This window comes from Egretta garzetta, unplaced genomic scaffold, assembly GCF_000687185.1.
Source record: "Egretta garzetta isolate BGI_Z169 unplaced genomic scaffold, ASM68718v1 scaffold313, whole genome shotgun sequence".
NCBI lineage: Eukaryota > Metazoa > Chordata > Aves > Pelecaniformes > Ardeidae > Egretta > Egretta garzetta.
Window position 1 is genome coordinate 2,444,974 of NW_009259063.1, and position 63,503 is coordinate 2,508,476.

Sequence of the window (63,503 nt, forward strand, 5' to 3'; positions counted from 1 at the left end):
TGACCGGCGCCCGGGTCCGGGTCCTGCTGTGGCGGCGTTGGGTCTCCAGATGCGCGGTGCGACTTCGTGGTCTTTGCTAGAGCCCTTGTCGGCCGGGGAGGGAGGAGGGCGAGGAATGCGCTGCGGGAAGAAATCTTCATAAAAGTGACTTGAGGGATTACAGTGGAATGGGTGACATTGATTTACTGCCAGGTGTTTCAAAGCTGCGTTTCTGAGCCCAAGGACTTTTGCTGTTTCCCACGCATCTTGATTTTTCTAAAGATTGCTCTCCCTCCTGTAGAAGCTGTCTGTTCTTTTCCCTGTTGGAGGGGACTGAAACCATTTTATGTATAAGATCAAGAAATGCTGCACTCGTTCCTTGCAGCAAGGCAAAGTGAAAGATGACGGGACTTGTGGGGCAGTTGTTCTTTCTTTTTTTAAATGCAAAAGCGTGACAATGAATTTTTATATTAGTGGCTGCTTCATCCTAGGAATCCGTGGGTTTTTTAGAACTTTAAGTAGAGTAAGCAGCAGATGATTTTAGAATAATGAATTTTCTGGTTTTAATTTAAGATTTTATGTCTCGAGTCTTATTGCTAATCGCATGAAGGAAGGAGATGCTTCGTTTTGAAATGCACGGTAGATACTCTGTCAAACTCGATCTAAAATTGCTACCGAAATTGTGCTTATCTGCAAAGCATGCACTCCACTTTGAGTTTCAAAAGCACAACTTCCTCTTTTCTGGTAGTTTCCCCCCCCCCCAATGTAGTCCATTCACAAATCATGGCTCAGAATAGCTGATAGGAAACAAGGAAATGCTTTGTTTTTAAATGCTGTCGGAAGTAATACACACTTTGTGATGTGAAAGCCAAATATCTCAAAATATCTTCAAAACATCAAGTAATTGCCCATAACCTAAGTGTTTCTCTGCAAACACAGATGAACGGAAGGAATGCAAACTTTCAGTTAACGAAGTTGACAGCATGGGGGGAGCACAGTTAAACACATCTGCAATGAGGCTGTGAACCCAGAGTTGTATCTTACGGAATAGTTCTTAGGTCCTTCTAATCTAAATTTAAGCAAAAAGAGTTTCTGTTATGGAGGAAACTTTTTTTTAATTAAGCATACAACCTACATTTTTTTACACTTTCATCTCATTTTTATAATCAAGGCTCATCCTTGTTGGATAAATGGAAATATTAGTGTTGAGTTGCATAACTTCCGTTACTAAGCCTTGAAAGACATTAAAAAAGGTAATATGTGCGTTAAGTTCATAGCCATGATATGGTTGTAAATATAAGCTTGTGGTTTAAGCAGTGTGTAAGTCGATGCAAAGCCACCTTCCTGAGTATACAAACAGAAAGCCTTGCTGCCTATGCTGCTGTATGTACCTTTGCTAATTAGAGAATAGATGAAGTTGACAAAACTCATTGATTTTAGTGCAGGTCTGTGAGCAGCAGTTGAAATGTCAAGAATCATGCCAGTGTCATGTTGCTGCATGCCAGAAGTGGTAGAGGCAACTGCACTTAAGTTAATTAGTAGGAAAGAGAACATAAAATGGTAGAAACTGGGGAAAAACAACGGGCTTTCTCTTTTGCAGCAGTAGTATTGGTGGAAAGAGTGAAAAGTGATGTCACTCCTAAATACTGTTGAGTAGCTAGGTAGGAATGGTTTATCACAGTTCTCTAAGGGTCTTAAAAGTCAGAGTCTAATGTGGAAAAGGAACTTATGAAAATAGATTAGAAGCAGTGCTCTATTTTTTTTTTTTTTTTTTTTTTTTTCAACCACTGTTTTAGCAGCTTGTCCAGGTAAACTGGTGGGTTTTGGTTTGTTCTGGGTTTTGGGGGTTTTTTGTTGGTTTTTTTTTTTCTCAGGACAGTGGTCATAGTCTTTGCTGGTGGAACAGTTCCTTAGTTTTCTCCATTCCTTTGGCTTTTTCTGTTAAGCTTGCATAGGATATCTTGCAATGTGTTGATATGTCACTTAGTCTCTAGTATTCGTTTTGTGATCAAGAGAGGAAGCTAAGGTATATTTGATAAAATAAGGAGCATTAAACAAATCGATTGTTCTTTTGAATGGGAAAATATTGTTGTCTCTGAGGTGTAGAAAGCTTTCTCATTTATTTAGGCAACCAGTTTTCTGATATGGACATAAGAAACGTAGGAGATCTGGGGTGGAAAGAAAGGGAGATTTGCCTTGGATTTGCTGCATATTAATTGAATCAAATACTACTTTTTTCTAACGCTCCTTTCAAGTTGCATTTCTGACAGTAAATTTAGGTAGAAAGAGGACAGTTTTTGCTTTTGATCGCCATTATAATACAGTGTATGTGTGAGGAAAAAACAAACTGGTGTTTTGAGGTCACCATACTGTCACTTACAAACTTGTAACCTGTTCGTCATTACAAGGATTACTGGTTTTTTCCACACTGAATACCTCTTTTGTATAGTATTGACACTTTTTTTTTGATTTATTTCTCATGTCTTGTTTACTTTCCATACTTGAGTTGCTTCAGAGACTCTGAAAAATGTGTGTAATTTTTGGCAGCTCCTAGATCAGGTGAGCCGATACATGAAGTCAGTTGGCATTGACTTTAAGCCGTGCTATTGACAGGCCTCCAGCATTTAACTTCAGGATTTCATTATCAGGCCCAGAACTTGAAACACGGATGGTGATGGTACACTGGGATGGACAGGTTTCATGTGTGAAATTTGGTTCATCTGTTGGCTGGTTTGGCAGCTGAGTGGACCAAGAGCATAATTTCTGTGCTACGTACACACCAAGTGCACAGTGAAAGCTTTTCATGAAAGTACAACAGCGTGTTTAACTCAGTTGTCAAGCAAGGTCATTCTTTCTGTCAGATGTTGCTGTAAATGCCAGCATGCCTGCTCTGGTTTGTCTGAAGTACAGCTCCAGCATGCCCGTATGCTATTTCATTTGGCTGCTCGTGTCATATACACATAATAATCTATATGTGTGTATATATATGTATACATATAAGGTAGATATACCTAGCAAGAGCTGATACTGCTATTAACTAAAACGGTAACAACCTTTGGTACTTCAGTAGTCTTCAGGGAGTGCTATCAAACCAATAATATTCATTCTGTTTGCACAGTTGTTACTATTAAGTCACATGTGAGAACTGTATCTGAATCATTAATCATATCCCCTGGCATTAGATCAAACTTTTGTCTTTCCCTGAGGATTTTAACCGTTTGCTAAATGCCAGATTAACACCAGTTACCTTAGGAGTGAAAGAGCCAGTTTAAGCTGGAATGCAGAAGCTCCTGTGTCTGAGACCCTCTCCGCACCCATTTGCACGTGCAGGCTGGAGCACCAGTGCGATCTTTGTCGGTTACATTTGCCTACCTACTATTACCAGGAAAGTTGACCCCTACTGTCTTGCCAGTTCCTGGTACTGAACAGCACTACCACAATCTCATATGCATCTTTGCCTCTTCCAGACCGACATCATTGATCCCTGAAACCACCTGCTTTCTAACTGTCATCAGGGTGACCATTGTTTATCATACCTCACGGATGTAACATAATTGTGCTAGTGGGAAGTATGGTGTATATATATATTATATATGATAGCAATCCACTTTTCTTGTCACTGATACCATCATCTGCCATTAGTGGACTTTGAATGGGGATGAACTAGTGAAAATAAACAAGGTCGGTGTCATTGCTTGCATTTCAGAGGCAGACAGGTTAAAGGAAGTTAGGATTTTATCTTGGGCACAGTTGAAAAGACAGGTTTTGCTAGGCTGAAATCACATTTGCTAGGTGGATTCTTGAGCTGTTATGAACTCATCATTCTTGAAAACTTAAATTAACACCTATAAATATGATACGAAAGCTTCATTAAAATACAAAGTGTGATTCAGGTGAACATTAGAAGTGGTGTATGGGATTGATCGAACACTGGAGGTTGTGTAAATATATTGATTTTGTTGGGAGAGAGTAAGGCTGTGGGATTGTGTTGTAGTTAGCTGATCTGATGGTTGCCTTTTGGAGTAGGAGTTCTCCTCTGTCACCCACTGTGCAGTCCTGCTTTTCTTCTTTGTGCTTGCTCTAAAGCACTCATGGTGAGTTGATTCACTGAGGTAAATTGTCAAAATAGTATAACATTTTAGTTCCCTGAGCCTGCCCACCACCACTTTTTATATTGCAGTTTAGTTTCTTATTTTTGATGAAGAATATGAATGTTGGGGAGGGAATGTAAATAGCAACTGATTTAAGAGGGCAGACTGGAACTGAGTGATAAGGTGGAGACATCGGTACGTATAAAAATAGAGCATGTTAAGACACTGGAGCAACAGTGACAAAAGAAGGGGTATGTAGCAGTGAATGAGAGTACCTTAACCTGGTGTTCATAAGGGGGAAAAAAAATCATGTGAAGAGGGTGATAGTGTTGATAATCTCAATTAACAATGCTCAATCTGTAGGCTGTGGTCAGATGTGGCCCACCCAGATAATTCACCTGGCTATTACTTACCTGCTAGTGACTCTTCTTGCTGGGCAAACAGAGAGCAGATTGCACAGTAAATGTGTTGTTCTTGAGGGGTGGCAGCCACTGTCATCTCCAAACTGCTGTCTTTCTGGAGGCTTTCAACCCATCATATAATCTTGTTGGAGGTGAGTACATGATTGTGGATCTGTTTAGGAAACATTTCCCACTCACTTTAGGATTCTTTTCCCAAACACTTCCTTTTGTTTATAATCTTTGACAACTTCCAGACCTTGGGAAAGCATTTGATTCCAGTCCAGTTTGAATAAAATCACTTTGGATTGATTTTGCGATGTTGTAAATGTAATGAGATTCATATTAAAAACTTACTACAGTATCTTCATTCACAAGCTTTTTGATTCTATGAAATGAGAAATATTCTGTTTATTTCTATTTTATAAGTATATACTTTACAAGATTATATACTTGCTGTTAATGAGCAGTTGGATTAAGTATTTTGTGACTTTTTTCTGATAAGATACAGACATATTACACTTGAATGATGGAAGTTGTTTAAGCTCTAGTAATACTAATAATTTTAGGAGGATTTCAGGTAGCCAGGTAGCTCAAACTCCTTTCTGCTATTTTATTACAGTAGGAAAAATATCCTCGTATAGTCTCCAAATCTAATTTAGTGGGGCCTGTGTCTTCATGAAGGGGAAGTTTAGAGATTTTTATGTTCTTGGAGAATGTCTGCCGGATATCTTCCCCTCACCCCCTTTTTAATGAGGAAGATCCAGGTCAGGCATCCTTTTTTGATAATTTCTGTTGCAATATGACTTGGGTTGAGAAACTTTTTTAGCACAGGTCAGTCTCTGGATTTTGGAGCTTTCTGGATAATAAATAAAGATAATAAATCCTGTATGTCCAGGGACTTGAACAGCCGTTCCATGTTTGGGTACCTGGAGGGTGCTGTTATCAAGCTAAGTAAACCTCTCTAGAAGGTTGATACAGTGTTGACAGTTCAAGAAGGTGTACAATTGACTGTACTGAACTTTTCTACTGCTTAAGGAAATTGCAAATATAGGTACATATTAGAAATTCAATGGAAGGAGGACAATCTGAAGAATGAACATTGGGCAGAGTTGAAGGCGTAGCAGAGACTATGCTTTGCGAGTGGGGAGACCTCAGGCTAGGTTTGATCAGTTAGACTGATGCAGCTGAAAAGCGGTTCACCATGTGGCCTCGTAAAATAACATTCATGTGAGAATCAAACCTCTGCTCCATCTCTGCTATTGTTTTCTACCCTCTTTGCATAGCAGGTAGTGTTTCTTTCCTCACTTGCACAACTTTTAATCAGGGCAAAAACCTCATCAGACGTCTTGTGGGTGCAGTAAATGGGGTTATGCATGAGAAGGTAGGAGAGGGAGTGTTCGTAAAACATGTGCAGAGTATGGTTGAATACAGAGACTATCCCTACAGGCTTCTTTTGGAAAACATAGGAGGTGAGACAGAATGCCTGCAAAGTTTTGACCCTTTTATTGATTTGTAGGTAGTAGAATGAGACTTGAAAAGGAAAATGTATTGGAATGTTTTATATAGGCTGGGTTGAACTGAACTGGCAAGTTTAGCTTTTAATGCCATGATTTTTTTTGAATGGTCTTCAGCAAGTACTCATAAACACTTGACTAGTTAGAGCAAATGCTCTGGTGAAAATCCTTGAATGGACTTTTCTTGGCAGATACCCTATTATTTGAGCAGCTTAATATGTTGTTTTTTAAACAGAAATTTGATTTGATTACATAGGGTTAGGGTGGTTTATAAAGGTTACCTTTTGCTTGCTATCATAGTTCTCCCTCTAATAGTCTCTGGTTTTGGCAGCCTGCAATCCTAATACTCACGCTGTTAAATCTGTCTCATGTTGAACTGGTGGGGAAGGGGAGAATAAAAATTTTGGACAGTAACGCTAGCAGGAAAGTTAAAAATCCTGTAGGGGCTAATATTTTTTTAAATCGGTTGAGGGTGTCTGCTGTTCCACAAGAATCTCTTCTGATTTGGTCAGGTTATTTCCCATTTAATGTCTATCTGTGCATGTGCTGCAGAGTTTGCTCCTTAATTTTTGAAAATTCCGTTCTTGCAAGCCCTTTGAGGTACATTTGTACTGACATTTAGGGCTAATCCTGAGGGCTTCTTTCTACTTAGCAGAGCCATTAAAGCTGCTGCTTTTGGAGCCTGTGGAGCCTACACCCTGTAGCAGGACATGTGCAGATGTTTTTATTATTGACTCCTTTAGCAAAACTTCTAATCAATCAGTCCTACCATTTGCTTGGAAAACAAAGTGAACTTAGGGCAAGTATTATGACAAGTATTGCTATAGTCTTTCTGTGCTTTACGTCTGCAGTAAATTTTTCAGTATGTCCAATGGATAGACTTCATTTCCGGCCCTGTAGCTGAAGAGAGCTTGTGATCTTTATCTGAGCTGTTGCTAGGAATTAAGGGGAGGTACTGTTAATGTGGGTGGCTGGTAGGTCTGGGCTTGAGAGGTACCATGAAATTGGCCCTAATGCTGCACCGTATTTTACGTAAGTTGAAGCAGCCTGAGGAATAAATGTAAGGGCATAAGTACAAAAAAAAATAGATCAGTTTCTGTATTTCTCAACTTTACTGCTCCTTTTCCAGGGTGAAAGCTCCTTTGGCATATGGAGAATTAAATGCTTCCTATACTTCAAAAGTTCTTGCTATTAAGTGAGGCAATATCCCTGTGCTTTAAAAAAATAGTCTATTTTAAAAAACGAATAGCTGAGTGTCCATGAGTGCCTGTAAGAGCAGGAAATGGTATTTAAAATGTCTGTCTGCTATGGGAGACCCAAGTCCAGTATCCTATAGTACTTTTTAAAGACGCTGTCTAATATAAATGACTGGGGTATGTGGACTGTAATGATAATTACTTCCGGGTGTTACAGTGCTTATCATATCCTTTTCTATGGGAATTGATTTATATGGCTTACATTAGTTTGTAGGTAAAGAGCGTGTTGGAGTTCTGGTCAGCTGATAACCCATGAAGAAAGAATTGCAAAGTACCTTTTCAAAACTTCCCTCACTTAAACAAAAAAAAAAAAACCCTTGGGAAACTATGTTGCAACTGAGGATGTGAGTTTGGTTTGATTTTTTTGGTGGTGTTCTCAATGGGATTGCTGTTATCTTCTAGACTGTTTTACACAGTATTATTTACATTTATTTGAAAAGAGTGGCTCACTGTATGCATGGGCACCATCTATCCTATTTATTGAATAGTAAATGGATTTTGCAGAAGGGAAAAATGGCATGTAATTATGTAATTTTAAACTGTTCTAGCATACGTGGCTGGGCAGCCTACATTTTGTGAGTTCTTTGCTTTTTTTTTTCAGTCTTTGCATTCAATTTTTGCAATTGTTATACTATAATGGGTAGCCAACTTCTTTAACTCTAACGAGTGTGATTTTATTTATTTTTATTCCGATCGTCCCAATAGTTCGATATTTTAAGGAAATCTAGGTATGGAAAGCTCCTGTTTGAGGTGCAGCTGACTGGGAAGACCACATGTTGAACAGAATACTTGTGTGCTATAGCCGGAGGATTTGAAAATACAGCAATGCGTTTTCTTGATGCAGAAGCAAACCATAACAAAACAAGCCTACTTGTCCTGAATACTTTTCTTTATGTTTTTCCAGCTTTTATTTTTTTTATCTGTAGTCTATTGCATATGTCAAGTGTGCTTCCTTCCTATTCTAAACTTATCCCAAGTAGCATTTGGAAGTTCAGTTGAATAACTTAGAATTTCATAAATATTGTTTGGAATGTATATCTTGAAAAAGGCAGTTTGATCTTTATGGTTGAAATATTTTAAATTTATCATTTTGGTATTAAAGGCCTTTAACATGCCTTTAATTCTTTTTCTGGCAATAGATAAAATGCTTTAAGATTGCAATTCTTCTAATGTAGAAAGTCAGCAAAACAAAATTGGAGCTTTGGCATTATTATATTGATGTTAACAACTGAAGTAAATGGGCATCTCTTTGGCTTACTTTACTGTAGAACAAGAGCCATGTAAAGCCAATGCAGTGTTTTGAGTTTTCCAAGAAGCTGTGGAATGTTACTGTGTTTTGACTATTTTATCTTACACAGGTGACTAGAATGATTTATCTAATGTAAAATGTCTGAAGTAAATTTGGAAAACTGTTGCACATGTCTCACAGTTCGTTTTACTCTGTAACAGTTTTAATCTTTCATTTGCCAAATAGAAAATGGATTTTGACACTGGAGAGAGTACCTTAAACATTTGCAACAGTATCTTAATTTGTGATGTCTCAGGTCAGCTAGTAATGACAAATGTAATTTTTCTCCTATGGCTACACATGTTCAGGAGCCAAGGAATTTTTAGTGCTTTGATTTTGCAATCCACTGCTACTTCACCAGCGCTCCTCCCTCCCACAGTAAATCCCAATTTTTGCTTGGGAGAAGACTAGATGATATGTTTTGTATCAAATACGTTGTGCTTGTAATTGTTTCATCACTGAATTTTGTTTTTTAGCTTTTGTTTTAGTCAACTTCAGAGTCCCTTTTTCCTTATGCTTCCATCATACTCTAGTTTCAGCACAACATTCTTACCTATGCACATTGTGGTTTTGCTTTGTGATAGTATGTTCTGTACAGTGCTATCTGCTGTCTTCTTTTAGGGCCATCTTCAAGAAGAAAAAGCCACAGAAAAACTTCAAATGTTACTTTTACCTGGGAAGTTAAGCAGTGTTGTCTTCTATCTCGGTATCTAATATGCTGTGCTGGAGTACCTGTGGATATTATTTGCATGTTGGTAAACGCATGGAAGATGTTTCCAAAGGTTCCTTCAAGAACCTTCAGGAGGCTGCTGTGGCTGATAAGATGGCAGTTCAGAGTGTTTTGAGTAAAACCTGACTCTGAATATCTACAATACGACAAAGTGCTGCTAAGCTTGTCTTCACGAGTATTAATTGGCCTTATTTGCATCTAATGAAGTGGATCAGTTCTCCTGAATTTCCTGTCATCTGTTGGACATTTCCTGGGATAGTTTTCTGCAGTGTTAACAAGTTAAGGCAACTCACAGAAGTCTGATAAGCGCAGGCATCAGGATCTGCAGCTGGATGCAGGGAAAGGGAAATTCCCCTTTTTCAGTGGCAGTGAGCCGCTATAATGCCACATCTCGTACCCTGATCCGATCTCAGGTATCCATGAGTTCCCTGACCAAGAGGCCATGGATTACTGAGGGGTGAACATATCAATAGTTTCTGCTAAAGCTCTTCTCCTGTGCTGTAACCATTTAAAAGTTCTGCCAGAAATAAGATTGTCATTGCTTAAATGGTTATATGGGATGTTTGGGATCTAGAGCTGAATCCCTTTTCTAAACCAGGAAGGCTAACTCTAGTTTTCTAATTTAAATGCACATTTGTGGAGAGAGAGTTGAGAGGGCATACGGTCTGGTGGGGATTGAAGCGTGAAAGGTCCTGGAACAGGCTGATTTAATTCATGTCTGGAGAGAGAGGCGAGAGAAGATTTAGGATTATGTGACCTAAGAACTGTCTCTTGAGAACTTCTGCTAGGTCCTTCACAACAACTCACACATTCTCTGCAATGCACCTCTTCTCAGCCCTGCCTGAATGAACTGCAACTGATCCTCTTGCTTCAGTATTCTCCTTTCCCCATTCATTTTCATGGGCAACCAGATGTTTATTTTACCTTACCCCATTTTATGTGGCAGTGGGGGAGAAAGGGAAGGCATGGTACCTCAATCAAGTCAGTATTTGTTATTTAATAAAATGGCATTAGAAATGAAACTCATCCCTTTTATTGTTCATTAGTATAAGACAGAAGGGCTATAGCTACCAGACTGTACTAATGTAGCCAGCTGGTCAAGGATGTGATGTGTTTTGGAAAGGACATACTCCTGGACATATGATAGATGAGGCATTGGTGGGTGTAGTCTGAATATTTCCATAATAGCATTTGTGGCAGAAAGGCAGCACAACTTCAAAGCATATGTGTGTAATACTAAGCCTAGCTCTTCATACGTGTCCCCCCACCTCCACATTTTTATTGTATTTTGTTGTTTTTTAAAAGCCCATTAAAAGTCACTTCTAAACATGAACTGGATTTTACTAAAGTAACAGAAGAGCACAGTGAAGTAGTTAAAGCTACAACATTGTAAGACTAAGCACTATTAGAAATTCCATCACGTAATAAGAAAACAAACACGTAACTTTAATTTCACATTGTACATGGCAGGAATTTAATATTAATTATAAATACTGTCTTAAATGCTGAGCATTGTAGTCACTGCAGTACACTTAATGTGTAGTGTTTCTGTGAAGATAGCTAATAAAAAAGAAAATAATGTTTTGTTATTACACTTGTTTCTTGTGCATATTCATTAAAGAAACATTGGTAACCATTAAGTACAGTTCTTAACAGGTTGAATTAAATTCAGTGAAAATTCACTTTTTTTTTTATTTAGGCTTATTTGAAACAGTATGAAAGATATAAAATAAAGGTAACTGACTTTAAATTCTGCTTGCCATACTTATTTCAGAATAAATCAGACTTTGAAAGTGGATCAAGAATGCAAAATAAAGTTAGAAAGATAAACTCCAGTCTCTGTATTGTCGGGAAGGATGAAGACCATGTTCTGCTGTCATCTGCTTTCTTGGTCTTTGTTTATTTTATTGGTGACATCCTATTCCCACATCAGTTTCCTCCAGTGTGAGAATATGCAGTCACTTTGCAAACAGCTGGAAATCTCTCTGCCCTCAGCTGGAGGCCACCATCCCTTCTGTTGGACTGTATTAATAGATCATGTGAGTGCTCCTAATCTGCTTCAGAAAAAAAATCAGGTGGAATAGTTTAGGTAATCTTTAGAGTGGTTTGTTTTTTAGCTGTGATTCAAGCTAATTTGTCTGATCTGGGCACAGAAGCAGATTAGGAATGCTTCTGTACTCCTTTTAAGTAGCAAAGCTCAGTTGAAGGATAACTACCACAGTTAAATTTGGGTGAGTGTGTAATTCAGTACAAGGCATCCTGGAGTTGTGAATCTCCCCCCCACACCCCTTACCCTTTTGCCTTTTCAGCTTTATTTGATTAAGGCATAATTAGATCTATCTCTAGGTTTCTGCAAACCCTGGGCAAATTGTTTGGTTTGTTCTGCAGATAGCTATGTACGTATATCTATATATGTACATACCCACAGTGGAAAAATTGCCTGATCCCTGCTACATGCCTGATGAATGCAATATTTATATTTATTTACGTCAGGTTACTGAAGGGTTAAGCAAAATTTGAGCAGACGTATTTAAGTTAGATAAAATTAGGCCTTTAACCCGGCCTCAATCACTGGACAGAAATTGTTCAAGTTAGATAGACTGTCTGGTTCTGCTCTGATGATGCTTTGTATTATCTACTCTGAAACACTGATTTTTATTTTTTCAGCATTCATTGTAGTAAAAAGTCAGTAAGTTGATATTGCAACAGATGGAGCTGAACAGGTGCTCTATGAGAGGTCCAGCTTCATGGACTAAACAATAATCTACATACAGAAAAGACAATTGAAAGAAAATATAGCCAGACAATGAGGGTAACTGAGCTAGTTGCAGGGGGAAGAATAGCAGGTGCATCAAGATGTACTAAAGAGCAAATATTTACGGAATATTGGATGAAACACTACATTATTTTAACTTGCTAAACTGACTTAGACTGCTGACATACAACCACAACACTGTAGATTCTTTTAATTTTTGTGAGCTAATAAAAAACTATGTTGATATAATCTGTACAGAGTGGTTTGATCTCTAATGTCTGATTCTAGCCAGACCTACTCTTTGTAACATTGCACGGAAGTTCAAGCAACAGGCTGTTGGTTATTGAGGGGTGCACACAACAGTTCTGCTAAAGCTCTTCTACGGTGCTGTAACTGTTTAAATGTTGAGCCAGAAATAAGATTGTTGTTGCTTAAATGGGATTTATGGGATCTAGAGCCTTTCTAAGGGTCCTGTTTACTTTTAACCATGTCTTGTATTTTACAGGGTAGAAACAGTCTGCCAGGCCATCTTGCATCCAGACTGATTCCTTAAATTTCACTTAATGGGAAGTGGTTGTGAAGATAGATCAACTGCATTTTGGTGTAGCTACTACTTCCATAGTTGCCACTGCATTGTAGCGTGCAAATGACTTCATTGTATAATAGAGATGATGACTGTGCCACATACTCCCAAATAGCTAAAATATAATTGATACCCGCAATGAATAAGAAATATCCTTTATTTTACTCCATATTTCAGACTATTACAAAAATTAGTATTCTTTTCTGGGTACATATTAGATCTTGCTACAGTATAGCAGGTAGTATGTTTGGGATTAGTTTAATAAGAGTCCGCTATAGTTATTTGGGTGTTATAGGTTGTTTTGTTCTATAGTAGAAGACCATGAAAAAAGTGGCTTGGGAGCTAGCTGTCCACTGTTCCCTGTCACTTCTTGTGAAGCAGTCATGTTCAGCCCATTGATTCCTAGTATCATGTAATTTGCGGAGAGAATATTTTGCTGCTTAAAACATATTATTCAGCGAATTGCCTTTTGAATTTCTTTCTGCCAACCAGATTCTCATGTACCAGCCTTTAACTTAGAAGGTCCTGAAGTTAAGCTGCCTCCATTGTGTTAAAAACAAGTACAGCATGAATCTGTTTCATCCAGAAGAAATACCCTTCTTAAACATATTCTTGAATTTGTTGCAAAGCCTTCAGAGTTGCAAGATGCAAGGCTAATGCACCACAGAGTAGCCCAACAGTACTGAGAAAAAAAACCCAGACATAACACTATAGGGCCTTTTGAGTTTGTGGTAGTTAATACTGGATTGAACAGAGAAGTGGTACCTCTCAAGAAGCTGATACTGTCAAAAGATACGGAACCAATATTGCCATCAGTATTGATGGCAGTCATAGTGTAGTATCTGCAGTGAAGTGTATGACCAGTAGAGAAGAAAATGAGCATTCAGTTTTCCCCTGCAGGAATTCAAAATTATTCTGTTTGCATCTTGTCATTGAAACCTCTTGGGAATTTTGACTATCCCAAGAAAAAAATGGCATCATCAGTCTCTTCTTAGGTCTAAAATGTTGTTACATGTTATGAATGGCAGACTTTACTGGCAAAGTATGTCTTTCAGTATTGATAAAAGTAACTCTTAATAATTTGCCTTGAGACATAGAATAGTTCAAAAGCAAGACAGAAAAAAGTAATGAAAAAGCTTAATAGGCATTAGAGGAAATGTCTGAAACTGTAGGCAGATATACGCCCGCTACAGTGATGATGGAAAGCATATCGTGGCTTCAGATGTGGTATATTGTGTGAGAAGTATAAGCTGTGGTCATGGAACGCTTTAAAAAGCTTGCAGCGCTGTAGCAAAAATATTGAAGGTGCCCTGGGTGCTTTGAAGAAGTTAGAGTGACTGTATGACTACTGGCATCATGCAGTTCCTGATTTTAGCACTTGCTAAGCATGACATCTTATTGCAGGCAGTGAAAATACCATGCCAAGTAGTGGCAGTAGGAATGCTGTAATTCTTCTTAAACACATTGGGGACATTCTGATATTCTTAATGGTTATTCTATAACCATTCTGGTATTCTTCAGGATTTCCACTGCGCATGGTTGAATGTTGGACCTGAAAAAATAGGTGCCCCTCTGGTTGTGCCATCCAGCTTTTTTTTCTGCCTGGGCTTTCTACTGTTCTTCCACATCAGGGATTATTCCAATGGTGTTACAGGCAAGAGGAGTTCTGTTGCTTGGCTAGATTCCAGGAACAGAAACTTCCTCCTTCTTTGACTGAGAATTTCCATCTTTTCTGAAGTTAAGTGGCCACATCACTGCAGAACTTCCTGCCATTTTATTACTTTGGCATACTAACTATCCTTTGTATAAAAAAGGAGTCTTTGCCACATTTTTCTGACTGAATGTGTTTGTTCAGAATTAGGAAAACTGAAATCAAAAGCAGGATTATGATCAATTTTGAACCTGAGGAAACTCAGAATGATAGTACTGCTGCCAATTGTCTTATCGAACATCAGACTTCCGGTTGACAGTCAACTCACAGGATGTGTATTTCTCTTTTCAAATAGCCCTACTTGCAGCAAAACAGCTAAAGATCAGTTGGGCCTGTCTGAATGTAGGGCACTCGTAGGAGCTTTCACCAAATAGTTGATATTATCATAGAATCATAGGTTGGAAGGGACCTCAACCATCATCTAGTCCAGCCTTTCTAGGTGAGAGCACAGGCTAGACAAGATGGCCCAGCACTCTGTCCAGCTGAGTCTTAAAAGTGTTACCAATGTGGTAGGGTCAACCACTGCTCTGGGGAGGTTATTCCAATGGTTGACTGTACTCATTGTGAAAAATTTCCCTGTCATACCCAATCGGAGTCCGATATTAGTTGAGGCTTAACTTGGGATACAAAGAGTAATTACATATGCATACATCCTGAGATAAAATCATGAAGATTAAACAATCACAAATTCCATATTGAACGCCCTAAAAATGACAGAATTAGGACAATATTAAACTCTACATCAGCCAAAGCTTTGCTTTTTTTTCTTTCTGGTGGACTTGATTGACTTAATAATTGTCTTTTTCAATCAACTTTAGTAAGAATTGTGGAAATATGTTCCATGTCTTTTGTGGAAGACTGTGTAGAATTAATGTGTTCATGACTCCTGGGTGTGTGTTTGTTCAGAGAGGTGCAGAAGCTCCAGTTGAGTGTGCAAAGTTGTATTGGGTTTGTGTGGCAAGGTTGGGGGGGTGGGTACAGGGGTGGCTTCTGTGAGAAGCTGCTAGAAGCTTCCCCTGTGTCCGATAGAGCCAATGCCAGCCGGCTCCAAGATGGACCTGCTGCTGGCCAAGGCCAAGCCCATCAGCGAATGGTGGTAATGGCTCTGGGATAATATATTTAAGGGCTGGGGGGTGGGGGGGAACCCTCATGCAACAGCAACTGCAGGCAGAGGGAGGAGTGAGTATATGAGAGGAACAGCCCTGCAGACACCAAGTTCAGTGCTGGAGGAGGAGGTTCTCCAGGCGCTGGAGCAGAGATTCCCCTGCAGCCTATAGTGAGGCAGGCTGTCCCCCTGCAGCCCATGGAGTTCCACAGTGGAGCAGTTTGTGAAGAACCCCGTGGGAAGGACTTATGTTGGAGAAGTTCATGGAAGACTGTCTCTTGTGTAAGGGACCCCATGCTGGAGCAGGGGAAGAGTGTGAGGAGTCCTCCCCCTGAGGAGGAAGGAGTGGCAGAAACAGTGTGTGTGAACTGACCGCAACCCCCATTCCCCATCCCTCTGTGCTACTGCAGGGGAGGAGGTAGAGAATTTGGGAGTGAAGTTTAGCCCAGGAAGAAGGGAGGGGTGGGGGAATGGTGTTTTAAGATTTAATTTTTATTTTCTCATTACCCTTCTCTGAGTTGATTGGTAATAAATTAAACTAATTTCCCCAAGTCGAGTCTGTTTTGCCTGTGACAGTAATTGCTGAGTGATCTCTCTGTCCTTATCTCAACCCACAAGCCTTTCATTTTATTTTTCTCTCCTGTGTGCAGATGAGGAAGGGGAGTGATAGAGTGGCTTTGGTGGGAACCTGGTGTCCAGCCAGGGTCAACCCACCACAAAATTGATAACATCTTCCACGTAAAACTGTGGTATGTGTGCGTCTAGAGAAATTCCAGAAAAAAGATTTGTGGACACATAAGTACTTCATTATATATAAATGTTCTAATTAGGGACAATTCATGCAGTGTATCTTTATGTTTGTATTAGATTTAAGACCTAATAAAACCATTCTGCTGACATCAGCTTAAGTTGAAAAGAAAGGAACATGACATTTTTCTGAAATAAAATTGCCTGGTTACTTTTCCATTTTGCAGTTATGTCAGTTTAGGCTCAGGTAGATGGAGGACCGCCCTCCATCTTGCTGGTTCTTACACATGTAAAGCTCAGTGTATGTTTTCTCCGTTCTTACCATGAGGTCTGTAACGCCTTGGGTTTATGTTATGGGCGATAGGAAAGGCTCTTTACCCGTCATAAATACTTTTGCCTACAGGAATTGCTACTGCAAAATTCTGATCTTGATTAGTTGAAACTGGCTTAAATGTCCATACATACTTTCCCAAGGTTATAAACTCAATACAAATAAGCATTTTCATGGTGAGAAATACAGTCATAGTGCATTGAATTCACTATGTGATTTATGGGGTATTGTACTTCTATTTAAAAAACTATATGCAAAACTCATTGTGGTAACTGCTTATTCATAGATACAGACCGGAATAAGTCTTTCAGGATGTTGTGCTTGTAGTATAATACATAGGCAAGCAGGTGTTTTAAAATTTAATATGGAATACTGTATATATGTTTCATCGTTTCAGTGGAAGTTATTGAACTTTCTCATTAGATTTTCCATAAGTGTTGCAGTGAATAAATTCTTCCTTTGGATGCAAAGAGTATGTTGGATATGGATTCAATCTGCGACTGCCTTTTTCAAGAATCTGGATTTGCCATCTCTAATTAGATGCTGTATGCCAGAATTGATTCTGTAATCTACATTTGCATTAAAAACTGACTCCTAGAATTGCTCAGATAGCTTGTAGTGTTCACAGTTAGTTTGTATCATGTCATTTTTCTGAATTTGCAGATGTGAAAATTTTGTGCATCTGCAGCTGAAGACTTTTGGAGCACAGAAGCCTTTATAATTGCAGGCCTAGAAAATTTTCAACAGATCCTTCTAGTAAGGAGATTACATATTCTCAGATGGCTATAAAATGCCAGAGAGAAGATGTAGATGATGGCGCGATAGTAGCATGAAATTGATAGGGTTTTAGACAGTCAACAACATTCCTACAAGAAACAACACTCAGATATTTGTGCTCTGTTGTATTGGGATGGTCAGAGTAATTCCATCGCCATCAGTGTAATTTGCCTTAAATGTTGTTAGGATCTCGGTGAAGGGACTGTACATGTGCTCTTTTCCTATATGTTCTTACTTTCCCAGTAGGCTGAATTTTCTTTGAATGTTCATCTTAAATAGTACTTTTGTCAAGGAAATACTAAACTTAGGAATGTGAAAGCCAAAGATGTCTCCTTATAAATATAGCAGTAATTGTTCCTGGGAAGTGCTGGAGAATTCTATAGTTCCTGGATAGAGCAAGTGATTGCTGTGAATAGCATTAACTAATCATCTTACAGCTTTACCTTGTGTCATCAAAAAAGCAGTTCATACAGTGGAATAAAAATCAAACTCAAGCATGAACAGATAGTTAAGGTTAAGTAGTAACAGTACATAACATATAACTGAAAACTTTGCAGACTTTATTTTGCAAATTGCCTAGTTAAACTTTCCAAATTAAAAGAAAAAAAAAATATGCCTGTGCTCAGTTGCTTTGCTGTTGCTGCTTGAGCTCTGTTATATGTTGAAATTAAATATGCTTTGAAAATGAAAACCATATCTTTATTAACTCATCTTCAGTTTTCTACTGAACCAACTGATGCAGGTATCTCCAATAGTGCTACGAAATTAATGGTACCATGCGTAGAATGCTTTCGTGATCATCAGAGCACCCCCAGAAGGTTCAGATTACAATACCAGCCTAATTTGGTGGTTGGGACTTCGAATTCTGAAATGTACAAAGATGTAGGATTATTTGATGATTCCTTTAAAGCTTAGCTCAGAGGAGGAGACAGTTCAAGCTATAGACCTGACAGAAAGAGGCAAGGAGAACAGCAGAGCATCACTTTTCCTCCTAGAACGTCAGCTAAAATAAGAAAAGTCAACGCTTACTGGTGTTAGTCAGTCAGGTCCTTAAGAGCTCTTCTCTGATGAATGTTACAAGTGTGTATCTTCACAACATGGGCTGAGAACTTGAATATTCATCTCAGTCTTTCAAGCTAAGTTCTTATTTAGGCATGTGCTTCATGTAATTTTTTTCTTTACTCTTCTCAGGTCTGTCTCAAATTGATGTGCCTCAGAGGGATGAGGGAGGATGAGAGGGAATCTGGGGAGATGGGTGAATGGTTCCCATACCTCAAGATCAGATAGGTGTGAGGGTTGAGGGTCGGAGAAGAGGGATCCTTTGCTTCAGTCTGGTCCTGTCATGTAGTACTGCATCCAGTTTAGTCACCGTATCTAGCAGCCTACTCCAATCCTGTGTCTCCTTGACTAACGTCTAGCCAGTCAGAAAGAGGATTGGCTAAAACCCATAAATATCACCTATTGTTGCTGCTGCTGGAGATGGAAGAACTGGGGAAGGCAGTGACACCCAAGCCTGAAATGTAACCCCTACCCAGCACTGGCTGTTCTTGTCTCCATTCAGATTCCTCCTTCAGCTGCTGCCCCTCATCTCCAGGATGCAGGCATAGGTAGCAGTGGGGTTTTTTCTGATATTTCCCAGGGCTGTTTTACACCCCTATGAAACCTATAGATATTTGTAGATACTGTGACAGTACTGCTGTAGAAATACCATACTACTGTGTAGGGTTCCAAACACAGTTTGAAAAGTACCAAGATAGTAAGAAGGTTGTGCGACTACGGTTTGCAATGCGATACTGTTCATTATTGGCTCTCTCCGTAACGGCCAAAAGGGCAAGAGTTTTACAAGGTTCAGGCTAAAGGAATAGAGCACTATGAAGTGGGCAAGTGGTATCGAAGCATGTTACTAGCATCATGTGATTGCTAGGCCATGCTGTTGTCTGGTGCACTGCCCATTGCTGCCAGTGTCAATGCTTGAAGCTGGCTTTGATATGCAGCACTACTCATTGTGCTTCTCCTTAGCTATGCATATGTTTATATTTACATTTTAACTTACTTTGTTTGCAGGTTACCTAGTGGGATGTGAAGTGAGCACTTTTTTTTTAAAGTCAAAGTGAGGTGCTATAGTTAAGCTTCTGAATAGTTTTTTTAGGTTTCTGTGGTCAGAAGGTTATTTCTTGTTCTCACGTATAGGTCTTCTCACAGTGAAAAATTAATGTATCTATAGTATTGCTAATAATTTCTGCTGTAAAGATATGCTCAGCTGTCTCTGCATGCTTTCACTTGTGGCAATAGAATCAATCGCTTTTTGAAAGAAGGGGTTAATAGGAGGGAAGATGAAATTCGTACCTCTTAAGTGGTAGAAGTAGAATGCTGTTATGTTGCATTTCAATTTGGGGTGGTAATTCATTCTTATTAAAGACTTGATGGATGCTGCCAAAGCACAAGACAGTTGTTCGCATCCTTCTGAAGTCAGTTATGAAGCTTTAGTAGTTCAAAACATGAGGAGAATGTCAATATATATTCTTAATCTTTTAATGCTCTGAAAGTAAACATTAGTCATACTTTTGTAGCCTCTGTGAGTTTGAGTCATGATTTAAAAATTTGAAAGTAATCTTTCTTGTTTCCTTTTTAAAGTTCTAGGATAACAACATTGGCTGGGTTTTCAGTGCATTTTAAGTCCGGTCCATAGCTGGCTGGATTGTATGCGTCCCGTGCTACATGAAGCTCCTGCTTTGTCTCCTACCATACTGCAGGCACTTGGCACTAAACAAATTAACAATAGACCTTGCTATACTAAGATAAGAGGCTAATTTTACAGGTACAGCATTCCATAAATCACATTATAGTTGACAGTTCAGAACTGGAGAATTAATTACTATTTAGAAATCTAGTCAAATGGGAATAGTTGCAGGCTTATTAGAAACAAATGTCACATTGCTGTTTGATACAAAGATTTCTAGGTCAGAATGACTGCTGTTTATGTGAAATTTCTTATGTAAACAGGACTACTTCTGAAAGTCCACAGTTTTAACAGTTAATGTACCCTATATAACTGCTTATTTAACATGTAAGAGAGTGTTCCTGAAAATACTGCGCACTCTTTTTTGTTTATTTACTTGTTTTTAATGTCACTTGACTGATGCTGTGGTAGTTCGGTCAGTGGAAATATGCAAGTTTGTTGACATATGGACTTGAATTTCAATTCTTTTTGTTTTTTCACTGTGTAGATGAAGAAATCTACTCGTGAACTCTGTGTGGTTGTACTCTAGATATTAGACTTGTACTGATTAAACAAGTAGGAACTTGATGAATCTTACAGTCTTGAGTGACATTAGATTTATTCTGTTGAAATTAATTAGTTCAAAGTAAACCTGTGATATTTTGGGAATCCTAGATATACAAAAGAATTTGATGTAGTGTTAAAATTTATGTTAGAAGTGATGCCTGTTACTGATGTAAGTGGATACTTTCATAAAATAGACAAAATGAAAAATACACATGAGCTTTTCTAGTCTTGAATACTAACTGTCTTTGGAAGTCTTTCATGGTGGCTTGCTCATCTAGCCTGTTGTCTGTTACAGTATTCTATTTAATCATCTGAACTTCTACTTAATTAATGAATATAATCTTTAATACTTCTTTAATGAATTGTTATCTAAATTCCAGTTAGAATATCTATTAGAGGGTTGGGTTTGTGGAAGCTTCTTGTTTCTGAAGTGATGTTCACTCAGGTTTTTCTAAGCCTAAACTTTGTTTACAAGACTTTACAGCATCAATACCTGTAGCCTTGTTAGTTTGGCTTTTGAATAACGATCATGTAGAAGTTGCAGTTTGGGGTAACATGCACTGCAGTTATTCTCATAGCAGTCTGATACCTAATTTGAAGAATTAATGGAATTGGTGATAGTTGAAAGGTTTTGCTATCTGAAGTTTGAGAGGTTGGAAAAATTATATGCCAGAAAAGTGGAAAATTAATGCCTTGATTGCAATCCATCAATGTTTTTAATGGTATATGGGCAATGTGGAAGACTGAACTGAAGGTATGCATGGGAGGGCTTTTGTTCTACAAGGAATTTTCTGCACCAGAGAATGTACAAACTTTGAAGTTGAAGCTTCATCTACATAGATTCTACGTTTTGTAGATTCTTATTGATTGAAAGAAATGAATATGTCAAGGCCGTTAGTTCAATAGTATGAACAAATAGACAGCAGCAGATGTACTGGGTAGCTATCATGTCTCAGAATGGGAGTCTTGCATTGATTCTTCCATGATCTTAATTCTGCTTAAGTGGTGTTCTGGATATGGTAAATAATTGGTTGACAGACTACATTTGAAAACTACCTTTAAAAAGGAATGCAGAAAATGACAGGAGTGTTTGTCAGAGTGATAGAAAACTTCTTAATGTTTACAAAAAAAAAACCCCCAAATTGTTACATTTAATCTGTGGATGATTTTCTACTGGCTGTAGAAATGAAGAAAATATAGTGGTTAGTAACTGAGAGCCTAGTAATTTACTTTAAAACTCTATAGATTTAGAGAGGACCATTGTACCTATATACTAAATGAAGTGCTAAAGTTTACTTTCTAAGTCTTAGAAAAGAGATGACTTAAGGTATGCTTAAAACTTTGGTTCTTGATTTTTTTTTTATCTTCTCCCCCCCCCCCCCTCTTCTTCTAGGTTTAACTATAGATCAACACATCATCTTGCATCCCATGGGTTTTATGAATTTTTAAATTGGTTTGATGAAAGAGCATGGTATCCACTGGGAAGAATAGTAGGTGGAACTGTAAGTATTGTAATAATAACTTAAAGATTACTTTGCAGTAAGTGGTTTTTTTTTTTTTCCACTTTCAATACTAATTTGACATTGATAAAAGGAGAATCTTAACAAACTATGCTTTTAATTGTCAAATTGCTGCAGAGGAAATAGCAAGATGTTTTTAATTTTTAGCTGCAGGAGCTAAGACAGTAAGACAACATGATTTAGTCTTTATTGAACAGCATACTGTGAACAAGAAATACAGAACCGAGTTTTACTTCCTCACATATGAACTTCTAATAGTAATAAATAAGGGTATTATGACTCCTGTAATTCTGGTACATGAAATGAAAAAAGCAAAAAAAAAAATTGTTCTTTTTTTAAAAAAACAGTTATCTAAATCTCTTAAGGCACAAGTTTTAATCCTGTGGTATATCTTGAGTGGACTTCATGTGTGTATGGAAAATGTTAGGATTTCACTAGGAAAAGATCTTTTGAAACTATATCAGTGGGACATCTGTATGAAGCATGAGGAGTAGGTAAGATTAGTGTCGATACAAGTTATAGTACATATCATTTAAATGCATCTCCGAACTTCATTGTAACAATTAGATCGCCATTTGGTTTAGTATCTTAGAGATACTTGAGACTATTTTTATGTAACATATATTTGTGTTTTTTCCATTCCTGTCTTATATGAAGTAAAATCCCTTGGGAAATAGAATTGAAATGTTGATTGCATACATTATTTTGCAAGTCGCGTGGCATACTATGCTTTAATAGTTTATCTTGAAAACCATGTCTCAAGGATATATGCAGGGGAATGTTCCATTGTCTGTTAATTTCACTTAGTACAACACCCTTCTTAGCTTTTGAAAGAAACTAAGACAGGTGAAGTACATATTAACTTTTCTAGTACATATTGATTTTTCTAATGTTGATAAATGTGGGAGGGTAGAATTCCTATTAAGCATATTTTAATGTTCTCCAATATTCTATGATGGGTTCAATAGATTCATGTAAGCCTATGCTACCTTTCCTGGAGAAGATCTTAATTCAATTTTATAGGACTTTATTTTAATCCTTTATATCCAAAGATATCTACAGATGTATTGCAAATATATAATAGTCAACTGACTGTCAGCTTGTCAGCTTAAAAAAAAAAAAGCCTGTTGATGCACATTTTCTTTCTCCATGGGTAACAAGAATTAAAAGAGTGGAACGGTATTTTGAAGGAAAATGGATAGGCCTGGGAAATTTGATTGGGTTTCTTGTTGGTTTAGGAATTTTGGCTTTGTTCTTTTCTTAAACCTGTTAGCTGGCTTGAAATTCTCTTGCAAACTTTAGCTTCTGCTTCCATACCTTAATGACAGATTCTTCTCATTATATGATAGATGTCAGGCAAGACAAGATATTATCTGTGTGCTGCTTATTCATTTGCAAAATGGATTGTATGTAATTGTTAGCATTTGGATAATATTTAAAGAAGCTCTGATATTCAGCAGTGTTGTCAAAACATGATTAAAATAGTATTAAAATAATTCCATTAGCTTTACCTGCACACTGCTTATATCAGCTTAAGAAATGACTGTTTTGTTGCAAATTATATGCAAGTAACCTTACCATGATCATTTTCTGCAGTAACCTAGTGGGTTTTTTTCCCCCTCCTTTAGGTATACCCAGGACTGATGGTGACAGCAGGCCTTATACATTGGATTTTAAATATGCTTAATGTGACAGTCCATATAAGAGATGTATGTGTGTTCCTAGCACCAGTTTTTAGCGGCCTTACAGCTATTTCTACTTTCCTGCTTACCAGAGAACTGTGGAACCAGGGAGCCGGGCTTTTAGCTGCCTGTTTTATTGCCATAGTTCCAGGTTACATATCCCGATCAGTAGCAGGATCATTTGACAATGAAGGCATAGCTATTTTTGCACTGCAGTTCACATACTATTTATGGGTAAGTAATTGCTGAGTCTTTTGCTTTGGAAAGGTTTTTTGGTTCCTCCTCCAACCAAATGACTGATTTTTCTTAGAATCCATTGAATTCTTATTTTCTTCCCTCTCATCCCTCTTCCCCTTGGCTTTTGATCAGGCAAGTACTGAGAAGTCACATGATCTGAACCACTCCATAATCATGCTCTTTAGTTTGCTATGTAAAAGTACTGTTCAACTGAAGTATGTGTCCCCTGTAGTAGTAATAGTAATAATAGTAATGATGGTAAGTATAAATTTAAAGCAAACAGAAGGGTTGTTTCTGTTTTTCAGTTTGGAAGTATTAGTATTACGTGAGCATCAAACTTTAGCCTCCTTATTTAGCTAGTGATATATTATCTGAATATAAAGTGCTTTGAATTGTCTTCTGGAGAACCTGTTGACTGTATGGAGGATATGGGGTTTGACTTAAGCATCCAAATTAAATACCCAACAGAGCAACATTAAATACCTTGCTCTGTCCAAAGCAAGATGTTGATACTGATTGCATACTTAAAAAAAATAGTCTGATGTCTTCTAATTAGCCTATTTACTACTGCAGCTTGTCTGTCACTCCTTAGTCTTTATGTAGAATTGCATCTGTAATGCAGTTTTGTATGAAGGAGTTTAGGCAAGCTGGAGTTTTTCTGGACTGTTGCATCTGTTTTGGAAATATCACAAATAGCATAATTATATTGTTAATTCAGCATAGATGGTTCTGTCCCTTGTGCGTTCCTTGGATGAATATACTTTTCATCTTTAGTGTCTCCATGTATGTACTTGGTCATTACAGCTTCTCCCATGATTTTGTCAAGAGTTCTGCTTTTCATAAGCAGATGCATACTCACAAGTTTTTTAGCTTCAGAGTATTTCAAACTTGGGATGTTGTTGGTAGGAGTGTAATGGAAGGGATTTCAAATTTTTCATGCCTGAGTGACTGGTGTTACTTAAATGCAGGTTTTTTAAATCTCGTCTTAGAATAAACTGCAGCTGTAAAGGTATAGTGTGTTTGATAACAATAATAGAATCAACCTATGTTGTTGCTTTATAACAACTGAGACATGATAGCAGTTATCTGTTCTTACGGAACTCATACTTAACTGCATTGTGCAATAATGTTTGCATGAACTCTTTTAGAATTGTGTGTGAATCAAATACATTTTATAGATAACTTTCTAGCTTTATTTAATGTCGTTTTTTCATTCCTATTTTCCCACACCACAATCACCACCATCAGTTTTGGACAAAATCATACTCCTGGGCCAGTTCATGGATCCCACTAAACCTTTAGTAGTATCTGGATGCTCTCATTAACGTTAAGTGAGTTTTTCAAAATTACAGAATAGGTCTTTCATCTATAATTGTGGAGTTGGGTCTGGTGCCAGCCAAAGTAAGCCGTGGATAGTCTACACTTAAAATTATAAAGTGGTGCAATGTCTTAGAGAAAGTAGCACAGAGGTGCTGTAACTGCTTTACTACTCAGATCACAAAGCAGAGAGTTGCATTGCATCCTGTCTCTGCTTTAACTATAGAGATAGGTATAAGCTGGTTTGTGTGTGAATGAATTGCTCTTGTAGTTTGGTTTTATAGACATCAGTTCAAAAGCTTAGAAATATAATTTGGTATGTGCTAAAGATGTTCTCTTGACAGTTGTTTTGGAATGAAATTTTTGGAATATTGTCCAGTATCTTTTTGTCATTCATAAATACTTGGTTATTTTTAAAGGTGAAGTCTGTGAAAACTGGGTCGGTGTTTTGGACAATCTGCTGCTGTCTATCCTACTTTTACATGGTAAGCCTTTTATATATATATATAGATAGATAGATAGATATAAAAAAAAATAGCTAAACTATTTGAGTAGGGCTTACATAATCCATACGTTGCTAAAGAATAGAAGAAAGAGATTTTAATCTTTGTTGGAGCCATAATATAAAATTGTTGCTTCATATTACTATTTAAAACCTTAAATATATGAGTAAAAAGACATAATATTTTGAAGTTTAAGCTATTTAAATAAACACAATAAAAACAATTTTTTTGGAAAAACTCTATAATAACTTTACTTACAAATTTATCCAATGCTATGAATAGGTACTCTGATTCAGTGGGATTTTTGTTTCGGTAGAGGTGAATTAAAGTGGAATTTTTATATTAATGTGTGTCATTATTACTAAAGTGCAATAATAATATTTAAAATTTATAGAGAAATTTACACTTGTATAACTTTGAAAGCTATTTATTTGGGTATAATTATGCCATAAAGTAAAGCTTACCACTAGAACTGCTGAATGAATTCAGTGTCAGGTTAAATGACCATAAAGTCCCTTTTCATTCTTGATCTATGAAAATGGAGGCTATTGTAGAGATATTCCTAAGGGCTAACAGAGGAGAAAAACAGTAGTAAATTGAGGAGATAAAACTAATAGCAAAATGGAGGGGATTGGTTTCCTCCCTCCTCAGTCTTCTGAAACCTTAGACTTGAGGAATTGTCCTGTATGAATCAGTCAAAAGTCCTTTTTTCCCCTGATAAACTCTTTTTTTTTTTTTTTTGGGGTTTTTTTTTTTTTTGGGTTTTTTTTTTTTTTTTTTTTTTTGCCAGTGGTGGGACAGTCAGGCTAATTGCTTGGTGTCAGTTTAAGGTTGAGGTCTCAAATCCTGCTTTTCTACAGTCAGGTAACTAGGCTTGCAAGAAAAAGGAACTTATGAACTGTTTTGCATGTCTTAATTTGAAGTATAAGGTTAATTCAGAGGTTATCTGGATGCTGCCTAGTTTTCCTCTAGCTTTGAGGTTCATTGGGATTTCTAGAAGATTTTTGCTGTTAATACAGCAAATAATAGCTCTGTATATGTCACCAAAGAGGATAGCTATCTCCTGTTAAGAGTACATTTACTTCCTCCCCCATTTCTCCTCCTTCCACCAAGTCGTTAAATAAACAGCCACTTCTTTACATATAGCATTGCTGGTTTTATATCATTACAGTGAAGAGATCTGTAGGTTTGGTACAGACTTATGTGCAACACAAAATCAGGCAACTAAGTTTTTGAATTGTTATATTTATATACCATAGTCTTTTTTATATTGTGCCCGTTTATTGGCAATATCCTCTAAAAGTGCTGTTCATAAATATGCAGGTAACAAATACGATACTTCTACAATTTTATTGCTGAAAAATCACACAATAACAAGTTCTTCCCATCTTAGTTTGACTAGTGTCTTGGTCTGTGGGATTGTACAAGAGGGAGGGGATGTGATCTAGAGTAAGCATGATGACAGAATGTGTGGAATCAGTGTCATCATCATGACATTCAATCCTTGAGTGTAAATTAATGGTTTTCTTTTATTTTCCTTTCAAGTGCTGTCAACCAGCAAAAGGTTAAGATTTGTCCATAGCTTAGCCTCAGCGATTGGATGACAGAATTTTATTGCTACTTCATCCCTGGTGGTGGCTTTCCATATATTGTATTTCCCTTTGGGAAAGACTTTTGTTAAGGTGCCTTTCTAGATGTTTTGCTCAGATAAATTTTTAGGACAAAGCATAATTGTACTATTTGTTATGTAGTATTCATTTGTGTTTCTCTGTGTAAGTTAAAAATTAAATCAAATCACAGTTTTGAGGTAGTAAGAGTCAGTCCTTGCATGGGGAGTTTGGGGAACAGCTCCTTGAAAGAGTAATGGATATTTCATGGACTGACAGAAATCTTTCTTGGTACCTAAGTCTGCTTAAAATATATACCTAACTCACTGTGGTAATTTGACTCATAGCATCACACTGCGTTCCATAAGGAGAAGGGTTTTTTCCTGCATTTATATTTTTAGCATTTATTTGACTTCAGCAACTTCTGCTTCGGATAGCTTTTTATGACGAGGAGGTAAAATAAAACAGCTTTACATTTGAGCAATCCTTGTAGGAGTAATAGCATGTTTCCAGTCTTTTTGCCGATCTGTGAGGATGCCTCAGTTTTGATTGAAAAGTTCCAAAGTGCATCTTCAGTTCAGTACAATCTTCAGCGCTTAGATTTGGCTTAATATTTTGATAATTAGAGATGCAGGTCTCCGGTCCATACAAACTATCTGCTGCCTGCTTCATTCAAACCTTTCCCTAAATACGACAGTGTCCTAATTGCACATTTGTTCTCATTCTATTCTGTCTTACCTGTCTTCCTATAATATTTTCTCTCAATAGATAAACTTGCCTGTGTAAACCATGATACCGCATGCTAGTAATTTGGCAATCTGAAATGAGTTTCTAGAAAATTTAGAAGATTTCTATTCTGCTTGTTTCATGTTGTCTGAATCGGTTACCCCAAATTTTGAAACGCTGTTTTATAGTATTAGTATGAAAAACCGGTACTTGGCCTCATCCTTATTTTAGAATCTGTTCTATAGAACATAGTCACTTAGGTTTCTTTCTGGATTCTCAGGCTTTAAAAATACCTACATGAATCTGAGCCCTAAAGTACAAACCACATTAGCTAGTGCATTCTAAAAATGAAAATCTAGGGTAGGCATGGTACATATGGGAGAAGTCTAGATTGTAATTTGACAAGAGGACATGTGTTAAAATACAGATTGTCTAGTCAACAGTAGCCCTTCTAAATATGTTAGAAATTTAGATAACACATTGTAATGATGGCTCATTAAATCTTTATCTAAACCAGCAATCGGCGATATACTGTTAGCACTGTAGTGTTTCAGTTATAAGTAAGTCATACCAGTGCTTCTCAAGGGCTGCTGTTACTACAGGTTCGCATTATCTGTGATGTTGTTGTACACCATTTCAGCCCTGCTTCCCTGTGCATCCACCCCCTTCCTTTGTTTCTTTCCTGACACTGCAACCTGCATTGGCTGCTCTACTCCAGAAGTTCTGCTCCTGGAGGTGTAACTTGCTCCTGTTCTCCTCTCTGGCTGGAGATACTGTTCCCTGTCCCCACCAGAAAGTGCAGAGCACGGTGCTAAATTTGTACGTCAAAGGAAAATTTGGGATCCTACATGGGACTTCTACTGCTGCCTTTTGCTGCAGCCTTCACCGTGGGAAAAAGCCCCCAGCATCACATTCTTGTTTACCAGCGTGACCAGATTAGCTTGGGAGGAAGAGGAGATACAGGAAGGATAGCATTAAAAATCCACCAGCCCATTTCAAAAATCTTTCGGTATGTGTGGGTTTTGTTGGTAATAAATATTGAGAAAGATTCTGGTGGTATTACCAGTAGTTCTGACTGCTTGTCTAGGTGGGGTTTGTGTTTCCTTGTTAGACCATTAGGATGTATAAATCCAGCATTGGCTATCCTAAGAATTTGCAGATATTTTCGGATCTAATTTCCTATTCCATTTGTCATAGGTCTCTGCATGGGGTGGTTATGTTTTCATCATCAACCTTATTCCACTGCATGTGTTTGTTCTGTTGCTGATGCAGAGATACAGCAGGAGGGTCTACATCGGTAAGTTTTGTTCATTCAACAGTCATTCTCAAATGCTGAATCATGAGATATGAAATTAATTATACTGATGTGTTTTTTATCAAGTGGGAATTAAGTAATTGCATACTGGGTTGCATTTTATTAATTTGATTACTGATTATAGTCGGTTATCTTCTACAACATGGAAATAAGGAGTTAAAAAATACACTTTCAAAATTTCATATATGTAGCTGCTAACTAATTTTTTCCTTTCTAGTGCACTTGAAAAAAAAAAAACTGGATGATTTAATATTTGCAGAATCCTTTTAATGTATTTTTATATATATATGTGTGTGTATCTGTAATGATGTTTCATATTTTTTGTCTTTTCCTATTACATTAAACAACTGCTATCTTTAAAAAGTTGTACAGCAGAAATTATGCAAACGTACAGTATATTGTGACATTTATGAGAAAAGACATAGGGAATTTTCAGCAGCCATGTATATTTTATATAACCTAGACTAAAAAGTAGTGTAGGAGCCTGTCCACTCCACGTGAATCCTTAATATTTTATTGGGTTAATGGGTCAGCCTTCCTTCCAGTTTCAGGAATATGTGAATAGTGATCTGTAGTGATCTAGAGACTAACTTTTTAATTGATTTGCCCACCATTTTAAATACTCTGGAAACTCTTTTTACAGAGACTTTACCAGTTAAATCAGTTGGCCATGGTGTAGGTATGTGAATGAAATAAATAATAAGCAATTCAGGTATTCAAAGATTTATAAGTTAGCTGGCACATTTTTTACTCCCTAATGTGAAATCTTCACAATAGGTAGTTTGTTGAAGTATAATATTGCAGGATGTTTCGTATTTGTAGATGTATTTTTGTTACTGATTTTAATACTGTTTTATCTTTGTATTTTTAATTATTGTAATGGGTTTTTTTAGTGCCTGCTAGAGAAATTACTATATTTACATATATATTTGAATCATTAAATACGATAATATTTACTCAATTTATTCAAGTTCAGTTTTATATTTTTGTTACCAAAACTATAAATATTGGTTTCATGCTTCTTTATTAATCTATTTATGTAATTCAGAAACAGAAAATCTTTTTAAAAAAGAGAAAAAAAAAAGCTCTAACCCCCCCTTTTAATTTCTAATGTTAGTATTACTTAACTTCTTCATTAACTACTTCTTCATAACTTAAGGGGAAAGTAATTTATTTTGTTTTGCTTTTAAAATTGTCTTACTGAATATTTTCATTTTCCAATTTCTATGAGTTAGGCAAGAGAAAATTAAAGCTACTAATTATAAAATCCTGAAGCGATGTGGTAACCAGAAACAATAAAGAATAAGTGCTCTCGCTTTTTCAGCTTTCAATGAACTAGTCTTTGAACTCGTCTGGGGAAAATAGTACTGCAGGTTCATATGAAGTAAAGGTTTCGGCAGACGTTTGTTTTGCAAATAGCTACGGTGTTTTCAGATGTTACTGCCCTTCAGCTGTAAGGGAGATGAACTTCAGCAGAGTTGTCAGAATAAAAATGTGATTGCTGCTTTGCTGTTTCATTGCATGTGCCGGCTTAATTTAAGCTTTCGTGGGAAGCCTTACGCCCAGAAAAGTCTGTACGTCTCTCATTAGTATGTGATTTCTAGGTTTGTTTAACAGGATGTTTTTGTAAAACAGGTAAGAATGTTTAAGCACTTCTAGAAGGAAATTAAAGTGTGCTTCGTTTCCAAACCATTCAGATGGGGACAAGAGATTATAAAAGCTCATTGAAGTAGGGAGAATAAAGATATTTTTGGAGTTTCTGTGATACGCAGTTGCTAGTGTGCCTGCAGCAGTCTCATCGTTCTCAAAAAAAAAAAAACCAAACCACCAATGTGCAGCTAAAACTTTTGTAAGCTGTTTTCAGCTGACAGTAGCTAGTAAGATCTGCATCCTTTTTACTATTACCAAGATTTGTGGGGGCTTAATTTCTAGATCAGTTGCTTATGTTTAAAATAAACTAGCACGAACCTAACTTTTGTAATGGATGAACGTTTGATCTAACATAAATGTAGAGAACAATAATTGGTAGCACCAAGTTTTTAAAAATAGTGATGGCTTCCTTGTATGTATTTTTCATAGGCGTCTTCGTACACCGTAGAAAAGGTTAATGGGACCCAATCTGATATGTCTGGCAGTGTAATTTAGAGTCATTTAATGAGTAAAAATTTCCCAGAACATTAATTTTTTGCCAATTTTAAAATATTTTATGACTTGCAGGCAGATAAGTGGATCAGCCAGATAACTTCTGACCCAGTTGGCGTCAGTGGTGATCACACTACCTACATCTGAAAGCTTAAGCTGTGCTTTTCTTTTTTTGTCTTGACGGTGGTCTGTATCTTTCGTTCACATCTTACTAGCTTAGTCATTAAGAACAAGCGCTTATGATTCCAGTGTATTAGCAGCACTTGTACAGGTAAAAACCCCTTTATTCAGATACAGGAACCATTGATATTATTTTCTATTATTGTACTTGTAGTTTCTCTTGCAGTTTATCATATGTTTAAAAGTAAATGGTTTTATATTTGGAAAGGTACCAATATAGATTTGTCATGCTTGCACAATTTAGAGACTTGGAAATTTTCATTTCAGTCTGAATTTTTTTTTCCCCCCGGTACAATTTTTAAGTTCTGTATAATTTTCAAAATATTTAATAACAAAACCACGTAAGGATCTTCCAGAATTTAAAACTTAATTTCAATAATTCCTTGTACTATGTATTGGATTTTATAATTCAAATAGCAAGCGGGCATATATTTATATCAACTACTTCAGTATTTTAAAACTTTAGATAATTAGTGTTTATTTCTGGTGATTATAATCCATTAATTGAAGGTACATGGTCCAGTATTTGATCGTACTCCGGAGTTTTCCTGTGTTTGTGCAGTGTACAGCAACTGAAATTGTTTGTAAAATGAGTTTATCCACAGTAGATCAGAATGTATTTGTTCTTCACCTAGCTGAAGTTATAACCATGAGGATAGCTTGCAGGAACCAAAACTAACTTCTTGTTAAGAAGTTGCAGGGCTAGGCTTAAAAATTATGATTTACAATGGTCTAACAAATGTGAAATGTAGTGATTTATGCCAATCATTGAACTTCCACAGGATGGCAGTGTTGTAACACTTTCATGGTACAATAAGTGATTTATGTTGTAGTGAATTCCTCAAAAATTGAGCTTCCTACAGCAAAAATGTATTTCAGTGACATTAAGAGAGAATAGATCAGTAGCTAGGCCAAGCAGTGCAATGCAGGTGCTTGAAAGAATACACCAGAGAAGACAGCAAGTGGTTGGAAGTATCATCGCAGTCAGTTCTGTGACTTTTGGAAAGCATGTGGTACCCTGGGAGCGTACCAGTGAGCGTACCCAGTGAGACCAGGCAGGTGCTATGGAAATGATACCACTGGTAGGTGATGCGCTCCCCAACCTGTTCTCATGGAGGTTACTAAAGAATAGTATGAGTACAGGGATCTCTTCATAAGGTCGAGGCCGTACCAAAGACAGTGGTTTATGGTTTGTAGGAGTGTTTAAAAACCTGGGAGGCGGATTATTGCTGTTTGCCACTGAAGGAACAAAACTTCTTTTGGGCTTCAAGTTGGCTGGTTACTTCAAATGTAATCAGACTTGTGGCTGTTCAGAGTTGGTATTTTTCTCTTCCCCTCCCACCTCTTCTTCACCCTGGAAAACTGAGGACCAAAACCCTGTCAAAATAAAGTATATGAAACTTCAGTCATACATAATAATAATTATTATTATTAATAATAATATTAATATTATATATTGTGTTCTTGGCCTCTGCTTTCTGGGGGGTTATGAGTCCCCATGGTTGATATACATCTATTAATACATGTGCTTAATATTAGCTTTTAATTCTGTTGCTTTTCAGTTTCTTGGCATGCCTCTGCTCTTGCATTAAAAAAAGAACAGGCGTACCTCTGTCCATTTTCCACATAGGTAGTAAACACTTAAATATTTTGCTTCTTTGAGCTCTTGTCCCTTCAATTTCTCCTCGTACAGAAAGCTTCTTTTGTCACTTGTTATCTGAGAGCTCTTCCCCCACTCATGACCTGTGAAAACAAAATGGGAAGGGAAAACTGTTTCCAGGCTAGAGTGTCTTAGGTAGATGGTTTAGGAGGAGAAACAACAATTAGGAACAATACCTTTCATCTAATTTTAGAGGAAGTAGCAATAAGCAGGTTTATTCTAGTCAAAAGAGGAAAAAGTAATTAGGATGGCCGAAATATTTAGAATGATACAGTTCTGTTTCAGTGTCACTGAAGTTGGGGGAGGATGGACTCTGCTATGGAACCCAATGCTTTTTGAAATGTGTGTATTCATTTTCTTCTCACCTTTCTCTTCCTCCCCGCTCCTGCCTCTTTTTTTTTTTCCTAGCATATAGCACTTTCTACATTGTGGGGTTAATATTATCGATGCAGATACCTTTTGTGGGATTTCAGCCAATTAGAACAAGTGAACACATGGCAGCTGCAGGTAAGAAAATTAAATGTCTGCTTCCAAACAGCCTGCTTAGCACAAGAAAACCTCAAACCCTTGCGGCTTTGTTTCCTTGTATTAGACAGAACACATACTAACAAACCAAATTGTTAAAAGAAAAAGAGGTACAATTTAGTGTCTGTAGGGAAGTTTTCTTTCCAGTTGACACATTATCCTTCTTTATGTGAGTTAATGGAGGTAAAACGCCTCCATAACACTGGATCACTTACACATTCTGACAAGCGCTTATTTTACGCGTTTATAATCTCTACTGTTTTGCAATATAATGTTGCCTTCAAGCATTGTACGATTAAAACAATCCTTATTGGTAAACACAGTTTTTACTGAGCAATTTGGTTTTAGAGTTGATAGCCTTCTGTAATTTTTTGAAGTGGGTTAAATGCAAATTACTTAAATTACTAATCGGGAGGCTGATTTTTAAATAATGGATTTCAGTCTTGTTCGATTCTTTTTATTTCTTTAAAGTAAGTTGATTTTTCAATAGTTGTTAACATTCAGACATCTTGGTATCTTGACAGCAGTAGCCTCTACTAAGTCTCATGGGTTTATGTTTAATGGCATACACTGTTTGTGTGATATAATTTAGTTTGTTATATTCCTCTGGGTTTTTATTATGTGTCAGAAGTCACTTATCAAAATGTACTTGGGACAGCAATTGTAATATCATTAAAATTTACCAGAAAAATGCTTTAAAAAATGGAGATTTTTTTCATCAATCTGAATATAATGGAAAGAGTAAAGATTTTTCAACCCACATTTTGCATCTGAAGAATGTTACATTTATTTAGTGAACAGAGTTTGTGTCTCTCTCTAGGAGTTCAGAACTAGTGAATTTCAACATTGTGCACCTCAATTTCATTGTTAAATTGAAGAACCACCACACACTTGAGTTCTTCTTTCTTCCTCTGCCAGCTACCAGTGAATTTTCACTTTTGAATGGACTAATCATTGGATTGATCTGATTATATGCATTGAAATGAGTAACAACAGAAAAATCGTGTCCAAGTTCTGGTTTAACGTTAAACTCTGAATGGCCTTCTTGAGGGTGTGGGGTGCTTACCCAGTGAATTCTGACATTTCAGCACTGGCTTTATACAATTCAGTTCTCTGTATCGCCTAACGCTTGGGTTTTGGTGTTGTGTTTTCTTTCATTAAATCCTCCTGTTGTGTTCAGTAGCTTAATTTCCATCTATTTCTATATTAGCCTTGTTTGTCTGTTGCCTGGGGTCTGTGTCTTAATTTTTCACCAGGTCTAGGTATGTTAACCTGTGGTTTTGTTATAATCAATAGAATCTAGTTTTCCCAATTTAATTTGGGAGCAAAGAGGTGGTGGGTATCGGAGCTCTAGATATAATAAGCAAAGAATGTTTTGTAGAGTATTTTCTCTCATTGCAAGTTTCTGTCATTGCAAGAAAGTATCATTCCTTTCAAGTATTAAAGGCTGTTTGTCAGAAAGTGATTTTATACTAGTTTTTCGATGTACGGGTGTACCTTACATTTATTTTTCTAATGCAAATATAGCCAAAGTATGCCAATTACTTTAACAGCTGTTACTGCTTTTGAGCATTTAAACAAAAACTTTCCTCTTTCTTTAGGTGTTTTTGCGCTGCTGCAGGCATATGCGTTTTTGCAGTATCTGAGAGACAGATTAACAAAGCAAGAATTTCAGACATTGTTCTTCTTGGGTGTCTCACTAGCTGCTGGTATTGTATTCCTGAGTGTCATCTATTTGACATACACAGGTAAATAAACGTGAAAGTAGTTACCTTCTGAGCAGGTAAACCAGATGATCAGCATTTGGTTTAGTCTAAAGTTGGTGTGGCAATGCCACAGCAAACCAGTGCCCATGCTACTCTATGTTTCTGTGTTTTGGAATTCACTGTGCTTTCTGGGCTGCAGAAAAAAACTTTGTAGCATCATTCCAGTATTCTGGGTTTATCCACAATCCACATAATGATGTGAGAGGATGAGGAACGTAACTATAGCCAAAACATATTATGAAGATACGTATAGCTAATCTATTCTGAATAGAATTGATAGGTCAAGGTCAGATCGCTTACTTTCTGAAATACATGAATCAGATTTCCGTATGACTGGAATTAATCTGTAAGTTCTGTTTTACTTCTGTGGTTCAGCCTTCAGTCTTCAAGGCAGTTCTACCCAATATCACAAAAACAAGCTTGTCTTTGCTTGGTTGCCATTCCCAGATGCCTCACTGCCATCTTCTGATCCAGTGATATGTTCCTTGGTGATCTAACACCATACTTTCTTCCCCCTGATGAAGAAAAAGCAATCTTATTTTCCTAGCTAAATGCATGTTACCCATGCAAAAATTGACTTCTGCTTGGTTTCAATTGCATCATCATTGTATTATACCTCAAAATCAGTTCTGTTTTGTCAGAGTTTTATTTTGGGGAAAAAAAAAAAAACACTTTCCTGAGACATAACTTGTTATTTTAACTGTCTTCTTCCTTTTACTTCTTTTAGCAATGTTTCTGGTGTAATTTTTTTTGTTTCAGTTGTTTAACACTTCAGCCTGTTTAATAACTTTTTTTGTTAATTATGATACCGTTATTCCAAAAGAATACTTAGCATCTATATTGTTATTTTAACTGTCTTCTTCCTTTTACTTCTTTTAGCAATGTTTCTGGTGTAATTTTTTTTGTTTCAGTTGTTTAACACTTCAGCCTGTTTAATAACTTTTTTTGGTTAATTATGATACTGTTATTCCAAAAGAATACTTAGCATCTATATTTGTTTGAAAGTCTTCTACATCGATGGTTTATCATTTGCTTTTCAGTACATATGAGCAGGTCCTACTAATGCTTAGCAAAAATTTTCAGACTGGCATATCAAAACAAAATTCAGCCTCTAATCTCAGTGTGCAGCAAAATATGTCTTCTGTTGCAGGTTTTAGGAAGTGTTGATTTCAACTTCTGTAATTCACTGACCGGTATCGCTGCCTCACCAGATGGAGCAAACCTCATTCTCTCAGCTTCTGGCATGCTGTGCGATCTGGGCTCCTGACCATCTCACAGAACTCTGATCCCTCTCTATTTTCTTAATAGTCCTCTTGCAGAAGGGAGCCCACATCTGGACCCCGTATCCCAGGTGCAGCACCTGGAAGAAGGGGTTTGAGGTTCTAGATTGAAGTCCTGCCTGCCATAAGGCACGTCAGCCACTCTTTTCAGTTTAGCGCAGTTCACTGTTTTGGCCTCTGGGATATCTTTTACTTTTTACTAGCCACCAGCTGGACCCCGATCCACTGAGTACTACTTTGAACTTATCAGGACAGCCAGTTTTCAACCCATCAAATGGTCTGTTTGTCCAGCCCATTCTTCTTCAGCTTATAAATGAGAAACAAGGAAAATGCTTCAAAAAAAGCACTTAATAATGTATTTCAGGAGGCTGTGCTCCATGATCTTTTCAGGGACTCAGGTTACTGGCCTGTGATTTCCTGCATATTCCTTCTTGCCTTTCCTAGAGGTGTAGCAGTTGCCATTTTCCAGGCACGGGGGGCCTCCCTTATCACCCTGGTGAAGATGGTGGGTAGCTCTCATATTGGCCAACTCTTTCAGCACCCTCAGGTGAATGCCATCTGATCTCATGTTTTGAGTGCATCTAAAGAAGACCATAACGGGTAGTTCCTCATCTGCTGGCAGCTCCTCCTTCTTGTGCGTGCAGTGGTTTGGGAGCAAGCTTTGCATCTGAAGACTGAAGGGAAAAATATGTCTTGTCATAGAATATTAACCACAATATTCAAATGTCTAAACTAGATATTAAACAAAAACCTTCAGTCAGATTATCCTGATTTTAAATATCAGATAGAGAGAAGACTTATTGTGTCATGCATTAATAAATAAAAGGATTTAACTTTCTCTTATTTCAGCTTGTCTGTCTTCAAGAGGGAGCTGAAACAGTTGCGAGGAAAGTGGAAGTAAAATTTAAGAAGAATTTTACTAATAACTAATTAATATTTGTTATCTTTCATCTGATAATGATACCGTTTCTTTTCATCTTATGTTATACCAGTATCTAAAGGCTTTATTAAAAAAATAATATGTAAAGCTTATCAGCATGTCTGGTAGCAGCTTTTGTATTCCATTTACATCCATCAGTAGAGAAACAATAGGAAACCAGTGTTTCATTGAGTATTAGTATTTTGGCTATAGATTGTTCCCAGTTTCCTGCTCAGGCATTTCAGAAAAAATAAATACTTCCTTATCAATTATGTTTTCTTATACTTCTTTACAGAGCATAGGTTGCTGTCTCTCGATCTTTGAGAAATATTTTGTTCATTATTACCTTGCTTTTGACTTTTGGGGGTGGGGTGGGGGTGGGGTGTCCTGATACTCCATGAGTACAATGGGATCCTGTAAGAGTGTGTTCTTCTAAAACTAGCTTCACGGTTGATAGATTTTCCAGCCTGCCTGATGCAGTAGGTCTGGTTCACATATATTACAAGTTTTAATGACATTTCTTTGGTTTTTTGCTATTAATTTGAGGCAGTAGAAAAATTATTGCATTTAAATACCTGGGCAGCAAAAGAGGTTTTTTCCCCTTCTATTTTTCAGGTTATATTGCTCCTTGGAGCGGCAGGTTTTATTCACTGTGGGACACTGGGTAAGTAAGGATAAAGGATATAAGGATTTAGATATCAATAGCATTCTACTGAAAACTAATAATCTTTTGCTCTCCTCATCCGCAAATCCATTTACTATTTCAGTCAGGGAGAATATAGCGGGCTTCAATCAGTTATCTAAAGAGAGCATTTATAGTAACTGTTTCATGATCTTTGCAATCATTTCACTAATTTGTCTATTAAATTTCTTGCTTCTTTGGAAGTCTTTGAATATGTAATGGTATGTTTTTCTATATGAAATTGTAGTGCTTCTCAGCGTAAAATAACCAAAAGCTGTACCAACACTTGAGGACACATTTAAAAATTACTAAGAGCCGTAAACTTACACTATTTTCATTGTGCAACATTTCATGAAATCACAAAGATGTTGCACATATGATCTTGCATGTTGCCTGTTAATTATGTTTATACATCTGTTTTGTGTATACAGATGTCTACTCTGAACAATTCTGGTTTACTCATGTGTGTTTTCGCGGTTAAAAAGACCGTGCTAGTTAATCTTTTGGTTCAGTTAGTCTTTAAAAATCCAATGTTGGATTCTTCAGCCAGCTAGGAGAAGAAGAATAAAGCTGAAGATAGTTTTTCTCAGATAAATGTATTTAAGATGAAATTCAATTGGTAGATTTTTTTAAGATCAAAAGCAGGGATAGGAGAACTTCAAACTTTTGCAGTTCAGGTTTTTTTCAGGCTCCAAAGTCCAGCTCATACAGGATCCTGTACCAACTCTGTAATAAATCTAGTAGAATAGATGTCAGTAAAGAAGCCTCAGATCTATTTGAAGAACATATAGATATTGTTCTTTGACTGTAAATGAAGTGGTCTCTATATATATACAAAGCAGTAAACTTTTGAGGGCTTGTCTACATTAGAAAATCATATTGTGTTAAAACACACAATGCAGTTTTGAATGAGAATGAGATCTCAGTGAAGAAAAGGACATATGTTTGATACCTCACTATTCGGTCATGTAGCACCCCAGATTAGGTCTGTATAGAACAGATTAGGTCTGTTAAATGTAGGACACAGTTTTGTCCTTGTCTGCACTGAGTGTTTGACATGTTGTTTAGTTGAGATGTATTTCCAAGTGTAGACAAAGCCTGATATTCTCAGCATCTAAAAGAATGTGGGACCACCAGTAACTGGTCTGGTATTTAATACTGTAGCTTCCTGTACTAAGAAAAGGAAGGTATTCTGTGTAGAGGAGAGTTTTTGAAATACAGTGTTAAAAATCTAGGAGATGGTTATCTCTTCAAAATGTAATGATGGGGCTTCCATAGCTGTGTGTTTTCATTTAGGTGAATTTGGCTTCATATTTAACCATAATAAAACTTCCGTAATTTTTCATTCTTTTAATTAGTATGGAAATAATCCTTTATATTGGTGTTTTAAATAACTATACACCCAATACTTCCTAAATACAGTAAGACCTGGGGACTTTTTTGGTATAAAAGTTTCATCAGATTTCTGCTGAATAGAGCACTTGCCACTTTAATTTGAAATGAATTTCAGAATTCCTAATGTTTACAAGTTTTAATAATTTTATCTTTTCAAAATAATTTGAACTGAATTTTTTTTAAAAAAGGTATGCGAAAATTCACATCCCGATCATTGCCTCTGTGTCTGAGCATCAGCCTACAACATGGGTTTCCTTCTTTTTTGATCTGCATATTCTCGTGTGTACTTTCCCAGCAGGGCTGTGGTTCTGTATCAAAAACATCAATGACGAAAGAGTCTTTGGTAAGAGAAAATATTTTAAAATTGTTTTGAAAAATCTTGTCTTCAACTTGATTCCATTTTGGTTTTGTTTGCTCAGAGCTAGTGTATGGCTTGTTCTAAAAAAGGATTAAAAGTGATGTGTTTAAAGCTGATGATTACAAGTTGCCTGCACCCAGCAATATTTAAAAACATTTATAAAAATGCAGGGATTGGTGAGATGGTGATGGCGTGTCGTCCCAAGAGGCAGGATCGGAATATTTGTCAGTATGGTTCTGTTCTGCAGCTGGAGTTGCATGCTCTTCCACATGCTGATCTTGCAAACCGTGCGTTGGGGTACAGTTCCATGGTACGGTTCAGCCAGATGAGCAGCTTGGTGCAAAGGGAAGGGCCCTTCCCCACGCAGGCTGCAAGGCAACCAACCCATCCCTGGGCGGCTGGCACTCATCCCATCACAGACGATGATTCAAAATGCCTTTTCTTCCAGATTTTCTGCTATTTTAGTGAACAGAATCACTTGCTATGGAACAAGTGCTAGATAAGACACGAGCCTAACTGGAGGTGTGAGGTCTTCCTATGTCTGTGACAACACATTGTTTATTTGTACCAAACTGCACTGTGAAAGCAGACTTTAAAGATTATGAATGAGGCTTGTAAGGATGTAATTTGAAATTGTAGCCCATATGGAGGAGTAGATCACTCAGGTCTTGGGCTTTTACTGGGACAGGAGGCTCCACACCAATATAGCTGCCTCCTAGGATTACCTAAGAGGTGTGTGGGCAAGTGGGAACATCTAGTGTGTTAAATCCAATGACTCTGGGGTATTCTGTGCCCTGTGGCGTACATTCAGTCCTTGTCAAGACCAGTGCTGGGCAACTCGCTTTCAGCCTCCTACTGCTGCATCATCCATTTAAGTCAGCATAGAGAGACCTATGAGCGAGAATGGAGAGCCATACTGCTTCGCTAAAAAGTAGAAAATATTTATGTAATGTAATCTGATAAATTGGTGTCCCTTCATGATTTCCATGGCAGATATTTCACAAGTGTATTTTTGAACTGTAGCAGACCAGGAATAACCACTATTACTTGAACAATCAATGTTCCTAACCAGGGTATACAGGTTTGCTTGGGTTTTTTCCTTATAAGAAAAGTGTTCTGAATGTTCCTTACTATCCTGAAAATATTGTTTTGTTGGGGGGGGAAGGAGGGAGCGGGAGCGGGAGCAGAGATAATATTGTTCAAGAAAACTGGCTTCAGAGTAGGGCTCGCAGTATCATTTTATTTGTCTGTACGGAATTACAATGTAGACAAGCCCCCAATTTGTCCACAGATATCTCTAACTTAAATTAAAATTTGATATTTACGTGAAATACTAACACTTCCTTTTGCTTTTTCAGTTTCAATAACTTGTTTGGTCTAGGGCTGTTTGGCCTTTTTAATCAAATGAAACTACCTATTATTCCGGTAGTATTTTTTGGTGTGTGATACTAAATTTCACTAATAATGTATCTCCTGACACATTATTAATGAATATGAAAATGGGTTTGTGTTATTCTTAACAGTTGTCAAGATGAACTTCAGGAAGGGTTTGAGGCTTAAAAGGGATAAACGTTAATTGAACTCTATCTCTATAAATTAAAAAGCAATGAAATGCAAGATGCATACTCAAGTCTTTATACACACAGATGCTCAACCCAATTCCAGAAGCAGTTTTATGGAAGAGCATGTACGTGTGCAGTCAGAGCGAGTGTTATTTTCTAAATGTCATCAGTAGATTTGTTTCTTTGCAGTTGCTCTGTATGCAATCAGCGCTGTTTACTTTGCTGGTGTGATGGTTCGTCTGATGCTCACTTTGACTCCCGTGGTCTGTATGCTGTCTGCAATTGCTTTCTCCAATGTCTTTGAGCGTTATTTGGGTGATGATATGAAGAGGGAAAATCCACCAATAGAGGACAGCAGTGATGAGGATGACAAAAGGAACCCTGGCAACCTGTATGATAAGGTGAGGGAAGGGAGCAAAAGTTAGAAGTCAGAAGACAGCTTATTGTTACTTTTTTTTTTTTTTCTTTTGGTCAGAATATTTTAAATACCACTAGAGGTCTGAATCACTAGCAATTAAATTTAGAACGAGTACTGATGTTGTCCAATACGATGTAACTGATGTCCCCCCCCAAAAAAATCCGTGCCGGTGTAGAAGCGATTCCTTCTAGCTTGATCAGTAGTGAGCCTTTAACCTAAAGGAAGTGTACAGTGTTGACCCAGCTTTCTATAGAAGTGATGGCAGAGAGTTGCTCTCTCTCCTTAACTACTTCTAGCAGTCCTGTGTCACTGAATGTCTCCATGTTTCCCTCTTGTATTTCCTCTAAGACACGGTGAAATTAAAGAATAATATATTTTATAGAAAAGTATTTCTATACATAAACTTGCATATTCTCTTATTCCTGAAGAATTAGGTACTAGGTTTTTAATCTCTTAGACTTTGTTGTACTGACCCTGACGATGCATGAGCCGTAGGTTTCTCCCTTTTCCTAACAGCAAATATCTGTGCTTTTCTCTTTTCCATCCTGCCTAAAAAAGAGGTTGATGATCATCCCCTATAAAAGGGCATCATCATACTGAGCCAAACCAAGGAAGTCGTGCATTGACCCTCACATAGTAGTTTTTTTCTTCTGAAGGAGGCTTTCAAGGAGAATCATCCATTCTTGTGCATGCTTAGTTAATTTATGCTACAACTTGGTCTAGCTTTATAGTATCTTGTAGCATTTATGGGGGGCGAATGCGGTGAAGAAAAGGCATCGGTTCCATTGTCAAGGGTGATAAAAGTTGCCATAACAGATGTATTTGCGTTTATTTAGGCAGGCAAGGTGAGGAAACATGTATCTGAACAGGAAAAAACAGAAGAAGGACTAGGTCCTAATATCAAAAACATTGTTACTATGCTGATGCTGATGTTGTTGATGATGTTTGCTGTCCACTGTACCTGGGTAACAAGCAATGCATACTCCAGCCCCAGCGTTGTCCTTGCTTCCTATAACCACGATGGGTAAGTAAGGTCTGCAAGTCTGAAAAGAATTACAGGGCAAAAGCCTTTCTACTTCCTTTGCATTAGCAATTTGCTGTACCTTCTTGTAATCACTTCCAGTTATATGAAGGCAGAATCGCCACCTGGATAAAAAATTCTTTGTACTATTTTCAAAAAGATACAACACTTTATGAAATCCTTCATGTAAATACATAAAAATAATTCTATCCAGTTTTTCAGTCAATTGGGAAAATTTGTTTATGAGTACATATTCGACTGGAAATGCGTTTAGTCACATCTTCAAAAGCTTCTGGCCATTCAGCTGTTGGTGGGTTCAGACTTCTGACTGCTGGTGACCGAATCCCTCAAAGGGAGTTGACCGCATTAAGAAAAGCCTTATCTGTGAGCCCAGATTTATCATGGTGCAGTTAATCTGTTCCTAGCATTTGTACCAACGTGAATAAAATGAACGCTGTCTTCCAGCACTCGGAATATCCTGGATGACTTCAGAGAAGCCTACTACTGGTTGAGACAAAACACAGATGAGCACGCCAGAGTGATGTCGTGGTGGGACTATGGTTATCAGATCGCAGGGATGGCTAACCGGACAACCTTGGTTGATAACAATACTTGGAACAACAGCCACATAGCCCTGGTAAGCGTGGTGGTTTTCCGTGGAGTAGGAACACCAAAATGTTTACATTGCAGTCCAGTATGAAACTGTAAATGTCCGTTGATTGATAGTGTGATAGATACTGAGGAAATTTCCATAGGGTGGGAAACACAGAGGTGGAAGGAACATATTTTTTGCATTTATTAGAACTCAAGTGTGAGGAGTTTTGAGGCTAGAAGGGATCAATTTTGCTTTTGGAGTTTGTTTTATTTACTTGGAGTTTCCAAAACTTCACCTCTACCTCAGTTTCTTTTCTTTTCTTTGGTGGGAGGACCGCCAAACATCTAATGTAACTGTCCAAATAGGGATCGTTTCAGTTGAGGAGTGTCTTTGCTGACTGGATTTTGAATGGCACTGTGAAAACTGCCCACGTGATACAACAGATTTTCAGGCATCTTGGAAATTAGAGAAAGTTTATGAATAGCAATGGAAGTGTTGCAGATTTGGTGCAACTCTCAAATTTGCAGTTAGACAAAACATCTGTACATTTAATTTTTTTCCCTTCTGAAGAGTAAGTTTAAGCTTTGTGCATGTGCTTAAAAGCAGGGTATTAGCCTTGCCTGGGGTTACAGGGGCACCAGCTCGGGCAACTTAAAACTTTTTTCAGAAACAAAAGAATGCTCTATATTGTAGCTGGGTTGCAGTCATACTAGGTGCTGTGTAATGACTCGTCATTACTCAGTGATGACATCAGTGGACGTTTCTTCCCCAAAAATCTATGGTCATGCTACATGGGCAGAATGGGGGAAGGGCCTGAGCAGTAGGATAGTTAGGGTAGTTTCTTGTCTTGTGTCAGTATCTAGTGCAGCAGTTGGACCAGATCTGCAGACAAGCAGCGTTCAAAAGCATACGAAGTCCCAAAAAAATGTGTATTGGGGAAGGGGGGGGATCACTTGTACGTGCTTTTGACAGGGGCAGGGAACTCACATCAACCAAAAGCAGGCTTGGGAAATTGTGCCGTTGGTGCTAATATCAGTCAACAAGCCCTCCCATGTACTAAGGCACTTTTCTCTTATTTTGGTTGCTGACCCGACAGCATTGGTGTGTTTTAGATGGCCATTCAGCTCTGATAGCTCTGTGTGCCTCCCTCTTCTACAAGAGGTAGACGTGCAGATCCTGTATGTAAACCAGCAGATCCCTGCAGGACAAGGTGCATCAGGTGAATAGGGAGACCCTGGAAGTCTGCTGTACTGCGTAAGCACAGTACCCACACACACGGCAGCAATTAGCAATGATGGCTTTTTAATACAGAATTCTCTCCAGTATGGCTGCTGGCGCTGTCAGGTTCCATTTCGGAATGAATGCTCCATAAAGGGGGACCCGAGCAATAAACGTGCGTTGCGGCGAATACCTGAGCTTGTGCGCTAAATGAGGCGTGCCCCAGAGACACGTGCCAGCTGACTTCCTCCTGCACAGGGATGGAAATCTGCCAAATAACTTGACATTGATTAGGATCGTGGCCAAGCAGCTGAGGTTCTCAGTCTTTTTGACAGATTGTGGCCTAAGCTTAGCATTTTCTAATTATGTTCTTAACTGGATGTTACCAATTTGGATGAAATATTATTTATATTGTAGTTATTCCCTTTTTACTACACCAATACTTTATTATGCTTTAAGTGCACGACCTCCAACAGCAAACAGAACTCCTGAACTGAATGCCAGTTACTGACTGACGTGAATTTTCCAAGTGTGGGAAGTGACCAGTATGGAGGAGGTTCTTGGATACAGCTTCAAAAAGTTTTTCAAGGCCAAAACTATGTCCTGCTTTTAACTCAAGGATGTCTCTATTCTGACACTTTCTCTGCATAAACTTACCTTGAATTCAGCACTGAGGGTACCTGCCTGCTGCTGAGCGCAATGCAGCATGGCTGCTTCATTAGCGAAGGACAAGCTCGAGGAAAAAAAGCCACCAGAAATTACTAACATTTCAAATAATTTATTCACTTTGGGCTGTGTCTGAAGCTTTGAAAATAATTTGGAATTGGGTATTTTCTGCAACACTACGTTTTTGGCAGTACGGCCATGACTTGAAAAATCTGTGAAAGTGCCACAATAGGGAAACCCTTATTGCTACATTTTATACTCAAACCCACTCATTTCAACGGGCAGCACCGCTCTTACAGAGGAGAAAATATTTCAGTATATGTTGGGCTTTTGAGTTTCTGAATAGATACAATGGCTTTTCCTTACCTGGAATGAAAACGGGGGCTGCGATCGGCAAGTATGTGTGTTTGGGCTTTGATCTGTGGATCTGTTCCATAGGCACCTCTGCAAATGTTTAAGATATTTTTGCTGCGATACAGGTGGGAAAGGCAATGTCATCAAATGAGTCGGCAGCGTACGAGATCATGAGAAGCCTGGATGTGGATTATGTTTTGATTATTTTTGGTGGTGTGATTGGCTACTCGGGTGACGACATCAATAAGTTCTTGTGGATGGTGAGAATAGCAGAGGGGGAACATCCCAAAGATATCCGGGTAAGTGGAAACGTACAGAGGAAAGCTGAAGCGTTCTTGGCTGAATACTGTATTTCTGTATAATCATCTCTATGGTGTTGGCTTTGGGTTTTTTTTTAACTTTTATGTTGTTGCTTTTCTGGTAGCGCTCATTACAGTGGAGGGAGATCTCTTCCACTTATTGCACTTTTATTTGAAAAATGTGTTATGGGTTGTTTTCCTAGAACAGTAGGAGTGCAGAGGCCTGTAGCCCAGTTTCTTTCAATATTTATGGTTTTGAAAGGTCAGTAACCTCAAAAGCTTTTCACTTTCTTTGCATGATACTAAAAGTACAGGGTATCTTTTGTCATTCTTTGAGCACTATGCACCATCATACTTTTAAAAAAAGAAGTGTTCAGACTGTCTAAATGGTTGGCATTACAAATTTCTGCAAACTCTGTAACAGTAGGAGACAAGTGTTAATATTGACTTATGTAGAGTTTAAGTTAATCAAACATCTTGGAGATTGCAGAAGTCTGTAGTAATATTTGCTTAAGCCTAACAAAAACTTCCAGGTATTGAGCACAGGCTTAAGGGAGCAGCCTGCGTGCATAGTTTCATCTGTGTCCTGGAGATGAAAATGGCAGAAGTTTTTTATTTAAACACTGTGCACACATAAAGTTTATGGCAACACTGCAGACCTCATATATTAACAATAGAGTGCTTTTCACCTTTCTGAAGAATAATTTTGATAGATGCCCAACTAACTTGTACATTTTGAGATCAGTTTTCCGCTAGCTGCTGACTGTGAAGTGACAAAACTTGTACCAGCACAATAATACAGATTTAGGAAGATTGGCCCGTTGGGGTCTGGGTTACAAACAGGTAGTTTGTAACTTTAATGAGCACCATCATTTTCTGTTTTAAGATTAGCTTAAATCAGCTTTTAAACTGTAAAAGTCAGCTTAGATTCTTTATGAAGGTTTGTTTTTTTTTTTTTTTTGTGGAGAAGGGAATGAGAAATGACCTTAAACAGGGGTTTAGTTTATATTGACTCTCTGTATCTTCTTCTGTTTTTAAAGGAAAGTGATTACTTTACCCCTCAGGGAGAATTCCGGGTAGACAAGGCAGGTTCTCCAACGTTGCTGAACTGCCTCATGTATAAAATGTCCTATTACAGATTTGGAGAGATGCAGGTTAGTGCTACAACTTCTACTGAATCTTAATTGAAATGTGAGAAAACAAATGTTATTTTGATGTATTTTCCATCTTTTAGATTGAGTGTTGCTTGTAGTAGCAGCATCGGAGGTAAGAGTCAGCTGTACAAATTAAAACACATCCAGGCATGCTCTAGAGTATATAACCTTTAGAAAAAAGCACTTCTGCTGCTAACCTACGCTTGTACTTGGCTTTTTGCTGTCCTTCACATTGCCCCAGACGAGCATCTTAATTCCATTATGCGTTGTCCTTGCTAAAGCATTAACTATTACCTTGTGCAGAGCTTTAGGTTTGTTTTTTTAATAGTGCCACAGCAGTGGAGCTGTTAATTGGCTACCTCATATCTGTCAGAAACGACCAGAAACATCAGTGTATTAAACAACACGGCACTTAGGTGATAAGGGCGTAATTCTCAGAGAGGGGTCACTCCCCCTTGGGATCATCGGCCTTGTTTGCTCCCCCCACCCCGTTCTTCCCCCTGCCACCAAGGGCCCTTCTTTCCGATGCGTCAGCACAAGAATCCTTTATTCAGCTAAAATGGATGCCGGTGGATCTTCTTTGTAACGCGGAGGGGTCAAATTTAACTGATAAACAACACGACCTATGTATGGAAACCCATGACAGTGCAAATCATTGCACTGCCGAAGAGGGAGTACAAGGGAGCAGCTGTGCTAAACGCCGCTGCAGGCTGCCGCACCTCAGACTTCCACTTCCGTAGTTTCCCCTCTGAGTGCAGACGTGGTGTTTCTGTTGAGACACAAAGTGCCGTCTCCTGCGACACCTGTAGGAGCGAGAACGAATTTGTCTCTTTCTCAGTTTTAAAAAGGAACTGAGAGGGTTTTTTTCTGTGTAGCAAGAACCAGCGCGAGGGAAGTGCTGTCCTTTGACTTAGACCAGTTGAAAGCGTTGCCTTGTGGTAGGAAATAACCACGGTTTGCGGTGATGGGTGCCTTGGGTTCTGCCTCAAACTAACATGCAACTTTACTTTTTATAGCTGGATTTTCGGACACCCCCAGGATTCGATCGTACGCGCAATGCTGAGATAGGCAACAAAGACATTAAATTTAAGCATCTGGAGGAAGCCTTCACCTCAGAGCACTGGCTTGTTAGAATATACAAGGTGAAACAACTAGACAACAGAGAGACATTGGATCATAAACCCAGAGTAACCAACATTGTACCGAAACAGAAGTATTTGTCAAAGAAGGTGGGTTCCCAGTGAAGTAGCTGAAAGGGGTCAGGAGCTGGCAGTTTGTTTTTAACGGTGAATCACATAGCTGGTGAATGATGTATTTCCACTAGCCAGAATGTTACGGATACTGTTCATGTTAGTGTCCAATATCAGACCTGCCTGCTGGTAATAATTGTTAATTTACTGTCTGCTTAACTTAAAAGCATGTGAAGACACAAGGCTAGATTTTTTTTAGGCAGAATGCTAACTGGAAATAGAGTGTGTCACTGGCTGTTACAACTCTTAAGTCTTCATGTAACTGGAAGTATAATCTCCAAAGTACCTCCATTCATGTTTCAGTAACTATGGCTCACTAAGTAAATAATGTGGAAGTTGCTTTCTGACTTTGTTTGAAAGTAGTGATGCCTAGAAGTTTAAAAATGGCAATTTTGTATGAAATAAATTAAATATGAAACTTTTGTTGACGGAACTTTAGTGTCTGTCTGCTTACTGTTTGAAGTCATCTTCATGGTTAGCTGTGGTGTGCTACGTCAGCCTATTAAGAAAGATCTGTTACCAGGGGAGCTGGGGACAATCTTAGCAGCCCCCTCCTTCACAACACATGTTTCCTAACTGTTCAAATCTATGTTGCAAAAGGAATTCCAGAACCCTGTCAGAAACAAATGTGTAACGAACTTAAGTTAGTACAGGCTGTAAAGTTACGCTGCGTCGTGGAAATACAAGTAAAGAATGTTAGAGGGTAGAGGGTACAGATGCTTATTTTTGTGATTTGATGGAAGTTCATAAAACTTTGGGAGTTGTCACTGAAGAAAGACTTATCCAAAAAGGAAATTATAAGCTTCACCGTGCCTGTCGTACACTTAGAGTGTAACTTTTGATCTTAAGTGACAAGCAAGGCTGTATTTATTAATGATAGATGTATTGACCCCGCTTAAGCTGTGGATGTGTCGGTTCTCTGCCTAGAGACAGGATGAAAGTTGATGCAGATCCTTATCCATCACCTGCTCTTGCAGTACAGACAGGCTCTACTTCCCATAAAGAAATTGGAGAACCAGCAGAGAGCACGGGGCAAGTGCCTAAATGAGGATTTCTTAAATGCATTCTGAGGGCTCCTTCGTAGCCACAGGTTTTCAGCAGTTGCTTCCTTACTGGAAATTCAGTCCATCTCCTGTCACTCTTCCACCTCAGGAATGGCATTGCTCAAGCTCAGATATAACGTGTCCGAGTATTACATATTAGTTTGTGTCTATCTCACTTCAGAGTAATATCATTATTCTTGTTGTTCTTGTTATTAAAAAGAGAGGATTTATATTTAACTGATGTAATAGAGCCTGCTGGTAAATGCAGGGAAGTGCAGCAACCGTGGGAGCTGCTACTGTCTAATTTGTTGTGGCAGGCACGTTGAGTGTACAGATCTGCCCGCCACCAACTAACTGTATTTATACAACTTTGAAGTTAATATTACCTGAGGCCAACGTTAGTGCTTCCCCCTATTACTACCTTAAAAAAAAAAAAAATCTAAAATATGCTGATAAAAAGACACACGTGCAGAAAGCGCTAACTAGCCAACAGACCAATAGCAGAGGACTAAAGACTAAAATGTGATCATCCAGTTTTTGTCCGACTTCTGAAAAACGCTGCTTTGAGCAAATATTCCTATCTATCATCTTGCTAACTCCTCAGAGATTCAAACAGGGCAAAAGATGCAAGAAGGTATTTCCAAACAAAACCAACACTCCACACTTCTGCTCCTTGGGCATATTAGAGCTTTGTCATGTTGGTTAATGCTTAATTCTGCCTCCACACAAGCTTTGAAAACGATTCTACAGATCTGGTAGACGGGGCTTGCAGAAGTAAGTCTTGTACAAAAGCAAATGTTGGGCACAAATTAACACCCCCAACTTTAAAAATAATACCTGGATAGTACCTAGTTGAGGGTTGATCATTTAAGCTCTTTAAAATCAGTCTACAGATCAGGCATTGAAATGCACATCATTAAACCGTGGTCAAGACTAAATCGTTAACTAATACGTTTTATTCTGTTTTTCTTTTTAGACCTCCAAAAGGAAGCGTGGCTACATTAAGAATAAACTAATTTTAAAGAAAGGCAAGAGACCCAACAGGAAGACAGTTTAAATACACTGTTCTGATTGCTAATACGAAGCAGTTGTCCTTGAGATAACCAGTCTTTGCCTTTAGCTCAAGTCATGTTTCACAGCAACATGAGGGTACAGAACCATCATTGGTCCAGATTATTGTACAAAATTTTCAGGCAATGTCTGATTAAAAATATTGGCTTATTGAGAACAGCTGTTTTAGATTTGTAATGTGAAGCACGACAGAGCTGCTATCCAAGTCTAGCAGCATTTTTTTTTTTTTTTTTTTTATTGGTACATATTATCCTTCAAATCTGTTGAGAATTTGGACTGACCGCACCAAAGAAAGAACCCTGTAATTTGGTCCTTGGCACATGCATACTTGTCAATCTTTTTTTGGAAAACACCGTTCAGCTGAATAGCAGCAACGTGTAAACTGGAATGGTGAAATCTATAAATGACTTGTTTTCAACAATTTAGGAGGAAGCGGAGCTCTCCAAAATTAAACTTTCAAAATAAGTTACTCCCGTGATTATTTTTCAGTGGTTTCTTTTCAATGTCCTTTCACTCTTGCTGCAGGCTGGGTTTGATCGGGGGTGTAAGGCGCAAAGCTGCACGTTTTCACATGAGATGGCAGGGGAGATTAATTGGGTGCTAGTTTTGATTGGGCAAGCTGCTTTTGTTCACTGGGGGATTGCCGCGTTGCTGCCTTACACCGTCGTTTCACAAGGTAGACAAGGCAAACCTCGCACACCGTAGATACAAGGGCTAAATTTGTATCCTCCTGAAAAAGCTGAAACGACAGTAATGAATGCTATAGTAACGTGCCGCTGAGCACCACGTCGTGGCTGGTGCTTCAGAACAGAAATTAAACTATTTTAGGTAAATGTTTACATTGGTAAAACAAGTATAGCCTGTTTAATGGGGAAGGGAAAAAAAAAAAAAAAAAAAAGGTTGACAGGTATACAACCCCCCCCTTTCTGTGGCTGTTGGAGGTAGAGGATTTGCAAACCTCTCCCCCCGCCCCTCACTGCCTTTCTTGTGAGGGTAGAAGTTTTTCTGGAAATCTGTTTCTCTGCATTTTTATTTAGAGTGCTTAAATCAAGCGAAGAAATTCCTGCTATAGTGCTATTTGCTTTGTCTGTCTTTTATACGGTTGGTTTTTGGTTTTGTTTTGGTTTTTGGTTTTTTTTAAGTGGTGAAAACTGTCAGATTAAATGCACTAAAATACAAATGGAGACTGAACATGTTCACTTTCCAGCTATAGGAAAACTTTATACAGACTTGAAAATCTTCTTTAATTAAAATGAAAGGGTTTTGCAGTTTGTTTTCCTGCCACAGGTTGTAACTTTTTATAGAAACAAAATTTGCATCAATAATTTGATGTAAAATGCAGAATAGTATGTACCTGTCATGAAGAAAATGTAAATTTACAGTGTTCTGTGAGAATGTTACTGCTGACTTCTTTCCCAAGGTGTAGAATATTTTTTTGATTTACGAACTCATTTTTGACTCCGATGGTTTACACAGACCAATACTGCAGCTGCAACATTTTCACAAAGGTAATTAATTCTGGATTTCTGGGCCCCTGTCGTTTGGAGATTTCATTTATTTTGTTGCTTTCAAGCTCAATGCAGACCAGTTGTTGACTGTAGGGGAAAATAAAGTTAATTCAAGTTTTGTGTTAAGGGTGTTGTGTCAGTTTTGTTGTGGTTTACTTGGTAACGTGTGGCTTATAGTCCTAGAGTCAGTCACTCAAGCTCCGTAAGGTAAGGCTGCTGACCTCAGGAAGTTGCTGTAAGGGAGCCACAGCGGCTACTTCACATCCTTCCAGCTTAAATCTATTAAGCTGAAGGCAGGGCCTCTGCTGTGATGAAATTAAGGTGGCTGCAATGTTTTCAGAGAGCAGCAGCCATCCTTTCCACACGCACGCATTGCAGTGAATCCTTCAAGCAGCTGGAGAAGCTCAAGCTGTTACAGTTGCTTACCCGCAAGCAGAAGGGGTGATTATGTATTGCGTCATCTGTAGGATCTTGCTTCTTCCAAGCCAGCCTGCATCCGGCCCCCTCACCGCTGCCGAGAAACAAGCGCTCCAACAGCTGGGAGAACACCCGAAGGGCAGCAGAAGCGATGCTGCTGCTGGTGCTCAGGCTGGGGTCTGGCAGTAAGCCGGCTGTGTTTTAAAAAAAGGAAATAAAAGGCTGCCCTCCCAGCCTCAGGTACCTTCACAGCTCTGCCCGATTGTTTGCCATCTTAGCTGACAGTGCTCTCTTTAGCAGAGCAGAACTAAGTGAATCTGTCAGCTTGTGTAGCATTTTTAAAGCTATGCAGAAGGAAAATAAGCAAACCACAGGCACCTTAGCCAGCCTGGGCCTACAGTTGCCTACCACTTACCTGAGCTTTCTTAAGTTTAACTTGACATCAAAGCTTCTGCCAATGTGCTGCATTCAAATGGAATGTAAAGTTGGAATCGGGAAGGTAGCCACTGAGAAAAAGTTACAAAGAAAGAAAGATGACCGGGCAGGCATCTCATCTCCTTCCTTGGTTCCTCAGGAGCCCGCATGGTGTGCTGCATTCAAATGGAATGTAAAGTTGGAGTCGGGAAGGCAGCCACTGAGAAAAAGTTACAAAGAAAGACGACCGGGCAGGCATCGCATCTCCTTCCTTGGTTCCTCAGGAGCCCGCATGCCACGTCGGTTACCTGGTTCTCCACCTGCATCCCAGCATTACGCAGCTAACCTAACTTCCACCTCGTCTCTCAGAGACCTGAACCACACCAGGACCAGGAAAGAATACTAGCGTCTTGCATCATGCTCAAACGTTTATTTCCTTAGCTATGGCCATCCTTCTGTTGTTCCACTCGCTCAGAGTTTGAAGCGTAGCTGCCACAAAACAGCAAAATCTGAAGAAAAAAAAACAACAAACCGCTTAAGCCAGGCTCTGCTCTTCAGTTGCTAAGGAACTGAAACTGGAAGTGCCTTAGAAGCCACTATCGCGCTTAATCATCGCTGCCGAGAGTAGTGAGGGCAGACAGTACCATTGGTAATCCCAGAAGAAATATTTTGGCTTACGGAAGTAATTCGGTAACAGAGGGGGAGAAAAGTCATTAGTTGTTAGATACCGTGATAGATTTACTCTTGGAAAAACCAGTTAAATGCTTTGACTCTGCCCGCTGTACACATCAATCCCACTATGAACAAAATCTGGAAATAAGTCACACTTGGCTATGACTAAAACTCAATAATATCTTTAAACCAAACGTATGAACGGCTCCAAGATGCGGCCGTGAAGCAGCGCAAGGAACACGACTGGGGTAGCCTTTCCTGTCCCATTTACAGCCAGCATTGTTTTCTGTTTGGCATAAAACCAGTGTTCTGGCACGAGAGCTTCCAAGGCCGTGCATGAATGTTTAAAATAAATAAACCAGAACTACGCTGTCTAACACTTGAAGAATGTTGACCAGGATCCACGAAGCCTCTAAGCACGCTTCTCCTCCCTATGCAAGCGTCCCAATGCTGCAATAATTTGAGAGTTGTATCTTGAGAGGTACCTAATCAAGAATCTCCGTTAATGACAAAGACTAAATGAAACGTGATTTTCAGAAACAAGGGAACACGGCAACTGATTTCCTTTTTATTTGTCAAAATAAGGCACGTGTTCCCCCGCCTTCCCTAAAGCTGTGGCGCTGCCCGGCCCTGTCTGCCCTGTGCAATGCCATCCCATTTCAACAGAACCTCGCCTCTGCCGTGTCTGGTGCTATGAATGGAGCGGGAAAAAAACCCCCAGCACACCAGGACTCGGCTGACACTCACTCCTGTCGGCACCGTGCTGACAGCTCACAGGCGCCCCCAGTGTTGCACAGCGCTCCGGGACATCTGAGTAACTGGTACCAGTTAACTAATGCTTCAGTGGAAAGAGAAAGGGCATCCCACTACTAAATGAAACCAATCTTTTATTCATGAGCATTGTCATTTTAAATTCACAGATTATGAAAGGAAGGCAAATCAGAAGAGACTGCCAGAGCATCTTTTAAATGATAAAGGTAGAAATCTTCTTTCTGAACATTTCTAATTTAAGAAAGAAAGAGGTTGCATAGGCTTTCTACAGGTGTGCACAAAAAAACTGAAGTACATGGAAGTTTTTACATTACAATTCAGAGTGTACATCGGCTACTTGAAAATATTTACTTGCGAGGCCAAGACAGCTATCGGAACAACCTACAGAATAAGGCTTATGAATATTTACTTTTCAGTCCCGTGGAATATACCGAACATGTAACTACCAGAAAAATAAAATGACACTTGTGAATCTTGTTCTGGAATCTCTCGCTGATGGGATCTTTTCAGAAAGGACGAGTTTTATGTCTGCCTCTCCCGAGTCACTTTGGAAAAGAAACAGCGGTAATGGCATCAGGGGATTCTTCACAGCATCGGAACAAAACAAAACACCGATCAGAGCACAAGTGGAATGTTCTCGGCATGCAGGAACAACCAACCATGCAGACAGAAAAAAATCTTCAATAAATTACAAGCATAAAATTATTCAAATTTCTCCTTAAAAGAGTGGCTACAGCATCTCTGTAGCCTTGACAGTCACACCATCAAAGCTGAAAGAGGTCTACTCTTCCAGGAGCGCAGGCCCACGTGCCCGGCAGAGAGAGGTTCCCAATGGCTATTTTTAGGGAGTGTGTGGCTTGTTCTTTGGTGCGTGAAAGTCAAAGTTCTGGGAGGGTGTCCCACGTGTTTCATTCTGCGTTTTTGATTGTGATGACACCGCAAACAGCATGAATACGACTAGTGACTTATCAGACTGACCTCTTGGGCAGGACTGGATCTGCTAGAGAGTTAATTCTTGCAGGTGATAAAGTACACATTTTCCTGACGATACTTGGTAGTAGTTCGGTGGTTACTATGACAGCATCATTTTGGTTTTGTTAACACAAAAACATCAGCTATTCCTAAAAATAACGTTTTTTTCATTTAAAAAAAAAAAAAAAGTGTCAGTTACAAAACCAAGCTCATACAGTCCACATTTGTTTTAAAAAATAGGATTTAAATCATTTAGAACAGGAGTCTTTCTGACATGCAAAAAAAGTACATACAAGCAGACAAAATGCATTTAGGAGGGAAAGGAGCCACACCTTCATGAAATAGGGATCTGAGGTTCAAATGGAAAGATCTATCAGATATTGTGTCCAAATGAACACCCGACGGCATGTTTCCTTCTGTACAAACTTCTGTTCAGCCTTTTGAGTTGCTCAGGAGATTTTAAAATCTACCAAAAAAAAAAAATATTACAAAATGCAGGAAGCACAAGAGCAGAGAGATATAAGCAGTGCTTTGACCTAAATATATGTGTAATATCTATAAAGTGTAAGCTATTGTATTAAGAAAGCAGACAAAAGGCACGAAATTAATCAGTACTACAGAAAGGTAGGCATCCATGCTACTGTATGTTAAAAATGTAGCGGTTTCTTTATGGGGCACTGAAAACAGCAGCACTGAGCCAAAGTCAGCACATCTTACGTGTGCCTTTTGTTGTTGCTTCTCTCCAAAGATCTTCACTTTCAACAAATACGAACTGAAAAGCAATGAAGCTTTAATGCACCTTTAAAATCCACTTTCTTAGTGTCACAGCGGTCACCTTACAAAGCAAAGTCAAGCTACAGGATCGACTTGGGGCAAAACCAGAAGAAACCAAGACGCAGGGCTGCTTGGAGCTGTAATGCGGAATGAAGGGCTCTGAGCAGAGGAGCTCTGCCGCGTGCCCCAGAGCAGCAGCGTACAGAACCCCCCTCTCTCTCGGCTGGTGGGGAAGGCGCACGCCCGGCCCAGCAGGACAGGACTCCTACGCAGCCTCACTCGCCTCTGCACGTCCCGGCCTTTGAGCGTCGACGCAGCGCTGGTTTAACTTAAGAGGCTGTGAACCGGGGCGCCTCAGGCACAGCCCAGCAGCGGGCTCTGCCTCCCTGGCGCGGGGGCGGAATCTGAGGCAAGAGCGAGCTGGAACACCCCCGGCTACCTCTGCCAGAAGGGGCTCAGCGGAACACGTAACCCAAAAGCACTGGCGTGACCGTAGCCAGAGCGCGTTACGCGGCAAGATCAAAATAACCAGAGCAGCTGGCTCACTGGTGACCGGAGATCTATGAAACGGCTGGAAGCGTGAACAAAGAAAGAAGTGAGGACACGACAGGTTAGTGCGAACAACGTTCTTGAGAAGGTATTGCTACTTCTTAGAAGACGGCAGAAAATTCACACTCGTAAGTGACAGGAAACATGCTCTTAAATCAGCATCCCGAAGAGCGAGCGCGCTGTCGGTGTATCATTCTTACGTCAAAGTGAGTTACTCAATGACTGTTTAGACAGAAGGACTGCCATGAAGTGACACATCACATTTTAAGTGCAAAACATTTTTGGCAAAAGTGAAAAATAGAAAAACCTTAACCAGTACTAATAAAAAAGTATTTTCTTAAATACTAGCATAGGGCCTGATCCTGCAAGCACACAACTCGGGGCACCCCAGCTGAGTCCAGCCGGAGTTCTATGCCCTAACGCTTAGAGGAAAAGGTCTTTAAATCTCTGTTAGTGTTTATACTTGTTTACATGGAGTGTAAATAATACACACACAAACACATACACACCGCGTGTATGTATGTGTGTATATATGGGCGTGTGCGTGTGTGTTTGTGTATCTATACACACAAAATGGCTCCTGAATAAACGTGAGCTTGTGGTTGTTTTGAGATGCATCGTTCACAGTATATAGCTTCTCGTTTGTATCTTCTGATAACAGGACCTACTCAATGACACCTTGAAGTTATACACCGTATCATTTTAATGCCTTTAAGGTAAAGTTACGAGGCAACTGCTCTATCCCGTCAATGGGTCTTCCAGAGAGGATTCAAGTATAGCCAACCATCGCCCTGCAAGAAAATTGGGGAGAGTTTACAAACAAGATTTATACATACTGGATCTGTGTATGTCCACATAAAAGCTAAAATACTGCTCATCAACGCAAGAAACCATCCCAGTCATCTGAAAATTCTCTGCTTAATCAATTTATAGGTAATCTGGGCAGGAGGGAAAAAATGACAAGGGGGAAGAGAAGCCATGGGAAGGTGCAACAGATGAACTGCTGGTTTAAATCACTGCACGTAGGGGCTAATGTAACAACACAGTCACATAGTAATTCCCTCCGTCAGTCTTATTTCTCTTCCCCCTTTCCTCTAAGAAAGGGCAAAGATGAAATTCGTAAAATCTGTTTCATTTCAAGCAGATGAAACCCAAGACTGTGTTTAAGATGTCCATGCTTACATTGGACAAATATCCCTGGGTCATGTTCACTTTAGTATGCTGATATAAAGATTAGTATGGGATGTGAGTTAATTTGCAAATTAAGGTGTGGATTTTAGGGTAAAAACCATAGCTTTAAGTGCCTAACATTAGGTACCAAAAATTCAGGTTAAAATAAATCTAACTGAGGGATAGTGAGCAAATTTAGAACAGGGACATGGCAAAATCCATTCCTCTTCTTTAAGAGCCAGACTGGCAAAAATAAAATTTAAAACCATCAGTGGTATGTAGCAACGCTAGCCCTTGGTAAAAACCACAGACAAACTCATTGGTACCAGCATCCTCCTGTATGCGGAAACATGCTCTAGGTCTTTAAAATAAGAGAATAAAAGTACCTCTTTGGCAAAATATTTTGGCTTCCACGGCGTTGTAAGAGCCACACGCTGCCTCTCCTCTGCTCGCTGTCTCTCTTCAAGGCGGTGCTTGTGTTCCGTTGCTGCATCAATATTACCTTCTTTCAGAGCGTTGGTGACGTGTTGCCAGAGGTGCCTGCGTGATGGAGAAGGAGCACAAGCGACAGAGTAAGAACGCTTCTGCCGCAGCCACATGCCTGGCAGCACGGCGAGAGGCAGACTGATGTTCTCCTGCCAGTTCTGCAAGTCACGCGGCTTGTCAGCCATCGCTCTCCTAGGATATTCAATGCATTCGTAGATCAGATTTTCAGATTTCATAGAATGTTTTGGGTTGGAAGGGACCCCTAGAAGTCATCTAGTCCAACCCCAGATCGGAGGCAGCCTGGGCTGCAGTGATCATTTGCTCAACTCCTGGTATTTTGCCATGCAAGTTCACTTTCTCACAAGCTTTTGTTCGTGTTCCTGACTCTTCACAACCTGAGCTTCTTTCTCAAAGCAGATGGATTTATTTTTATCATTTCCTGTTCACATTCTTTACTGATGATCCACCCCTAAATGACACGCATTTATTCCGCATTTATTTGCAGTTAAACTTTTGAATTGTAAGGGAACGTTAGCCAAAAGCCAGGAGCACATTAAATTGGGACACTGACTCTTCCCACCAGGTTACTAACAGAGGAATTGATGCACTGATTCTAGGGAGCCCTTCTAGGTCTGTGCTCTATGCTCCCAGTTAACAGTAATTGTCAGTATGTAACCAAACTTGGTTTTCACAGGGCTGACCGCGTTCAGATGCAATGCCTTTATTCTGTATTAGCCTGGCAGAAACTTTGCCCAGAAAAATACTGAGAAGAAACCAACTGCCGCTTTCGCCTATTTCCAGGGGCATTTAAATAAGTTTCTGTTTATAATCTGATAAACTGCACATCCTGCAGAAACACTGGCTAGTTGCAATTTGCTTCCAAAAAAATATAATAAATACACTGCAGAGCTACTGGTTTCCTTATTTACTCCAACCTTTCTGTTCCTATATTACAGGGGAAGAATGAGTTTGTGATAAGCAAACGTATCTAGAAAGCAGGAAAATGCTATCTGGCTCTGCACAATGACTCAAGACACACCTTTGCACAACAAAGGGAACTTATTTACAGAAAATAAAACGAAGCTTAACTAGTGTTTTAAAATTCTCTAATAAAATGTTCCCAAATTCAATAAAAATATTGATTTTTCTGAAGATAAGCGTCAACAGTTATTGACGGTAGAAAAAAACGTGTTCTGTTATTCAATGTACCTATAGTCAGTTAGGCATGTGATGTGGGTGCTTGACAGCCTTAAAACCACGTGTCTGTGTGTGTATTTATATCTCACACTGCATCACATTTTACATATTTTTATACATATATATATATATTCTAAAATAGATAAAACATGAACTTCCAGTGATAAGATGCAACAGTACTTGCAAAAAACTGGCTAATTTGACTACCATGTTACAATCACGCAAAAGAGCGGCTGAAAACACTGCATTACCATTTTCCAAATGCTCATCAAAACGCATACAAGCATTTTCCCCCGCTACAAAATGGATGCATACGTCACTATAATGTAATTTATGTTCCAAAGAACCAATGCACAGCTTCTCAGCTATTTGTGCCCGGATTAACGTGCTGTGGGAAGCGAGGCAGTTTTGAACCACGCCATTTATAACTGCAGTTTGCTTCCCTGTTCTGTTCCCATCTGAGGTTCAGAAGCAGAACGCTGGAACGCCTCCACCCTTACCTTGACTCCAGCGGGCCTTGCTTCGCTATCGGCCTAATCTTTTTCCTGATAACAGGCAGTTTGTTAGTGTCAATCACTTTGGTTTCTCCGTTGCTGTAAGTAAATTCCAGCGTACCATTCCATTCTCCCTGTGCCTTGCATACAATGGTGTTAGTGGGATTGTGTTTCACTTCGGCTGTAACCCTAATTCAAGAGGGAAGAAAAAAAGACCACAGAAATAACAGGTACCATTTATTATCAGTAGATGAAAGCACTACCACCGCTAAGGCTACAAGCAGCTTTCTACAGCTACAAAGTCATTTTTCAAGCAAAGCAGTGATGCTGTCTCCACAAAGAAAGACTCCACCCAAGAAAGCTCTGCTAATACAGCAATAGCTTTGGGGCAACAATTCTCCCCACGTACAGCAGTAACCCAACTTAAAACTTTGATGCGCAGCTCTAACCCAGAACTGTTTACCTCATTGGCCTAAAAAACACCTCCTGACATTCATGTGACATTTTCAGTACATGTGTTATTTTCACACCTGAACATAATGCTGTCAGATACCTATGTCAAAGACTTCGAGTACCTTTATTTTCTTCTTTAGCTCTGTGAGTTTACTACTTCTCAGCTGCTGAGAGGCAATGACTAAAGCTACTTCAGTGGTCCAAGAACTGGTCTGAGAGTGAGCAAAACAGATAGACATGACTGGAAACCCAAAAAGCAGGGAGAAGTTTCGTGGGGGGGGTGCGTGTGTCTATGAACATGCACACACACGCTTCAGCAAGCCATGTCAAGTAATCTGTAAACTCAATTAAGTTTTTAAATTATTAAGCTAATACAGCACAACCTTCCTCAATTTTCACTCACCCTGATGGCACCAATTATTAACCTACACATTTTAGGAAAAGCCCTGTAAGCTAGCCCATGTTGATATTTGCCTGAATACAACGTTGAAATGGTTGACACACATGTGGAAGAATAATTAGATCAACTGAAATAAAACAGAGGCAGCCACGCAAAAGCACAGCCTACTGATGGACACTGCTATGGTCCGCAGCAGAACAAGAAAGGGGTCTGTGTATGTCAATGACTGGGTCATCAGCTCGAGCATGGAAGTAAGACAGGAAGCTATCTTGCACAGTGCCTTTTCACACCCTTAATAAAGGGGAACCAAAGACACAAATACTGTTTTCATCATCTGGAACTTCAGTGCAGAAGTGGGAGTCCCCACTAGGGAGCTACTGCTATGGGCAGCGACACTTTCGCTTCCCTCCTCCTTCCAGGAGCTCCACCTGGAACACCAGTTCATCTGCAAGACTCACACAAAAAGCAGCAGCTGGTGTAGCAGAAATAGTGCCTTTTCTATGTACGTTTTTCTGATCCTGCACTTACAGCAATTTTTACAAGCAACAGAGCCTGGAAGAATACATTCACTGTAGTTTAATGAGAGAAATATATCCAATTTAGTTAAACGATATAAAATGTATAACTACAATAAACTGTGCTCTAAAGCGATAAGTCATCTCAGACACTAATAGGAAAAGAAATTCAGGTATCTGACTATAAAATACTTCCAACAGAAGAACCGAACAGATGCCCAAGAGTCTTTCCACTGAAATCCAGTAGCAGGTAAACAAGACAGTAATTCCCATACCTGTGGACCTTCCCTCCGTAGAACGGCTTGGTGTGGAACGTGACCGTAGCAGAATAGCCCGTTCTGGCACAACTGATGTTGACTTTCCCTCCAAGCTCCACCCATGGGATGGTAAGTATCGAGCGAGCATAGGCACTAGGCAGGGTGAAAACATACTCTTCTTCATGTTCCATCAAGTAAAGAACACCTATGTAGGAAGAAGGTTGAAAGGGAAATGATGAAAGTTCACTTACAAAGACTGGACAGTCACTGACCAGTAGCTGCTACCAAAATGTACTTCCACAGAGAGCACAACGTGCAATTCACCTTGAAGGAGGGTTACTGTCTGCTAAGAAAAAAAGTCTGCCCTCTGGAACAAACTTCTTCAAACACTTTCAAAAGCACACAGTTTGAATGTGTGCCCTGAGGTCCTTCGTAGTACCAACCGGTGTATCAGAAAATTTGACTGGATTACTTATTTTGTGTTACTGACAAGCAATAAACTGATAAAGCTGGAAAAAAAATAACATTTGCTTGCAAAAAGCCATACTGAATATTCAGATGCTCACTCAGTGTCCTATCATCATGTCTCTCCAGAAAACATACGGGCATGGCCAAAGGACTCCTCAGTTCTCCATGCGACCAGAAACAACCAGGTCCTCTCCGCTAATTTCTTACTGGTGCAGTTGGTGGTGGGAACAAAAGGCTCTCTCTAGGTCTGCCCGGGTGCAACAAGGAAACATGCTTAAGGAAACCTCCTAGAAATTTCCTACAAGTTTGCTCCTTCATTACCAAATGCCTGATTCCCCACACAGCCTTTGCAAAAATCTTGCATAATCAACGAGGGGTCACCAGGGCCACCACTCTATTACCACCAATGCCAACACCTCCACTACGCAGAGAAAATTACTGGCAATTCTATTTCATTCTGTAAAGGTTCCTCCACCCTCAGCATTATGGGGTTGTAACTAAAACCAACCACATGCAGCAGCAGTAATTTTTAAAGATTATTTGGAACTACAAAGAAACTTGCATGTCTGATCCAATCTTAGCTTTCCCTGGCGTTAAGGATACAGCTCCATCCCCACCATAGCTGTAGTTTGGTCTTCAGGATGACAAAGAACAGGACATAAGACCAGGTAAAGAGCACCTTAAATCTTGCACACAGAATTAGATCATACCAAATATCTGTAGTATATTTTTTATTAGAGTTTTACACTCTTTTGTGTCCCATTTAATAACTGCCTAAAGGCAAAAATTACAGCTTTGAAAATACTTTTTTGCAACAGGGATTGAAAACACCCCATCGCAGGAAGCACTTAGAACCCAGAAATAGTTGGGAAAAAAAGGAGGAAAATTATCTTGACATAGTAATAGTATCTGTTCAGAAACAAGACGAGCTTGAGCCAATTTGCCTTCACCCTGGGGCCAATAGGGA

General features: G+C 38.8%; 2 protein-coding genes across 2 annotated transcripts in view; one reads left to right on the plus strand and one right to left on the minus strand.

Moving 5' to 3' along the window:
• The first annotated feature begins 21,952 nt into the window (after window positions 1-21,952).
• Window positions 21,953-52,617, plus strand: STT3B (STT3 oligosaccharyltransferase complex catalytic subunit B). Its single transcript, XM_009635151.2, has 15 exons — window positions 21,953-22,056; window positions 23,703-23,990; window positions 25,730-25,795; window positions 29,344-29,443; window positions 33,852-33,950; window positions 35,570-35,716; window positions 38,549-38,597; window positions 40,199-40,353; window positions 42,120-42,331; window positions 43,185-43,372; window positions 43,835-44,006; window positions 46,328-46,501; window positions 47,542-47,655; window positions 48,672-48,884; window positions 50,925-52,617. Exons 2-15 carry the CDS (start codon window positions 23,718-23,720, stop codon window positions 51,003-51,005), a joined length of 2,043 nt encoding a protein of 680 aa, XP_009633446.1. The 5' UTR covers window positions 21,953-22,056; window positions 23,703-23,717; the 3' UTR covers window positions 51,006-52,617.
• A 4,281-nt stretch (window positions 52,618-56,898) lies between these two features.
• OSBPL10 (oxysterol binding protein like 10) overlaps window positions 56,899-63,503 on the minus strand; it is a 121,232-nt gene continuing 114,627 nt past the window's right edge. The window contains exons 10-13 of the mRNA XM_009635158.2: window positions 62,087-62,273; window positions 60,450-60,632; window positions 58,653-58,806; window positions 56,899-57,887 (exon numbers count right to left, since the gene is read on the minus strand). Of these exons, the coding sequence (XP_009633453.1) occupies window positions 57,843-57,887; window positions 58,653-58,806; window positions 60,450-60,632; window positions 62,087-62,273 (569 nt within the window). The 3' untranslated portion in view covers window positions 56,899-57,842. The remainder of the gene's footprint in view (window positions 57,888-58,652; window positions 58,807-60,449; window positions 60,633-62,086; window positions 62,274-63,503) is intronic.

Bases quoted from the DNA above. Each gene is read 5' to 3' on its own strand.
- STT3B (XM_009635151.2), top strand. From the start codon at position 23,718: ATGGTGACAGCAGGCCTTATACATTGGATTTTAAATATGCTTAATGTG. The intron at 33,951-35,569 runs GTAAGAAAATTA...CTCTTTCTTTAG, and splicing joins TGAACACATGGCAGCTGCAG to GTGTTTTTGCGCTGCTGCAG. The intron at 35,717-38,548 runs GTAAATAAACGT...TCTATTTTTCAG, and splicing joins CATCTATTTGACATACACAG to GTTATATTGCTCCTTGGAGC.